The sequence below is a fragment of the Heterocephalus glaber genome, unplaced genomic scaffold (assembly GCF_053883595.1).
Source record: "Heterocephalus glaber isolate CG9 unplaced genomic scaffold, H.glaber_assembly_v1.0 deba00001446, whole genome shotgun sequence".
Lineage (NCBI taxonomy): Eukaryota > Metazoa > Chordata > Mammalia > Rodentia > Bathyergidae > Heterocephalus > Heterocephalus glaber.
This window is the reverse complement of record NW_028258298.1, coordinates 10086540-10147487: the sequence shown is the minus strand read 5'-3', so window position 1 is coordinate 10147487 and position 60948 is coordinate 10086540. Positions and strand designations below refer to the sequence as shown.

The window sequence follows — 60948 nt, the reverse complement described above, 5'->3', positions numbered from 1 at the left end:
GTTTTGGTACCGGGGATCCAACTCGGGTACTTGTGCTTGCGCAGCCGGCGGCGAAACCACTGAGCTAAATCCCCGGCCCCATTTACTATATTTTAGATGGCTTTGGTTCGGTGGATTTCAGAAAGGCATGGGGATCACAGGCAAATTCAAAGTCAAAATTTAACATAAAGGATTAAAAAAAAGTAATGAAGGAGAGGGGTAAGGAGTATGCTGAATGTTCAAAGCACTAGGTAAAAATGAGCCCATCTACTCTTCTAAGACGCATTGATCAGAGATTCAGTGCTAAAGAAAAACTCATGCTGGTGTAAGATGACCAAACCTGAACATGGGATATCTGATCCTGAGGAAAAAAATGAGTGCACCAAAGTAGCACTATGGTATTGAAAAGAGAACAGTAGGGAAACTTAAATCTCCACAACACACTTCTGTCATCTTCTCCTCTATTCTTCCACTCTATTTCTTTTCTCAACAAATTCGAAGAGCCTTAGAGGTAGGGCAAAGCCCGAGAGAAGGGACTGGAGTGGCAGATAAGAGGTAATATAAAGTTTGGAGGAAAATTATTTTCTCCTCCCACTGAATCCTGGATTCAAGAAAACAGGGTAAATTGAACTCGACAAAGGCCACCTGCTTATTTGTATAAGGTGAAAAATAAAAGCTCCAAGTCTTGGAAAACAAATTGTTGGATGCGATGCATGGCAGTGACTAGAATACTGAACCGATGAACCTCTTCTCTTCTAGATCTCATCCCAGCAATCCCAAAAGCACTGGGCCATTTTTAGCAGTACATATACAAAATACTGTTTTTTAAATGTCGGGCATTTTATATATTATACTTTTTTGGAGAGTAAGATCGTGTGAAGGAGATAAAGGAGAGCAGAGAAAAACAGCAGGAAGTCAGTGGCTGGAGCAGTTAAAGAGTGACACGGCACTGGGTCAAGGAGCCTCCTCGTCCGTGGTAAAGGAAAGGACTCAAAGCACCGAAACTTCACACAGACGCTACGGCAAATAGCCAGGCTCCTGGTGGCCCGTCTGGAGTTGTCGAGGGCGGACACTGAGCCCGCTGGGGTGGCCAGACATTAAATCCACCTCCCCAAAAACCTAGCTACCACGCCACCAACCAAAGACTGAGAGTCCACTCCTTCGTTACCAGATCTAACCTCTCCACCATTCTTAACACTCCAGGAAGCGAAACAGAAACTGTCGCGAATACGAGCCTAGGCCAGGCGGGTCCGGATACCCCAAATGCCACACCCTAAATCCCGGGCTTCCTCGCGCCGTTAGGGGAGGGCCTAAGGAAAACGTGCACCACTCATAATGCAGATGTGAAGGACAGTCAGCCCCAGGACCAATAAGAGAGATGGTGGGTGGGGCCAAAGCTTGGGGTTTAAACCTCTGCGAACAGCCCGTTAACGGCTGGAGAGCGCCAGGGCTGGATGTTCGCGTGCGCGAGTGGGTCAAGCTAACCCAAACTCGCAGGGCTCGGCAGCAAGGGCTGCGGGACTCCGGGCGGTCAGCGGACTGCGGCGAGACGATGAGGTGGGCGGTGGCCGGGGAGGCGGTTGCGGGAGGGAAGGGGTCGCACAGAAATGCGGCTTCCCTGTCTCTTGTCCAGGTTCCCTCAGACTCGTGGTGGTCAGATACAGTAGAGGTTTCCTGAAGCGTGTGAGCCGCACTGTGCCTGGTGGCCGCGGCCGCTCGAGGTCACGGTGCCGCCTGCCGGTGCGAGACACCCCCCCCCCCCCGCGGCTGAGAGCGCCCCGGTGGCCCCTCGAGGCCTGGCGCAGGCTGAGGACAGGTCCCCAGGGGAGGAGCCCGCCACCCGGGGTCTCCTTCGGCCAGCTGGTGCGACCGTTTGCGGTTGCTCCAAGGGGGAGCAAAGCTTTCTCACCTTCGGGCTCCACTGAATGTAACTGCGAGAGAGGCGTTTGCCAACTGGAGAGCAGGTAAGATAGAAGGACTTTAGGTGGTCCTACCCCAAAGTGAACACGTCTTTATTATAAAGTTATACAACGTAATTAATGCAAATAAAAACATTACGGGTTTTTTAAGGCACTGGGGATCGAACCTAGAACCTTTGCACTGAGCTAAATACCTCGTCCTTTTTATTTCTTTACACTATCTTATAATTTTGATATCAGGTCACACAAAATTGCCGAGGCTGGGCTCGAATTTGCGATCTTCCTGCCTCAACCTCTGAGTGCAGAGATTACGGGCATGTGCTATCACATGTCTTTTAGATGGGTAAGATTTTTCGATACCCAGTGCTGCTGACAGTGTGATGAAAAAAAGCACCTTTATATTGTGTTAGGGAATTAATTTTTCTAGGGGCAGTTTGTATTTTGCGTTACAATTTAAATTGTACCATAATTTCTAAACCATAATCCCCTTCTAGGAATTTATTCTAAGGAGATATATTGGACAATAATGCTGTTTTTGCCATATTTTTAAAGAAATGAATCTAAACGACAATACTAAGTACACCTGAGGAGAAAAAAATACTTGCAAGTCCACCAGCCAAAAATAACCATCAAATAAAACACTGTTCACATTTGGATTTACTCAGGGTATATTCATTGTGACTGTTGTTTAAATGAATATCCTCTTAAAATGTATTTGCACTAATTGGATATTTTAATATAATGAGGTTATTAGTTTAAAAAAGCAGATTATGCCTTTTTCAGCTAGTCATACATTGAGAACATATTTCTATGTCAAATGTAGATGTGGATTAACCATTTCTTAATGACTATTGTATTTCTTACTATGGCTGTATTGTACCATACATTATTTAACCAGTCCCCTAATGATGGATGTTTAGGTTGTTTCCAATTTCTTCTTGATCATAAAATGTTAGTGGTCATTTGTACATATGTCTGGATTCTTGTCAGATGTTTTAACTCCTTATAATAAATTATTGAAAATGGATTATGGCTTTAAAATTATGGCTCCATTTAAATTCCAATCAAATCCCCTCTGGAAAAATTCATTATCCTTAACTTACGTAGTATATTAAAGATGGCCCCCCATCCACCCACCACTGGGGACAGAACCCAAGGTCTTTGCATTGAGCTATACCCCACCCCTTTATATTTTGGACAAAATAATAGCTAAATTCCTCGGGTTAGATTTGAACTTCAAGTGCTCCCTTCCCAGCTTCCCAGAATGTTGGGATTATAGGTGTGCACCTTTTAATAGCTTTGTAAGAGTAATCTGAATTAGCATTTTAAACGTATTACAAGTGCTTCTCCAGTTAGTAGTTTGACCTTGATTAGTGCTGTTTGCTTTTAATACTGTGATTCTTTGAGCTGCCTGTTTACTTGTCCTATGCTAGAGAAATGTATTATAACTCTGTAGTACCCTCCTTGTCATGCTTAGAGTCCATCTATGTGCCTAACTCCTATCTGCATTTAAAAGTCTCTCCCTTTCCATCTTGTAAAGTCTTTAAATTATAACTAGCTAAACCTGGGACACTGAATCACTTAAGATTTTTGAAGGAAAGATATTGTTAGGTAGTGTTAGGTTATCCATTTTCATTTACAAAACATAAGTTGCTCTAGCTTCTATGTGCAAGTTTCTAAGAGAAAGATTGTCCTGTTTTTATATTAGAAAAAAGAACTGACAGTGACCTATGGGCCTCATTTTTAAAGTCTGCATTTTACTGTTTCCAAACATCTCTACATGTGTTCAAGGAAAAAATGAGAATCTGACATAAACACAAAGGAAAGAATTCTTTGATTATGGAATGCACACCATTAAAAAAATCTTTAGTGTCAAAATTCTTAGGTCAGAGTCCCTACAAAAAGACTATTTATAAACTCACTTGACAATCTATTGAAATTTCTTCCATTTTAAAAATGGAGAAAGTAAAGTCTAAACCATACTTCCCTTTCTTCTAACACTTCTTTAGTCCCTACTATAGGTCAGACTTTGGAATTTGTACAAACACTGAACTCTGATAAGTAACTTTGCAAAGATATACTTGAGGGATTTGCTCATCTGTGATGCTTGTCCTTTTTCTCTGGTAACTATCAAAAATGAGGTCACCAAATCCTTACTGTTAGATTTGATAGTGTAAACTAGTCAATCTTAATGATCCTCTAACTCCTTTGCTTCTACAGAATCATCACACATGTAGAGCTTTTAGTGAGTACCTTTTGTCCTATATGTCATTGCCTTACAAAATGAGGAACAATTTCTTAAGCTCTTTTTTTCTTTTCTAGGTTTTTAATGTGAATATTAATGCCAATCAAGGTACACTGAAATAAGGTAAGAAATTGAAAAAAACTAACTCTGGTTTGTCCTTACATATTAAGTAAAAATATTCTGCCATACTCAGTGATTACACTAAAACAGCAGTTTGATGATAGAGCCCATATTTGTAACTCTATAGAGTCTTGAACATAGGAGCAAACATTGTTGATTGGTAAATAAAACTTTGGATCTCAGAACAGTGTATAATCATAAATGTGGGCCACATGTTGCAGTAAGAACAACTACTCCTGAAACAGAAGTCTCAGTTAATTTGCTTTAATGTTTATTATCTTGTTACAAAGGCCAATGTATTATTTAAGAACTTGGAACTCTTTTGAATACAGGCCTTTATACATAATAATTTTGCTTTGAGAACAACCAAAGGCCCACCTCATTTTCCTTTCAGTCTGTAGTACACCAGCTATTCATGTGCTTATGTCTGAAACCTAGAAGTTATCCTGAAAGCCTTCCTACTTTGGTACTCCATATTGAACCAGTCCTGCTGCTTCTGCTTCCTTAACCTCATTCATCTACTTCTGTCTATTCCCCTTATTACAAATCTGCTCCAGGCCATCATTATCTATTGCCTTGATTATCCCAACAGCCTCCTTTTGGTCCCATTGCCCTTAGTCTTGCCCATTTCCAATCCACAGTATACCCAGAGCACTATTTTTGCTACACAAGCCTAACTTTTAAATTTTCTTTACTGGCCTCTCCAGGTAAAATCCAAGCTTTTAAAAGAAAATACAAGGTCTACAAATGTGACCCTTGCTTTTTTTTTTTTCTCTAAACTACACTTTTGTCACTCAATCCATACTAACGTATTTATAGCTGAATATCGTATATGCTACATCTCTAACCCTTTATAGAAACTGCATCTTCTGCCTTTGATGCATTGATGTTCTGCTTTATTCTCACTTTAACTCGTTCCCAGTTCTGCAAGATTTGGCTTGACTATTTCCTTTTTGTAATAACTTTTTGTAATAACCACAGGTCCAGAGGTTGGCAAACACTTGGGCCTATGAGCTAAGAGTAATTTTTACATTTCTAAATGGTTAAAAAGAATATGCAGCAGATCATTTGTTTACAGAGCCTAAAATATTAGTTTGCCTACCTCTCTCTGCGCTCAATTTATATGGGGGGGGGTGCCTCATTCTATTACTCTCTATGTAGCATCACACCTGGAACCCCCCCAATTTAAACAATCCTTAACTGACTGAATTTAATATATATTTATAAATTCTGTCTTAGAGAATAGACACTTAGGCAAAGCTCTTTATGGTAATTATTCAGATGAGAATAGCACAAAAAATGAGACGCTTGTGGGATCAGGCTTTAATGAATTTAAACACAAGGCACATGTTCCCAGATGTACATAAATTCCAATTGCTTTTTGCTTTTTTCATCTCTTAATCCTTTGGATGGGAATGAGAAAATGTTTGGTCTCGCTCATTTTTTTGTTTGTTTGTTGGGTTTTGGGGCGGGGGGGGCGTGGGTTATGAGAGAGGGTCTCACTATACAGTTCAGACTGGCCTCATATAGCCCAGGCTGTAGCCGAACTCACATCAGTCCTCCTGCCTCAGCCTCCTGAGTGCTGAGATTGTAGGCATGCACCACCACACGCAGCTTGGGTCTCTTATTTAAGGAAGAACTTCCTTAATTGGGCCTTTTTAAAAAAAAGCTGATTGGGCCGGGGATTTAGCTCAGTGGTTTCACCGCCTGCTGCGCAAGTGGCAAGGACCCGAGTTCGATCCCCAGTACCAAAAAATAAAAAAAAAATAAAAAAAAGAGCTGATCATCAGAATTTCTAGAACTTCTTGCAGTAAAATTTTTTTTGTATTTCTTTTCTATCTACCTACACCAGTAAGTTGTCTCCTAGATCCCAGTAAGTTTGCTATGATTAAATGATGCTTTTAATTTCTGCATCTACACAGACCTTCTTTTTTGGTTTCTCCAAAATAGTATTCTCTTCTTCCAGTGTGTCATGACAATCCCGTTTAGCTTTTGTTTCTTCTTTATGGAATAAATGTGGGTGCTCAAAGCGTCCTCTACGAATAAAATGCTGGATCCGGGATTCCAATCCTTGGCATTTAGGCCGATCCATGAGGGGCCTATATTTGCGCATTTTCACTCCTTCTACAAAGGCACTGGTCTGCTTTATGACAGAGGGCTTAATGTTTCTCCATTCTATTGTTCCATCCATGTTTGGTCCTGTTTTACAGGGTAATACAACAGAGTCCAGTCCTTGCAGCATATTATACAACATGTGACTTTTGACAGTATGATTAGCCCATAGTTGCTGTAGGTGAGTAACATTGAACTCCTGAACCTCCTGATCATAGATCCACTTGATATTTTCAAACTTACAGTCATACAAGATTAGAGGAAATTCTACAGCCATACTAGAAAGAGAAAAAACAGAGGAGAATACATAACTACCTAATAGTTCTTAAAATCCTGAGATTTAGCTGGGTTAGAAGAGGAAGAGGAAGACCCACTGATGTCAATATTAAGTTATCTGATAGCTAAGCTTAACATTGAACAACTTTATATTTTTTTAAATGCAACAAACATGGGTCAGTTTGACCTAAGTTAGGTAAATATCAGTGGTAACAAATCTGGAAGTGAGTTGATATGTCTCTGTCACACTGCTATAAAATTAAAAACAGCTGACAGTAATTATCCAAATTTATTGGTGTTGTTTTCTTAGCTTGGGAATGAATTAACCACTTACCATTCCAATTATTTAAACACAGGATGACCAAAAATTGCATATTTTTCATTAGTTTTTATAAAATAACAGGAAATATAAAAAATGAGAATTTTATCACATTCAATAATTTTGTATATGGTATACTGTAGAACATTCTATACACAATGCAGTTTTAATATCTGGACAGTAGTATCTAGTGTGAATTTTTTGCATTCTCTTTCTTTGAACAACACACTTTATACTGTTGTTTTGGCCTTTCCTTTTTTTCTGTGGGTAGTATAATTTCTATAAAACATCTACCTATTAAATGTCTATCCCCTATTTTTCCATTATTTATGTATTAGATCTAATCTAAATTATAAATGACTTTCTAAACCCCCGTTTTGAACAAATAACAAACAAGTTCCATATTGTTTGATCCAGAAGGTGCATAAATGTTTTATGAGTATTTTTTCCTCACTTTTTGATTACAGAATAGCTTGTTAGATGTTGGTCAACTCTGTCAACACCACCCATAGAATTATAATCACTGACCACTGCTGAAATTTTTTTAGTTTTGTTTCCTATTTCAACTTCTACCATTTCTGTATTATGGATAGTTGACAATAAGGAGACTTTTTTTTTTGTCTTTCCATTTCATAACAGACTTTTCCTCATTGATATGCTAACATTTCTCCCTTTTTCAGTTTTTTTCTCTTGTAGCTCTTCAGGCACTTCCTTCTTAATTCAGTCTGTGTCCCAGATGTGTCTGTTTTGTATTGTAAAAGAATATCACTGAGTCTGGAGAAGTACAAAAATTATATCTAATGTACTCATGATAACTGTTTATAGAGTATAGCACAAAACTATAGGTTATTTTTCACAAATAAATAAGATTTAGTAAAATAACCAGAACTTACTAGATTTCACTAGAAACATCAAGGCTAATACAACATTCTAAATTTTTAAAATATGCAAAAAGTAGTTGATGTAAAACAAACAGACGTACAAGTGTATCTCACGCAAACAAGATCAAATGGTTCAAATGGTTGAAATGACACTTGCCCAAGGGATGCTTCGGATAGTCAGTACGTAAACAAATGCACTGCCCCAGTAACACTGGGGGTAAACTGTTCAGTAGTTAATGGTATATATCTATCTGACCTCAGCCTGTTCTCAAAAGAAAAAAATCTATTTTCTGCCTTTCCTTCCATTTTATAAGTGGGAAATTGGTCAAAAGTACAGTAATATATGGCTATTCCGTAATACAAAATAAGAAAGATTTAATATAGTTTGAATATTCATGTTTTAATTCACCAGAAGCTAGTTAACAACAGCTGTTAACATAAATTCAAAAATTTTTAAAAAAAGATGTGAGAATGACCTTTTAATTAAAGAGCCTGTCCAATACATTTCCTTACTAACATGGTAAAACAGTGAGAAAATTAGAAGATACCACTCCTTCCCACATACTCCTAACACTGCAAGTTAGATTAAAAGCTTCATGAAGTCAGAATCAGTGACTTTATAACTAAGTCATCTGATCAACCATGGGGGAGGGGGAAATATTTTGGTTTAGTTTGGTTAGTTTAACTTACCTATATTGAGGCTTCTGGGGATTTTTCTCTATATTCAGCAACTCATCAATAACTTCTGGCTTCTCCATTCCTTGGCCAATCAGAAAGAGGATAGCCATCATACATCGGACTTGATGATAAAGGAATGCCTGCCCAGTCACTTCAAATTGACATAACTGGAAAGGTTCTTGCCATCTCTCCTCACCCAGGCTCTGTCCCACTAGCTGTACTTGAGCAGACAGAATAGTCCTCTGAAAATTAATCACTCCATTCGCTACATCCATTTTACACAAGTTCCTGAAATCATGAGTGCCAACATACTTCTGAGCTGCATAATTCATCCTTACAATATCTAAATCAGCACAAGGGAAAAAATAGCGGTAAGTGCGCTCAAGACAGCTGAACCTAGCACTGAAACTAGATTCTACAGGGGCCCAGGCCAGTACACGGATGTCTGGAGGGAGTACCCGATTGAGAATGTGGGTATAACGGATCTCTTTGGCATCATCACTGACTTCATCTTTTAAATTAAGATCTTTTGAATCTTTGCCCCTTGGAAATTGAGACCGCAGGTCAAGAGAAATCACCTGTGGAATTAGGGAAAGATAATGAGTTTTAGACATTCAGTACAAATAATCTCAGTACTCAGTTTGTACACTTGGGTATCCTGGTACTGCTTGCTTTGAGAAATAGTATAGTGGTCCTTACCTGTCCAAAGGCACTAACTCCTTTGTCTGTTCGCCCACACCGGTGATAGTTGGATGTCTGTCTGCTTTCTATCAGTCGAGTCTTGGTCAGAGCCTCAAACAGTTTCTCTTCAATGGTATTGTCTGTGTTTTCCTGACTAGCAAAGCCCTGGTATCCCCAGCCCAGATAGGCTATTCTTAGAGCTACATGTCTTTGGCTGTGGGCACTGAAATCAAATGCACGCTGAGCTTTTCCAGATCCTGAAGAATTTTCTTTAACGTTTGGGTCTTTGATATTGTTGGATTGTTCTTTTTTAAGTCTTTGTACTTCCTGCTCCAGTTCTTGTACTCTTTTTAGAAGTTTCTCAATCTGGTTTCTGTCAGTGTCTGTTTCAGCCATGGTATGATAGCCCCAGGAATCAATGAATCATACAGTTCTTGAAAAGATAGCAAAATATAACAATTTCAGGCTAGTTGCTTTGGTAATATCAATGTCACGTTCAAATAGCATATGAGATTTGATGCTGAAGAGTGTAGACTTATGCTTGCGCAGTGATACAAACAATAGTTTATTATGGGTTGATCATCCACAAATAATACCCTTGTACATCTTATCTGACCAGTTCATAGGGGAAAAGAAAAAATATTTACCTATTGAGTTTCTTTTTATTATTTCTTTTAAAACTTTTGGGGAAATACCTGTAGATTTCATTTTACTAGTCTTCATTCAACAGATGATTGAGAACTCAAGTTGTAGCAGACATCCCTGCCCAGTACTAGCAGGCTATGAGTGGCACCTGCTTCTTGCTCTCCATAATTCAGCTATGTTATTTTATATCAGGAGTCAGACTAAAGCTCTATGTGATTCAAATGGGCATGTCAGATGGTTGACTAGACAAATATAGCCCCTCCCCCAATGGCTGCAACAGAAATCTAGGCCCTGGTCTGTGAAGTGGCAGGGCTCTGCTGAGTCATGCAGCTGAAGTCAGCGTGACCCCAATTAAAATCCTTTCCCCTGAATTACAGTTTCTCACTGACCTGATGGGTTGCTTGCTAACTGCACCCAGTCGCAGTGCCGGTTTGTTCTATCCAAGCAAGATAAACAATGCTTACTCCCTAACAGCCCTGCCTGGTGCCATCATACGTCGGGTGTTTCACTACATAGTTTCAAAGCATAGCCAGATCCCTATTCCTTCCCACAATTGTATTCAATAAATATTGGATGTGCTTGGGGGCCTCTGTCTTTGCTGCCATTAGCAGCACTGATCATGTCCCAAGACTCAGCTTCACTCTAAGTCTAGTTTCCTGTCTTTATTCTTCCTGTCAATTTTTTTTTTTTGGTACCAGGGATCAAACTTGGGACCTTGCACTTTCGAGGCAAGTACTGGAACCACTGAGCTAAATCCCCGGCTCCTGTCTTTATTCTTTTGCCTTGTCCTGTAGTGGCTCACAGGAGGCCAGGACCCACAGCAGAGGTTCTGGCAATGTTCCCTATATCATATTACTGATATTTTCCTTATATTTCCTTTTGATTTCTCATTTGTTCAAATTTTCTAATCATGAGTTCTATGGGCTACTTATAAAACTACTGAGTTTCTACTGCTTTTCAGTATCAAACACTGTATGTATGACTGTCATCAAATATTCTATTTTAAAGGTGGTACAATAGAGGCTAGACTAACTGAAGAAATAAAACCAATGTTTATATTTCACATTGGAAGTAGAACCTGAAGACAAAGATTTTCTTATATTAAGAAGTTTTGATGGCAGAAAAAAGGTAATTAAGCATTATTTATCTTTTTAAGCCAAATTTAATGTATGTCCTGACAAGATTTTGTATGTTAATAGTTACAAAAGTTAGTCTGATGATGCAATTTAGATATCCATGTTATCCATTCCTAGTATACAGTATTTCAATAATCTGGGGGCAACTGTACCACATCCTTGAGATTAGAACAGTCCTAGGCAATCTGTTACTGATGATTACTTACAGAAGATATCTCCACACCTATTGTAAGGCTATGTTATCTAAGTCCAGGTAGTTCATTAAGTTTTGGGCCTTTTGATTTTTGTGTGTCTCGACTCTTATAATATTGGCATGGGAAAGGCTTTCTAAGTAAGGGACTTCAGAATCTCAGAAACTGTAGAAAACCAAAAAATGTGAATACCTAAAAATAAAAACTCCTACCAGCAAAAAATAAAGTCAGAAGATAAACAGAGAATAATAATGATGGCAAATGGCTAATTATATAAACGTATATGTATATTTCATGAATATATAATCAGTTTTTAACAAAAACATCAGTAAGAGAAAAAGCCCAACAACCTGAGAGGTATATGGGCTAGATCAACCATTTCACAAAAGAGGAAAAAGCTTACAAATAAAAAGATGTCAGCTTTACTCGAGTTAAATAAGTAGAAAGTATATAAGAACTTTTTCACTACTGACTGCAAAGATGAGAACATTTGATAGTACAGCACTTTGGAGAGAGGAGAGAACTAAGCTCTATTTATATATTATTGGTACAACTTTATAGGTAAGCATTTTAGCAACAGCTATCAAACTGAACATGCACACACCTTCTGACCCATCTATTCCATGTCCAGAAATTTAATCTACATAGTATGCTTGCATAAATACATAAAAACTTGTAAGATCTTCGTTCGTTTTTAACAAGTGACTATTAACCTAAATTATGTCAGTAAGGAACTGGCTGAATAAATTATGGTATATCCACTCACTGGAATTTGATGCAACTTTAAACAATATGATGTAAGTCTACATGTGCTGGTATAGCTGGGTCACCATGATTAACTCAAAGGTTCAGAAGAGTTTTATACTTAAACTCTTTGTACATGTGAATATGGAAAATTACAGGGAAATCACATGAAACTGCCTTTGAGATTGAAACTTGGTCAGGGAGGAGAAATCTTTGCGTAAAATAGTAGGGACACTTAAGAGAGTGAGCAACAGATTCTGAACTTAAACCCAGAAATTAACACTGGCTGTTTGGGTAGTTGATTTGAGTTTAACAGTTACTTCTGGGGTAGGCTACTAGAATGAGCAGATTTATCTTGGCACGTGAAGATGTGTTAAAATTATTGAAGCACAGGGAGTATATGCATGCCTAAATATATATGTGTAAGTATGCTGGCACAGTGATGCTTTTTTGATGGTGGTTTAGGTTAAAGTCACACTTATGGTTAAAAGCAAGGACTCAGTCTGAAATCAGACTGCCCGAGTTTAGAATCCAGCTCTTCTACTTACCATCTGTAACTCTGGACAAGATAATAACTTCTCTGTGCCTCGTGTTACTCATCTGTAGAAAGGAACTAATCTCACAGTTGTGATGATTACATGACTTAATAAATGTTAAGCACATAGAATAATGTCAGGTACATAAAGTACCCTCTAAACACTTTACATAATATATACATAATACTAAGTAGCCTATCCCATACCCTGTAGTCTTAGGCTTTTATTATACCAGAACTCATCTGTCTTATCATAGGAGCTACTAAATACAAAAAGACAATAAAAAGTGGGAGTGGAAATAAAGCAGGTAATGGATTGTACAGAGCTGAGTTAATGACCCTCTTAAACTGTCCCAATACTACCCTATACTCATCTGTTATACTTATTGAGTAATAATTACTTTAGTCATTCTTATACCACTTGACTCTTTAATTGAAACAAAGAATGAGCAGTTTGTGAGCTAGAAATTTATCAGAAAACTGACCAATGTTATCTCTTGCAGACAGTCTTATAGTGTTGGGGAAGCAATGGAGCAACTCACAGGACCTGATAGACAAAAATGGACCAATATGGATCCAGAAGAAAGAATGTTAGCAGCTGCCACAGCTTTTGCTCGTATCTGTGCAGGGCAGGGTGAGGGAGACCTAAGCAGAGAAACCCAATCTATCCAGTATGATCCCTACAGTAAAGCTTCAGTAGCCCCAGGGAAGCAACCTGCTCTTCCTGTGCAACTGCAGTACCCACATGTAGAAAGTCCTGTCACTTCGAAAACAGTCTCAGAGGCCTCTCAAAGACTCCGAAAGCCAGTGATGAAGAGAAAGGTGCTTCGTAGAAAGCCAGACGGGAAAGTATTAGTGACAGATGAGTCAATTATCAGTGAATCAGAATGTGACACAGAAAGTGATACAGATCTCTGGGACTTAAAACAAAGGATGATGAATCTGCAGTTCCAGGAAGATAGGGAGTCCCCAGTGGATATTTCACAAAAATTTAATCAGCCACATGAATACCAAGGAATTTCACAAGATCAGTTCATTGGCTATCTACAAAGAGAGGGAATGGGCCCTCCCGCTTATGAACAAGACCTGATTGTTGCCAGCAGACCCAAGTCCTTTATTCTCCCAAGGCTGGACCAGTTAAGCCGAAATCGAGGCAAGATAGACCGGGTAGCTCGATATTTTGAATACAAAAAGGACTGGGACTCCATGCGGCTGCCTGGTGAAGATCATAGGAAGGAGGTACGGTGGGGTATCCGAGAAAGGTTTCTTTCCCGAGCAGAACCCCAGTCCAAGCCTCAACACGTATATGTTCCAAACAATTACATAGTGCCAACTGAGAAAAAAAGATATGCCATTCGTTGGGGTGTTCGCTGTGACCTTGCAAACGGTGACATGCCCAGGAAGCTTCCCTTCCCTCTTTCTCCTTCTTAAGATTTTTTTAACCTGTCTCTCCTCCTACAGAATTGTTTAAGATATCCTGTTTCTTTATCTGGTTCCTTTTAAACAGAAACACTCACCATTAGTGTTCCCCTGCTGTGTATCATATAGCTGTCAGACACTACTTAACTTCCAAATTACGACTCTCAAATACAGAAATTACAAGCAAAATCATGCCAGAGAGATAAAAACCTATATGGTCTTTGTATTTTGTCAAATTAGTAAACACCATTTGTGTTTGAAAGCCTTTTTACCTTGGGTCAATGTAAGCTACTGTGTTTTAGTGTGTTTTAAAATTGGCGAGCATTAAGCTTATCTATTAAAGAATTTTGGAAACTCATGAGTTTGAATCTTATTTTTAGCAAATGCATCCCAAAGTAAGATGATCTCAAACCTAGACCATGATTCTGCCTCTGGTCATACTCTCCATTGCATTCTCATTATCTAATGAGCCAAAGGGAAGGTACAAAAACCTTTTCCATAAAGTCCTAAAAGAAAGATAATGGCATAGATTTCCATTACCGAAGTAGTAAAATGCTTTTTAATATGTGTCTCAAAATAACTTGTAACACAGGATTCTAATCCAAGTTTTGTTTCAGAGATAGTTTAGTAATATACTCCAGTTGTCAACTGTACTTTCTAGAGTTTGCTACAGATTTTCTTTGGAATTATGCCTATCACACTTGAAGGTTATTCCTGCCCTACAACATAATTTCAGAATACTAACATCTGGAATCATACAAACATAAATACCAAAATTAATCCAGACTGTTGCAGAGCAAAATACTAATTCTGATCAGCTTACTCTGCAACTTATATTCTTGATAGTTCTAATTTGAGGAATATCTAAAATTGAAATCATCAGTTTTAACTGAAGCCTGCAATGGGGACTGCAAAAATTACTTTTTAAAAAAAGTGTGGATGGGCTAGGGGTTTAGTGGCTCCTGTGCCTGCCTCAAAAAGTGTGGAACATGAATGACCATTACTATCTGCTAAAATACATACTGTATATTTGAGTCTACATAATACACCCAGTTTGTTAGGCATTTATCAGAAAGAAGTAATCAGTGACTCAGATAACATGCAGGATATATTTGCTTCAGATACGTAAAAGTTGCAACCTGACCCAACAGTGGATGTCTCCTTAAAAGTAAAATGCCATGGAAACTAATGTGGAAAGATGCAAAGTAAGCAATGTAAACAGACTGTAAACCTTATACTTAGGCAAACAGCACAGGGAAAAATTAAAACTTGACCCTGGGTAATTTTTTTACAACTCAGTTTTTCAAAATTAAAAGTCACATATTTTTTTTTACAGTAAGTGAATTTATCTTCTTTAGGTCTTAAAGTTCAAATTACAAAAATCGGAAAGTTGCCAAAGTTATCCTAGTTTAACCCCCTTTTTAGCTGAAGAATTAGGCCAGAGAGCAAAGTTGGGAGTCAAATTTTCGGTAAAAAGAACTTAAGGCCAAGACCCAGAGCAGTGCTTTCTCCAGCACACCATGCTTTTCTAAGAGGGGCGGTAGTTTCCAGACGGACACAAGGGACAGAGGAGGCGACAAATTGCCACAAAGGGGGAAATTGTGTGCAGTATTTAACTATAAAACAGCATCACCAAGGCTGGGGATTTAGCTCAGTGGTTTTGCCGCCTGCCTTGCAAGCACAAGGTCCCGAGTTCGAGCCCCGGTACCAAAAAGATCACCACCAGATGCTTAACACCTTTTGAAGTTTAAAAAATAGTAGTCAATCTCAAAAATAAGGAACGAGTGGAATGGCATCAATAGCATTCCTCATGATAAAGGATTAAGAGAGACATTAACCATTATGTATAGGTACACATTCCCTATGATGAATGTGGTCATTATGTATATCTAAAATGTACCAATAAAATTAACAAAAAAGAGACACTATGATCACTATATTGAAAAAGTAATTACGGCGTGTAAAGCAATCCCCCAAACCTGAAAATTGCTACACCTCCTCCCCCTCCCGCAGACTACTGGGCTCCCGATTTCAACTTTTTAGTTTTTTGAGCACACAATTCTTGTGCAGCAGAGATTTTACTCCAGTCCATGGACCCCCCCTAAGCTGCTGAGTTGAATTAAGACCCTACTGATGCGACTTTCTTCCAGAAGTACCGACCACAAAAGAAAAACGGTCTTATGCAGGTCTCACTTCCATACACCAGCACTTTCCTGAAACGAAGACCAAAGTAAGGAAAGGGAGGGTCCGGGGAAATAATCCTTCAGCAACAAATCTACCTGCACATTGTTAGCGAGAACCACATTTACCTTCGGAACGCTGGCTTCGCCGCCTTCCGCTAAGCAGGAAGTTGTTGCTGGCGCTCGCGCTCGAGAGGCCTCACGGGAGGTGCCGCACGCGGTTGTGGGAAATGTAGTTCCGAGGAAGGGGTGCAGGCTTGAAACCGAATCTGCCGCTCCGAGGGTCTGCAGGACAGGCACCGGTTTCTGGGCAGGACCTGGAGCCTGTGATAGTACAAAGACAGAAAGAAAATGTCTAGTGCTGTGCTAAAATAATAAATAGAAAAGAGCTAACTTTCAAATGTCTGTTAAGCTTACAGCAAAATTAGAAGACTGAAGGTTCTGGCCCGATTTTGTACCTAAATAGTAAAAAGTAACCATTGAGACAAAAACGTTTACTATTAGAATTCAAAAGTAAAGGCTAAAAAAGAAATGTTATGCCCTTAAAACAAAATACTGAAGAGCCCTGACTGACGAAACAGGATGGGGAATGTTGCTTCAGCACCACGGAGAGAGAATTACAACAGTTAGTGGGGTTTTGTGATTTGCTTCCCAATTCCAGAGATGCTGACTCAATTCTCAAAATTCTAGTTAGGAAAGAGGAAAAAATCTGAGTCTTTCTGACCAAATTTAGCAGTCATCGGTACCAGGGAGCTATCTTGGATTGTGCAAATACATGCAGGGAGTAGATACTCTAAAAGAAAAGGTTTCCTCAGGGTTGCTTTAGCAAAGGACATCTCAGAATAAAAATTAAAACGAGCTATTGTGGGGAAATAGCACAGGTACCTAGGGCAAAAACAGTAGTTAACATTTGATCTCTGCCCTCTTTTCACAACTTGTGCATTCAGCGCTTTCTTCAGATCAAACCCAATTCGTCCCTCGACTTTCCTATACGACTCGCTAGTTTTTCTTACATCTTTAAACGTGCAGGCGGAAATGTAGGGGTAAAACACGGGCAGAGTGCCTGAAGCAGGCAGTGGGTTACAGCCTCGCCTCGGGTAGGAGATGTAGGACTCTCGGATCAGTAGAAATGCAGCTGCCAGCTAAGAGTCCCCAGCTGTGGGTTGACGATAGAGGTCAGCAGCTGGCCGGCCTTAACTACGACAGTGCCTCCTTCCCGTTTTCCAACACTTGGCGCGGATCCCAATCCTTGCGGATCAGTACAGCTCTTGGAATCCTCCAACTCGCATCTCTGGCGACCCCTCTCCGGTCTCCCCTATTCCCCGAGCCTCTGCTCGGCTGAGCCTGCGCGCCTGCGCGCGGCGCAGCGGGTGGTCGCCGCCTAAAGCCTGCCCCCGAAGCAAGCCCATTGGCCACGGAGTGGGGCTAGGCCCTGCCTCGAGCCTGGATGGAAGCACGTGCTGGGGGCGGGAGCAGCGATCGCAGCTATGGCGTCGTTACTTTGGGCTGGCGACGCCGGGGCAGCGGACGGCGAGCGGCTGAGCAGCCAAGTAACCGCCACGGAGCAGGGGAGGGCAAGGGGGTGGGAGCGACATCCAGGACTCGCAGAGGGAAATCTCCAGGGGAAAGGAGGGAAACCCCTGCTGCCGTTTGGAGTGGGGTGTCAAATAGTGGAGGGGAAGTGTGGGTTGGGTTTGGAGGAGGGCCACAGAAAACGACTGTTAGAAGACCTTCGGTTTGAATGGGGCTAAATGAAGACACCTGGAAATCAGGGGCAAGAAAGCAGCTGATACATAGTCCTGACTTGCCTCTGAGTGTTCTACTCCCCTAATTTAGAATTAATTCAGCTGGCCATCTTGAATTTACCAACATGCTTTCCTAGTCACCATCCTCTTGTCAGTGCTCAGACCACCCACCCCCAAACTGCCCATATTTAAACTAGAGGCCAAATAGGAGCTTCATGTGCAAAGACTACAGAACGTCTTCTCTGATATTAAATAATTCATACAGGAGACCTATTCTTGAAATGAATCCATTAATACCTGACATTGTAAAGGGGGGTCTTCTAACCTTTTGGGGGGTCTTCTCTAAACTACTTCCATGTTTTGTTGCAGAGGAGCAGGGGGCAGCTTGATGGCTTGCTTCCTAATATTGGTTAAAACTTGTGTCTTTCAATAGTTTTCAAATCTCATCCACCCCCGGAAGAACCTTCTGGGTACCACAGTCCCAAATATAGGTGAGTGTTGCTAAGGTAAAGCCCACTGGCCTCACTTAGTTAAAAAATCATTGCTGTCATCGAGTCCCTGCCAGCTGAAACACTTTTAACTAATTTAAGACCCTCCACTACCTTCTCAATCGTTTTTATCCATTCTGACCAGATGAATCTGTTGGTATACACTGTAGAGTTGGAAGAAAAACTGGAATAGTATACTCTACATTTCTGTTCAGCATTTATCTAAATTTATTGTTTCTCTTCTGTCCTTTTAGATGATTCTCTTAATAACCCTGAAGATGATGAAGATGATGTAGGTAGGAGATAAATTCATTTGCATATATCTACTAGCATTCTGTTTCAGTTGATCATCACTTTTACAATGTGAATGACTAATATCTTAGAAAAAAGCTTTGTTTCTGTTTTATTTATGAGGAGTGAATACCAGAAGAAATACTGAATCAGGAGAAGACATATTTCTTAAGAGGAAGTTGAAATGGGATATGCAGGGAGTGGATTAGGAATTTCCAGCTATGGAGAAAGAATTAGGTATGGTGGAGATAGCTGTTGGCTTGCTTTAGGTGAGAGGTTGGTGTAGTGATAGAGCATACGAAGCTAGTAGATCTTCAGGAAAGAAGGAATTCTCAGGGCTATGTCATTTTTTCTGGAACCTTTTTGATATGCAACCACTGAATGGTAGAGAGCAACTTACTAGATATCTTCAGGAGACTTGATGTCCTCCTTTTTAACTTTTGTTTTTTCTAGTGGATTTGGCAGCTAATTCACTCTTAAACAAATTAATCCATCAGTCCTTAGTAGAATCCAGTCACCTAGTGGAAGTCTTGCAAAAGGATCCCAGCTCTCCACTGTACTCAGTAAAAACATTTGAAGAGCTACGACTGTGAGTATTTTTAACTCTTTTAGTATGGGAAAATAGCAAAGCATGGCCCAGAATAAACTAATCTATTAATAATTTTTAAAACTGTCATGGTCTCATTTGTTTTCTAATACTCAGTATTTAAATGGATGTGCACATTTTGCATGCAATTAAAATATACATCAAAGGAAAATACTAGGATACTGTAGTTGCCCAGCAAATTGAGGACTTCTTTATTTTTTGCTTTTTGGGGCTTTTGTTGTTTTGTTTTTGAGACAGGGTCTCACTCTGTAGTCTAGGCCAGTTTCAAGCTTGCAATCCTCCTGACTTAGCCTCCCAAGTGTTGAGATTACAGGCAAGTCCCACCATATCAGGCAAGAAGTTTTGATAGTAAAGTATTTTAGTCTTACAGTAGAAAGGGGAATAGCTGAACCAGGTACACCATACTGCCACTGTCCATATCAGAATTCAGATATAGAGGCATTGATGGTCCTATAGACATCTTCTCCCATCCCCTTTGGTAACTTATAAGCCATTATTTTCCTAGTTATTTCAGATGTTGTTAAAATGAGTAACTTCCCCAAGTCATTTTGTACTCCCAGGGATTTATTAGCTGACATTAAGAAAAGTTACAAATATGTGCTACCAAACCAGCCCCATTTTGCCCACCATATACCCTGGGCCAGATGGGCCTGGTTTGGTACCATTGTGGCAAGTTAACCAGCAGACGAGTCCAGACAGACCTTTTGCCTGTCCCCTCTCAGCCTGTTAGTAGTATGGAGAGCCTGTGGACAAGTCTGAACCAGTGCTGAGCTACTTATCCCAGGACTTTCCCCAGCTTTAGAAACAATTTCTGGGTCTTAAAGATCACATATTCAATGAGTACCTACAGTGCAAGTGATCAGATTCTTATTTACCCTTCCCTCCAGATGCCCTGGTTCAGTAACAGTGGTAAAAATCCAAAATCCTAGTGCCCAGACATTTTCTATCTAAATGGTAGGAGAGGCCTACTTATGATTAAAGATTCATTGCCAGTCATCTGCAAGTTAATCTACCAATCAGGGACATCCAAGTGTGCATGTTCCTAAAGGTGAAAGTGTTCCAGCCAACTTGCTTTGTCCTTGTTGTAGCATTTTTGCATAAGACTCCAGGAAAGATACATTTTAAAATACTGCCTCAGGAGGATAAGGTAATATATCAATGAATGTCAGAGAAGTGGTGAAAGAAACAGCTCAATAAAATGTCTTTTCTGGAAATTGCTATTAAAACATCGAAGTTGTTCATGAAAAAGACCTAAACAATAAATGTCACTCAGGTGTCTCTCCTCCTGTGGAAAACATAACTCCTGACAAACCAATATACTCCTTTGATCAGATTGATTTTTCCTTTTTTCTTTCCTTTGCTCAATAGAAAGTCCAACCTGTTCTTAGCTGAGACTGATAGCATAGCTTCTTGTCTGAGTAGAAACATGATGTATATGAATGAGAGCTGAAGTTTAAAGGACATAATTCTAAATATTACCTTTTTTGAGACAGGGTCTTGCTTTGTATTCTAGGCTAGCCTTAAATTCACTATACAGCCCAGGCTGGCCTTGAACTCACAACAGTCCTCCTGCCTTAGCCACCCAACTACTGGGATCTAAATATTACCTTTTAAAGTCAGTTGCAAAGTGGTTTAATTTAGAAATGTACCTTTCAAGTATATACTGTATTTCTGAGGCACTGACCAACCATAGACTTTATATTTGATCTTATATATTTTTAATTTTCTTTTTCTTTCTTTCGATTTTGACAGAAAGGAAGAGATACTAAAAGGGATCTATGCAATGGGATTTAACAGGCCATCCAAAATCCAAGAGATGGCTCTTCCTATGATGCTGGCACATCCGTGAGTTTCAAGGGCAGTGGTATTCCAATGGGGTTATTTAGCTCACTCAATTCAGTTTCTTCCCCGGCTTTTGTATTCAGTTTATGCCAAGTGGCCTCCTCTTTTTTGCAGACCCCAGAACCTCATAGCACAGAGCCAGTCTGGAACGGGGAAAACAGCCGCCTTTGTTTTGGCAATGCTAAGCAGAGTGAATGCCTTGGACATGTTTCCACAGGTAAGGAAGGGCTGCAGGAGAGGGGGATCCTTGCACTGTCAATGATGTTTCGGTAATGGGTGATGTTACTGCAAGTATATATTTAAAGATGAAAGTATATGATTAATACACTGATGTAATGATGTATAGAATAGGCATTCTTTCATAAACTTATAGAGTACTAGGCAGCTGTGTTGAACAGTGATGGAGGACACAGGCTTTCAATCCTAGCTTCTCCACTGACCAACTAGCTCAGTTTCTTAGGCAAGTTAATAAATCTGTTTCTTGTCTTTCAAGATAGCAGCTGCAGAGGCATGGATCATAGTTCACTCTTGAGTTCTAGCACACAGCACAGGGCCTAGGCTGTAGAGAACACTTATTAAACATTGAATAGATGAATGAATGAATGAACGAATGAACGAACAAACACATGAATGCTTTTGTCATAGGGTCATCATGTGGATTCAGTGAAACAACATACATTTTAAGCACTGTGCTTGGCATAAAGTAAGCCTGCAGTAATGATGCCTCTTTAGTTGTAGAGCCAGAACATCCTCCGGTCCACCACTGATTTAGCAGAGAAGGGAGCTGACACCTGGAGAGAGAAATATCTTTCTTGATATTACTAATTAAGGACACCCAGCTCACCACTCTCCTAGCCTAGTTTCCACTCAAAAAAAGTATCTAGTAGTGTTTCCTTCTTTGTCCAAAGGGCACACACTGACTCCTTTGACAAGCTGAGTTCTCTTGTGTACTAAATGCAGTGGAGAACACAAGGGCTTTCTCAGCAAGGTAAGCTGTAGATGTCAATGACTAACACCAACCACTGGAAGCCTTATACATTTTTAACAAGGCCAATAAAATGTGTTTGATGTTTGATATTAATCAAAATTCAGGATAATCTGTGCTTGAGCACATGTCAAGAAATGTGTATAGAGACTATTTTTTTTAGCACTTTGGCTATATTTCCTTCTCTATCAAAGATATCTAATTGAAGCACACAACTGCATTAGATATCACTATGTTCTTCCATCACAGTGTCTTCATTCATCAACAGCCACCATTTTTAGGGGAGATAGAATAACAAATGAAAAGTTTGGTGGGATATATATGCACATATGCATTGCATTGATGGGTTAGTGTTCTAAAAACAGGCAGACTCTTAAGGGCAGGCAAGAAGTGATGGGAATCAAGCATAAACTATGATGTGTCTCACTTCCCTCTCTCACTGGTTCCCAGCCTCCCTGAATTCTGTTCTTCCCCCACCAAAGAGGGTGACCAGTAGCTTGTGTTTCTAAATAACCTTCCAGAGAGGAATATATAAAAGATAGTTATTTCTCCATTTCACATAAAGAAGTGCCTCCTCATACTCAGAATTTACCTCGGATCTCCGGGGATTTAGCTCAGAGGCACCGCGCCTGCCTTGCAAGCACAAGGTCTTGAGGTTGATCCCCAGTATTGTAAAAAAAAAAGAATTTACCTCAGATCTATCAACTGTTAAATTGTCTCCAATTTAAAATATTTATATGTTTAGCATTGTTGACCATTAAAGAAATGCAAATTAAAACAACACTGAGATTCCACCTTACTCCAGTAATAATGCTTATAATCAAGGACTCAAAAATGGAAAATGCTTGCAAGGTTGTGGGGGAAAAGGAACTCTTCTACGTTGTTGATGGGAATGTAAACTAGTACAACCACTTGGAAATCAGTATGGAGATTCCTCAAAAAAGTAAAAATAGAAATTCCATTTGACCCAGCTCTCTTGAAGACATCTCTTCTGGATATCATCCAGAAAGAGCTAGAGTCATCATACTTCAGTGACATATGCATATCCTTGTTTGTAAGAGCACAATTCACAGTAGCTGAGTCATGGAAGAGGCCTATATGCCCATCAACATATGAACGGATAAACAAAATGTGATATATATACATATGCAGTGAAGTACTACTCAGCCATAAAGAAGAATAGATTTGAATCATTTGTAGGAAAATGGATAGATCTGGACATTGTAATACTAAGTGAAGGGCCAAGGATATAGCTCAGTGGCATCGCGCCTGCCTGGCAAGCGCAAAGTCCAGAGTTTGATTCCTGGTACCGAAAAAAACTAAGTGAAATAAGTTAGACACAGAAGGCTAAGTATCACATGGTTTGTCTAATATAAGAAACCAAAAATAGGGCCAGGGATTTAGCTCAGTGGTTTCGCCGCCTGCTGAGCAAGCGCAAGGACCAAAAAAAAAAAAAAAAAAGAAACCAAAAATATAAATAAAGAGCAAAATAAAAGCCATATTAAGAAACAGGGAGGTAGACTGTAGAGATCTGGGAAAGGAGGGAGCAGGCAGTGCAAGACGGAAATAAAAATGATCAAGATGTTATATGTATTTGTTTCCCCCCACTGATTACTGAATGTAATCAGTATGTATCACAAATATATACCAATAGAAGTTTAATAAAACATTTCACCAAAATCTCCAATGTCATTTCTGTGCCTCTTCTCTCTTCCCCCTTGCACAGTGCCTCTGTTTGGCTCCTACCTATGAACTGGCTCTGCAGACTGGCCATGTGGTGGAACAGATGGGAAAATTCTGTATGAATGTTAATGTGATGTACGCCATTCGAGGAAATCACAGTAGGTACCAGGAAGCCAGTCCTGGCTGATTTTCCAAACTGGCTTCACTACCAACAAGGACGTTATACTTTTCTGTTTTCTCATCTCTAATATGGGGGAAATAATAGCACCTGTATCACTGAGTTGTTATTAGAATTAAATGAGATGATATAATGTGTTAGGCATAATACCTGGAAAATATTAAGGACACAGTACATTGCTAACTTAACAGCAGGTGCCTCTATATTCTTTGAGACTCTGTTATGGAGGACAACTTACTTTTAGATTTTTTTCATTAAAAGTATGTGCCTATCATGAAAAAGACATTAAAAAGATAGATTAAAATGTAAAAGTCAAAGTTGTTCTTGCCCTCCAAAAAACCTATCCCAAAAATAAGTACAGTATTGTTATCAGGCAGGTATCTTCTTTTTACTTTTTTTTTTTTTTTAGCTCATACAAGCTCATATAAGTGCACATAAATATATTTGTTTCATTGTTTATAAAAAATGGGAGCACTGTTTTCACACTGTTCATTCTTTAGCTGACCATATCCCATAATTTATTTAGTGTAACAGCATAACTTATTGATGGACATTTTGGTTGTTTTTCATTTGGAGAAGTTTTCTCATTTTTACATAGGATTTCTGTAAGACAGTGAAACTGCTGCAGTGTGACTTTTTGTTTGTTTGGTTGGTTTTTTGAGATAGGATCTTGCCGCATTGCCCAGGCTGGTCTTGAACTTGGGCACTCAAGTGATCCTGCTGCTTCAGCTTCCTGAGTAGCTGGAACAGGCTGGTTTTTTTAATGGCCATGGGGAAAAAGTCAAATTTGCAACAGTATTATAACTATAAACCTAGAAACTCAGAAACTTATCCTAAAACTCAGCAAAATCGAAACCCCTTGTGACCCTCAGGGTTTGCACTTGGATAATCACCATGAGCTATGGTTTTGCTGCTGAGCTCTGTGTCTCATGGCCCTGACATGTGACCCATTATGTTAAAGTGAAGCTGTGCACATCTGAAGGAGCACTCCAAACCTTTTCTCCCTAGTTCCCAGAGGAACCGAAGTCACCAAACAGATTGTAATTGGCACCCCCGGGACCGTCCTTGATTGGTGTTTCAAACGCAAACTGATCGATCTGACTAAGATTCGTGTGTTTGTCCTGGATGAGGCAGATGTGATGATGGATACCCAGGGCTTCTCGGACCAGAGTATTCGGATTCAGAGGTAACCCACAAATTCATCCTTTCTCTCCAGGTCTTCTGTCCACATGAGAATTGCATCTGTCTGTGGCTCCTAGTTGTTTTTATTGCTTAACTCCTCACCACCCTCCCCTCTAAAATGAATTTGGGTTTACATTATTTCACCAGCTCAGCTTATAACCTTGCCTCTCTGCTTTACTTTTTAAATTTTTATTGGCATATGTTTGCAACGCACAGAGATTATATTCAGTTTGGGGTTTGAAACATACACATATCACATCTCATTTTTATTCCCCCCTACCCACCTCTCTACCTCCTTCCCCAGATTCCCTTCCCATCTCTAGAGTCTACCATGCAATATTTAACTTTCCGTGTCTAACTTATTTCACTTAGTATTATGGTGTCAAGATCCATCCATTTTCCTACAAATGATTCAAATTTATCCTTTATGACTAGTACTCCGTTGTGTATGTATACCACATTTTCTTTATCCATTCATCTGTTGCTGGGCATATAGGTCACTTCCATGATTTATCTATTGTGAATTGAGCTGCACATAGGTATGCAAGTATCACTGTAATATGATGTCTTTATCTCTTTCTGGAAGATAACCAGAAGAGGTATTGCTGGGTCAGATGGAATTTCTAGTTTTAGCTTTTTGAGGAATCTCCATACTGATTTCTAAAGTGGTTCTACTAGTTTACATTCCTACCAACAATGTAGAAGGGTTCCTTTCTCCTTCTGTTTTACTTTTCCAACACAGGCTTAAAGATGAAATCTAAATACTAAGACTACACCAACTTTTCCAATAATGTCCTGTATTCTGAGCAAAATCCCAAAGAGGGTCTCTAGAGAATATGATAGCTAATTGGTTAGAATAGAGAACACCTGGGTAGTCTAGTCCTGACTTTGCCTCTAATTTATAAATCCTAGTATATTTTCCTAGGCCTATCAGGATTACCTGAAGGGTTTGCCATTACAGATTACAAGGCCTATAACCTCGATTCACTGAGCCAGAATTTTTGGTGGAAGGGTTAGGAATCTGTAGCACTTGTTTTTAAGTTAGGTATTATACGCTTAGTGTGAAGTTCAAATAGTATTGAGAAACTTGTAATGAAAAAGATAATCGCCTGCCCCAAGCCCAAGAGGACACCTCTTTCCTGGAATTAACCTTCATACTTTTAAATAATGTGTTCATGTTGCTATTTCCTGTACACAGTCACTGTCTACAAAGAAGGGGCCCAAGTTCTTTTAACCAGCAACCATTGTCCCTCTACCACCTCTTCTGTCACCTCTTTGATTATATCCTGCAGATCTGGTTACATTAACAGTGTTGACATTATTTTGACACTATAAATACTGTTCACTTCTGAGCCAAGCAGTATATTATTATAATTACGGGGTTTTTGTACAACTTTCCCCCTAGAATTGATCATTTCCTTTTAAAAAAAAAAAAAGAATATCACTGTGTAAGAACTTTTAACTTTTTTTTCTAGTTATTCCATCAAAACTGCTGTCTGTGGTATCTCCACATCACAAAATACATTTTTTAATCCATCGATTTCTGGTTTTTTTCTGAGAATCTCCCAAGTTCTCTCTCCCTCCAGCTTCAATCTGGATTGATGATTCCATAGCCCTGTTGCACAGTTCTTGTCATGGGTTTTTCTTTTGCTTATTTACAGTTTGAAGTCTTCCATTTCCTGGGTCTTTTTTCTTGAGTGACTTCCTCAACATGCTGAAGTATGCTTTCTAGTGTCTTTAAAAAAAAAAAAAAAAAAAAGGAATGTGTAAGAGGTTCGGGTTTTTTTGTTTGTGTTTTGTTTTTCCGGTACAGGGGGTCGAACTCAGGACCTTGTGCTTGAGAGGCAGGTGCGACGCCACTGAGCTAAATCCCCGGCCCCAGAGGTTCGTTTTTTTAGCCCTTAAATGAGCTGTTATCTACATTTTTGGGGTTTTTTGTTTTGTTGGTACCAGGGATTGAACTTGGGACCTTGCGCTTTTGCGGCAGGCGCCAGAACCACTGAGCTAAATCCCTGGCAATGAGCTCTTGAATGTCTGAAAATGTTTTCAGTGCCTGTGTAGGTTTGATATTTTGATTGATAGTTTAGCTGGATAGGAATCTAATGTTGAGAAATCATTCTCCCTCTAATTTCAGATGCAGTATTGAAAACAGAGTTTTTAAAAATAACTTTAATTAATATCCTCAGCTTCCTATGATGATGCTGATCCTGATTTCCAAGCTTTTGTATGTAACCTGGTTTGGTTTGGTTTGGTTTGGTTTGGTTTTTCTCTGTCTCTCTAGAAGTTTTGGGACTCTTCTGCCTCTGAAGTATTCTGAAATTTCTCAGTGATGTACTTTAGTTCTTTCCTTATCCTAGACATGTAGTGTGCCCTTTCCTTTTCAGAATTTGTACCTACCAGTCTGGGAATTTTGGGGGGGCCGGGGCCTAAAATGACCAAACTTTTTAGAGAGCTGATGCAGACACAATCATGGCACACACAGTATACAACATGATACAGACGTGTTGTAAAATGATTACCACAGTCAGGCTAATTAACATAGACATTACTTCACATAGTTACTGCTGGGGTTGGGTAAGAATATTTAAGTTCTTTTAGACTTGTTCAAATTAGTTTCTAGCTCTCTAGAAATGGCCATCCACTCAGTCTACAGGTTTTTTTGGGTAGACCAGTTATTTATCATTCAGATCTCGTGTCCATAAATTCATCACATAGACTATTAATGTCTACAATGTCCACAAGTTTTAAACCCTCTGAAGTACATTAAGCATTATCCTAAGTTAAACTGTCTTTCTCAAGGAAAATGTTTATAAAGCACAGAGATGATTTAACCTTTGAAATTAAGGATGGATTCCAAATAAATTACATTTTTGGTAAACAGATAAGAAAGTCCTGTTTAACTTTGCGCCCTTTTCTGGTGACATTTTTTGAGCTCTACAGCAGTCTTAATTCTTTTAAAATACATGAGTACTTTTCTTGTCATTGAGTTCTTGTCACATAAGTTTCCTGCCACGTGAGTCACCCCTATACATAATACCAGACAGCTCAGGTGCAGTCAGTCCACTCTTTTCTCTAGATTTCGTTTTCTAGGTCCTCTTCAGAGGTCTTCAAACAGTTTTAGAAGAACAGCCTGTCATATCTGTTTAATGGCAATCCTTTTCTCTGTTCTCAGCTTCGGTGTATTCCCAGATTGAAAGACATTCCTTCCACCCTACACTTTGAAAATATGATGCTACAGCAGACCAATATTGTAAATCTTTTTAAAGTGATAGTCATCTAAGGAGCTCTCTCCAGTTCTGTATAGTTAAAAGCTTCCTGATTTTGCAAGAGTTAAGAGACTAAACAGTAGACAAAAACTTTGATAATAAAGGTCCCAGCATCACAGCTGAGCAGATTATACCCATTTTTTAAATGCTGTGTATAAAAAGTGCAGGACATTTAGCTGGTAAGACCTCTTCATTTGCCCTGATAAGAAGTTTATTGACTGATCCAAATGTGTCAGAATTTACATTTACACTGTTTACTTCATATGTAGATGGTTGAGTAAAGGCTAGTTTGTATTTGTGTATGATATGAGCAATCTTTTGTTTTATATTTTCTGTGTTAAAACTTCATAGAAGTCAAGATGTTTTGAAATTTCATTTTTAAAATCAAAATATCTTAAGGGCTGGAAGGGATTTTTTTTCATTTCTATGATTTGACGCAGCACTTGATAAACTTTCAAAAGCATGGCCATAGGTAAGACCTGATAGAATCAGCTTACACTAGAGGAGGTGAGACATCTATTGTCAGCATCTCCCCATTTGTTCACTCTTAGGACATTTTTCTTAGGTTGTTTAAACCAGGAAGGGGAACTCAGTTTCATAGAGATATCAGGGAAACAATACAATAACGTATGCTTATTTGGGTGGGATGGCCAACCTAATTCAGGGTCTACTGCTTTAAACTGGGCACTTGTGTCTTTTGCGGAAGCCAGATTTCAAAGCACTGCCAGTCTCACTATGCTTTTCACATCCCCTCGTCCACCCTGCCCACTTCCAAGTTCTTCCTTCAAATGGTGCATTGTAGCCCAGGAATGTAGCTCAGTGGTGCAGCATTTGCCTGGCAAGCGCAAGTCCCTGAGTTCGATTCCCAGTACAAAAAAAGAAAACCAAATGGTGCATTATGCTCTATTTTCATTATTTACCTTTAGTCCAGTTGTGTTTCTCCTTTTATTTGTCATTAAAATAGCACGTTTAGCTTTGTTTTTCTCTGGATCATACTGGTGTTCTATGGTTATTTCTTTTCCATAGCTCCTTTTCTTTATTATGGATACAATATCCACTCTTGTCTCTCAGAAGATATTTAATTACAGTGTTTTAGTTTTTTCTGTTTTCAGTGTTTTGTCTGAATTATCCAGGTTTCCTGTTGTTTGTTTGCCACATCTCTATCTTTCACAGAAGATCTTTCCCCATCGTATCTGGTGATACCTTACTAACTAACCTTGCATAATCTAAGATGAAGGACCAAAATTCTCGTTGACATCTCTGTGTACTTGGCTGGGATTTTCAACTTTAGGTTGGGAGATTTGTCATCTAAAGGTATTTACGTCTCTAATCTTCTTCCTGGGAAATAGCCTGCTGGTCCTGGCCTCCTGGAAGCAGGAGGGAGCTAGCTGAGAAGAGTCTACCATTCAGCATGCCCATTTTCCCTTGATCCTCTCCTTTCAGCTGTATGCTTTACCCCTACCTTCCACTGAGGCTGGTATCCCCAAGTCTGGAATTTCTGCACAGAGTAAACATCTTACCTTTTCTTAGTATGTGCTTAGCTGCCTGACATAGGCAAATCCAACTGCTTCTCATTCATATTTTTAGCCAGACTTCCTATTTCAATTAATTTTGGCCACAGATCAAGGGAGATTCCCTTCTTGCCATTCTTTTACCAACAAGTTGGTTTGTTTATATATTTATAACAGCAAGTAAAAGATTCAGAATTCTAGGAAAGATTCAGTAGTCACAAAGAAAGTTTCTTGTATTTTTTTTACTCAAGAGACTATTAAGCAATAATTAGAGCATTTATGTTGGTTGATGAGTCATCTGTTGTTCAGTTTTTCTTTCTTTTGCTCAGAAAATATTAAATGATTCTACTGAAATATGCAAGCCAGATGTATGATTTAAAAATTTTTAATGGCCACTTTAAAAAAGAAATAGGTGAAATTATATTTTACAAGTTCTAAAAAAATTATTTCAATAATCAATAGAAAAATTTTTGAGATATTTTACATTCTTTTTCCCATTAAGCCTTCAAAATCCAATATGTTCTTCAAAAGAGACTGTGATTTTTTTTCTTATGTTAATTTGTATAAATTTTCAGTTTAGAATAAAATGTCCAGACCTAGAGATAAAAGTCCTGTATCATTCTTCTCCAGATGAATGACTGGGACACAGCAAGTGGTTAGGATGCCCCTGCTTGTGAATGCAGAATTTTCCCAGTCTGTTTTTTAACTTTTTCAGTCCTCTCAGCCTAATTGTCCACCTCTGGAGCTTGTAAGTCCCAGACCTCTCAGGAGTCCGGAGGGAAAGTTGGATGCCATTTCACCAATTTTCCACTTGCTGACACTCATTTCCTAGCTCCATACACTTTCTCACACCCCCTTCCTTCAAAAATACATTGAAATGTCTCGTCCACCAATTATCTTCCCTTGTTCTCTGTATTTTCTTTGAATTAATACCTCTTCATAACCATGTTAACAGGAATGTAGAACATGTAGACAGTCTTAACTGTAGTTGACCAGAAGTCTGTCATATTGTGACTTTTAAAAGCTCCATGGATGATCCAGGTCCCAGCCTTATAAGTTGTGTTTTGGAATTACTAGACCATGTAATTTCTCCTGCTCCCTGTTAACACTAACTATTCTTCCAAGTATCCCGTCCTTGTCTCAAAAGATGAGATTTTTTTCTCTGATCTGTCTTGTCTTTTTTAAACAGTGGCATTTTTTGATTTGATTTTGATTTTTTGATGTGTGAATGAGCTCATGCAGTACTTGTGTTTCTGTGTCTGGCTTTTTTCACATAGCATAATGATCTGAAGTACCATCTATGTCTCAGAAAACAACAGGATTTTATTCTTTTTTATTTTTATGGCTGAATACTATTCCCTTGTATATACATACATACCACTTTTTCTTTATCCATTCATTAGTTGGTAGACGTCCCTTGGACATATTGATTTCATTTCCTTTGTATACACACCACCCAGGGGAGAGATTGCTAAAGCATATGATAGTTCTGTTTTTAATATTTTGAGGAACTCCTATACTGTTTTCCATAATGGCTGCACTAAAAATGTTGATAGCATAAGAGTTGATGGTAATATAATGGTTACTAAAGGCTGGGGAGTGTAGGGGAAGGGAGGATGGGAAAGTTTTATCAGTGAATTGCAGGTATCTGCGTTAGTATGTTTAAGTTACAGACGAATGGGAGCAAGAAGTTCTGGTGTGTTATTGCATGGATGGTAGGGTGACATTAAAATATATTTCAAAGGGCTAGAAAAAATATTTTGAAAGTTTTCACCACAAAACAATAATAAATGTTTAAGTACATAGATAAGTTTAATCTGACTTTTTTTTGTGGGGGGGGACAGGCTCTCACTATATAGTTCAGACTGGCCTCAAACTCTATACTACTGCCTCACCCTCCTGGGTGCTAGGATTATAAATGCACTGTGCCACCGTGCCCAGCTTAATCTGATTTAAACTTTCTATTACATATACATGTATTAAAGCATCACATGGTACCCCATTAGTTTTTATATTTTTACATGTCAGTTAAGAATAAATTTAATTTTTAAAGGCTGGCATAAAATGTATACAGAAGGATATGTAAATATCCTGTGTATTTCTGAATGAACTCTCACTAGAGTCCATGCCCATTCACAGCTCAGATCAAGGAATAGAATTTTATTTACCAGCACCCAAGAAGTCCCCTGAAGCCTCCTGCCTGTCATCAATCCCTCTCGGTTCCTGGGGATTAACCTCTCTTCTGACCACTAAGTCCATGGATTCATTTCTCCCTTTTTTGAACTTTATGTAAACTATCCTCATATTTATTATGGGCTTAGTGTACAGTTACAGCACTTCCTCTCTTCGCTCCCTTCTTATAGTTTCTCCCCATTCCAAATAAAGTTACTTGTAGCTGTTCTTCTTTCCTCCCAAGATGTATAATGTCTCCAGTTGAACGTCTCTATGTGAGGCTGTCACCACATAGAGAAGAAATTGGCATGAGAACCCACAGACTCTCTGGATGTATACCTAAACTGCTCCAAGTTCCCCCTTGCGTATGTGTTTCTCCGAGTTTTAATGAAACAAGAAGAGACACTATGATGGGCTGTGTGGAAGTGTCACTTGTCATTGCAGGCAGCACCTCCCACTCTGCAGGTGTGGGTGGAGCAGCTGCCGGCAGGGAGCCTGCAGTGCTTGAAGGACAGGGGGAGCCTGGCAGCTGGGTGATGGCCACCTTCCCTTCTCCCTTACAGAGCTTTGCCCTCCGAATGCCAGATGCTCCTCTTTTCAGCAACCTTTGAAGACTCTGTTTTGCAGTTTGCTGAGCGAATCATTCCTGACCCCAATGTTATCAAGTTACGAAAAGAGGAGCTGACCCTGAACAACATCCAACAGTATTATGTGTTGTGTGAGAACAAGAAAGACAAGTATCAAGCTCTGTGCAACATTTATGGTGGGATCACCATTGGCCAGGCCATCATCTTCTGCCAGGTAAACTTGCTAGATGTGTCTTCCTCATGCCCACATTTCCCAACAGGTGGAGGCTCAGGGACAGTAATATTATTAAGTGGCATAGAGCCAAGCACCAAGTTCAGCACTTGTTATACATTATCCAGTTTAATCTTCAGAAGAGCTCTGACTAGAATTGATTATATTTTATGGGTGAAGCTTAGAAAAGTTCAGATCTTCAGTATGATGCTACCTAGAGGTCCTTATTAAAGGACTGCTTGTAACACTTCCCTGTTTAGGTTGATACTTATTATAGATTTTACAGATACCCTTTATCAGATTAAGGATATTAAATACTATTAATGTCTCCATATGTTTATTTTCATGTTTCATGTTTCATCCGCTTTATTTTCTCACCTACCATGTGAACACACTAGGCTTTCTGAGCAGGGTCTCTTCTGCCTCATTCACCTCCATATCTGCTCCACTAGACTAGCACGTTCCAGTCATGTGGATGGCACTGAAAAAGCATATTTGTAGCATCAAAGAAAGCTCAGCTCTGCCACAGGGCAGCCATATGACCTTGGGCAAGTTACTTAACATTTTTTAGCTTTGAATTTTTTTTTTTGGTCCATTTTAAAGTTTTTTAAATAGTAGCTACCTCATTCGAGTGTTGCGAAAGCACATGCCTGGCACATACAAAACCCTCTTGGAGTGTCGTCATTTTCATGATTACATTATGTATCATTTTGTCATTAGAGCACCGTGAGAGCTAAGCATTTCCTAGGTGAGAAAGGCAAAGCTCTGGCTGTGTGGATGTGGCCCTCAGAAGCACAGGCGGCAGGAGAATCCATGCCACATTCTAAGGTCTCTCCAGGACTGAAGGCCGTGGAGCCAGAACTCCTCTGCACCCCAGTCCTCCCCATCCCTGAGCATCGTGAGCTCAGCTGTTCCACTGTAACCAGGGGTGCTATGGTGGGTTTTGTTTTTCACGTAGACACGTCGAAATGCCAAGTGGCTGACTGTGGAAATGATGCAGGACGGCCACCAGGTGTCCTTGTTGAGCGGGGAGCTGACGGTGGACCAGCGAGCTTCTATCATTCAGAGGTTTCGAGATGGGAAAGAGAAGGTTCTGATAACAACCAATGTTTGTGCTCGAGGTGTGTGTGTGTTTAAAGTCAGGTGCTGAGGTATGACTTACACATGATGCTATTCATTCCTTAAGTATGTAATATGGTGAGTTTAGACCAGCATATATAGTCATGTACCATCACTAATCAAAATACAGAATATTGCCATCTTCCTGTTTCATCATGCTCCTCTACAGTCAGGCTCCTCCTCTCTTGTGGCACTTGAAACTGATGATCAGATGTCAGATTTCTGTCCATATATTTCATCTCTTCCAGAATGCCGTATAAATTAAGTCACACGCACAGAGCCTGTGCATCCTACTCTTTCACCTAGCAGAATGCCTTTGAGTTCCATCAGTGTTGTAACATGTACCAATACTCTCTTCTTTTTTATTGCTAGCATTTTCCCCCTGATGGTTCATTCATTCACCAGTTGGACATTTGGACTGTTTCCAGTTTGGGGCTATTTTTTTAATACAGCTGTAATGAAAACTCCTGTGTAGATCTTTATGTAGACATGTGTTTTCATTTCTCTTGGGCAAATACCTAGGAGTGGGATTGCTAGGTCATGTGATAAGTATATGTTTAGCTTTATAAGAAGCTGCAAAACTTTTCCATAGTATGGCTGCATCATTTGGCATTCCCACCACTAGTATGGGAGAGTTGCAGTTGCTCTGCATCCTTGCCGGCAGCTGATATTTAACACTCTTACTACTGATTTTAACCATCCTAGAAACTGTGTAGTGAGATCTCATTGTGCTTTTAATTTGCATTTCCCTAATAACTAATGATGTTCAGCATCTCTGAGGTGTTTTTAGTCTTTTTGGTGTTTGTTTGTTTGTTTTGGTACCGGGGATCAAACTCAGGACTTTGTGCTTGTGAGGCATTTGCGGTGCCACTGAGCTAAATCCCCGGCCTGAGGTGTTTTTAGTTTTAAAGCTATTAACTATTGGGAAAAAAATTATTTCTTCAAGAGAGTGGCTCTCCTTTCTTCATCCCTTCTATGTCCTTGCTTAGACCCCATATTCAAACTTTGTTTCCTAGTTCATTCTGAGTTCAGCAAACAGAATTGATGGCCTGTTCTACTAGTACTAAGTGCTAAGCCCTGCCTTTGAGAAATATAGCCTGAGAAAGGATAAGATCCGTGCTGCTCAAAAGCTCACCATTTAGTCTCTTGCCTCTCTAGACTGGCTCTATCCAATAGAATTTTCTGCAGCGATGAATATGTTCTATTCCATGCTGTTGAGTTGGTATCTGCTAGCCACATACAGCCCTTGAGCATTTGAAATGTGACTAGCGTGACTGGGGAACTGAATTTTTAATTTCAGTAGCTACACAGGGCTAATGGTTGCAATATTGTATAGCAAAAGTCCAGGCCCTAGAGCATGGGTGTCCAACTTTTTGGCTTGCCTGGGCTTCATTGAGTGAAGAGGAATTGTCTTGGGCCACATATATAATATTAAAAAATTAAAAATAAAATATAGAATATGATTAATGTATTTAAATACAAAACTTTCTTTTTTGTTTTGACTTATTATTTTATGAAATAACAAAAGTGCAGGTTTAATAAATAAGGCTTATACATCTGCTTAGTAACAATACTTGCACACAGGAACACACACACATATGTAGGTGGAAATACTATTGTCCACAATCACTGTGTTTTACTTGCCAACTCACACAAGCACAGGAAACATCTGATACATGGAGGTTTCAATTTGACTGACTGTAGGTGGCCCCAGAAAGTGAAGTTAGCCCTGCACTGTGTCCTCCCCCACGCAACATTCTGTTATCACCTATGTAGTCCATACACAAGCAACATTCAACTGAGTCATGAAAAATATCACTGAAAATCATATAATACTATTACAAGTTTATGATCTTGTGGGGCTACATTACCAGCCATCCAGGCCATAGGTTGGACATACCTGCCCTAGATAAAAGAGGGCACAGTGAGCGCTTCGGGTGAAGGCCCAGGACAAAGAGAACCAGGGTTGTGACCCAAACAGCTTGTTAATTGGGAGGCAGAAGGCCCTTGAGGTCACAGAAGTCTTCCTGGGTAACCTTAGAATTGAAAAGTTTCAATTCTAATTGGAAGGGTAGCAATGAGATATACTAGATAAAAACCAGGATGGTTAAATTCAGAAAGAATGGCAGTAACAGTCATTGGCAAGGATGCACAGCACCTACGACTCTCCCACACTACTGGTGGGAATGCAAAATGGCACAGCCTCTGTGGAAGTTTTCCAGTTTCTTATAAGGCTAAACAACACTTGATGAATGAGTTGGGGAAGAATTTATAGTGTGTTTGGGAAATGGCCAGACCTTGTGACTGGTGTGTTGTACCTGTGAGTTAGGAGAGGAAGAAGTGAGACTGTAGGTGGCTTGAGGTCTTGACTGGCTTGTACTTTATCCTGTATGACTTGGGTAGTGGGCTCTGAGCCCAAGTTCTGGAACCTGCTGGGGCGGCCATTGTGGAAAAGATTAGAGAAGTGGGAGAAGAGATAGAGGGGAAACGAGTCTGGAAGTTTTCCTAACAGTTGAGGCAAGAGATAAAAAAGATTGAGGAGAAAAGTAGCCAGGGAATGGAGCAGAGTTGTGGTCCAGTGAGAAGTAAAGGTTTGGGGAGCTAAAAGCCCTGCTGAAGAGTTCATATAGCAGAGACACAGAGGAGAGGGCGGCCCTGGGGGCTTGGTGAGAGCACATCCCCATACATAAATGTACACCCGTGCTTTGTGTAGCTTTATATCTACACTTATGTAGAATCAGCCTCTGTTCACACTTAGCCAGCATCATAGACATCATAGCATAAAAGCTAACAGCCTGACCAAAATACCTATTTCAGTTATGTAAAGCCAGGGTGATTTCCAAATTGTCCCCATTAATGAGAATTCCTTCAGCACATGTGGTTCTTTAGTGGCTATGTCCTAAAGAAAATATCACAACCCTAGCTGTCTTTCCTTTACTAGGGATTGATGTGAAGCAGGTCACGATTGTTGTAAACTTTGATCTCCCTACAAACCAAGCACTGGAGCCTGACTATGAGACCTACCTCCATCGCATTGGGCGGACAGGACGCTTTGGGAAGAAAGGCCTTGCCTTCAACATGATTGAAGTGAATAAACTGCCCCTGCTCATGCAGATCCAGGACCATTTTAGTAAGTAGCACTACTTTCTCAGTGGGAGCCAGGTGAGGGGTGCCAGGAGCGTGAGTACAGAGGCTTAGGATAGTGTGGAGGCAGAAGCCATAGAGTGGAAGGCTTCTCATCCGTAGGACCAGACTCCTCACATGAGTCCCTTCATCAGATCATTCTTGCAAGATAGTTAAATAACAACTTCAAGATAAGTGGAATTTACATGAGCTCATTCATCTGGAGCAGATGTGCACATCCTATAAAAATGTACCCTAAGCAAAGTAATAGTGTCCTTTAAGATTATATTCTGTACCCAGCCTCTTTAGTGTACATGTTTCCCCTCCTTTTGCTCTGCCCCCTTCAATAGGAAAGCCTGAATTCTAAGTTCTGCAACCCCTCCTACAGCCCCCCATCTAATAAGGTAGGCTCTGCTAGCCTCCTGGGGCTGTGGACTACAGAGTGCACTGACGGAGCCCTGAGGACGCCTGCTCCTCAGATCACCCTCCACCCCAAGCCCATGCATGTGCTTGGGAGCAGGGCAAGAGGAACATTCATTGCCTTCTAGGAGGCAACAGGCATGTGCCTTGGAAAATGCACATATGTAATGTTCATGTATAATGTTTGGAATATATTTTGTAAAGGTTTGCAGACTGAATTTTACCCCTGTGTCAGGCTAACTGGGGAGGGAGGGAAAGAATGAACCAATAGGAATACTGTCACAATGATAAGCCCTATAAACCTGGTCTTGGGAAGTGACTGCAGTTGAGAAGGTTTAGTCCTTCCCAGGCTCTTGTCACTGTCCCTGTGGCCTTTTTCTGCCCCAAGACATCTGAATATGTCTATCCCATGGTCTGGTGCATTTGCTGCTGTTTTGGTTAGTGTTGGTTATTTTGTTCCCATGTTTTCCTCACATTCCTATCTCAAGGCATTCTATGCAAAGTGTCACAGGAACATATAGTTTCAAAGGTGTTACTGTCTTAAAAAAAAAAACTCAGAGGAGCCTGGAATGAACTTCCATTTAGGCCCTGGGGTGAGACTGTTTCCTTTTTTCTTTTGTTTTTAGATAGCAGTATTAAGCATCTCGATCCTGAAGACATGGATGAGATTGAAAAGATTGAATATTGAAGAAAGAACTTTATTGTGTATGAGGTATCCTGTTCTTTGTGACAATGTTCCTGAAGGTTTTGAAGATACTTTTTTATGTTGAGGCTCTTTCGATGTGAAACTGTCACAGATGGCAAAATAAATGTCATGGTACTCTTAGTTTTAAGACCTGAGGTCTTTTGGAAACCATATTAATGTAAAGCACGTGATACTTTTGAATTAAAAAAAAAAGCAAGATCCTTTCTGAGTCTAATTTTTTTTAATAGGTAAACATCTGTGTGGACGGCTGGGATGTGTTCAGATCATTTATATAATCTGAGCAGAGCATCTCTCATGAGCCAGGGCCACGAGGGGGCAGTAGAACAACACTGATTTTGTGCTTTGAGCTGCTGGGGCAAAGGGAAAAGCCACACATTTCCAGGCCTCACTCACAGGCTGCCCTTGTTAGCCATTAATTTCCCTTCCCCTCAGCCTTTCACCCTCCTCTGTGTGGATGTACACATTTTGAGGTGAAGGTACAGAGCAAAACCTTTGAAAAATGAAACATTTGGAAAATAGTGTTTTGCTCTTGCAGTGTTTCATGTGACATCTAGAATTTCAGAATAATTTCCTGTTTTGCTTCTTCTGTCTTCAAATTAGAGATTTACTTCATCGTCAGTTATTTCATAATCTTAGAAAAGGTGGCTTTATTCTAGGTATTTCTTAAAGATAGGCAGTAGGGGGTTTAAAAGCAAGTTCACATGCCCATTAAAGAAGTAATGTCTCCAGGAACCAATTTGCTTTTAAGAATTAATGGCAGGGGGCCGGGGATTTAACTCAGTGGTTTCTCTGCCTGCTTTGCAAGCACAAGGACCCGAGTTCGATTCCCGGTACCAAAAAAAGAATTAATGGCAGGGCCAGGGATTTAGCTCAGTGGTTCCACCACCTGCCTCATAAGAACAAGGTCCCGAGTTCGATCCCTGGTACCAAAAAAAGAATTACTGGCATATGTGGGACACTCAGATACACCGAGGTGCTTTATTTCTCACATCTGCTGCTCAGAAGTGAGCCATGCGCTTGAGAAATGGGATGAAGGGCCAGTCTCCCACAGAGAGCCAGAGCCCAGGTGCCGGCTCTTGACACAGCCCTCTGTTGCCAGTAGGGGCTCCAGCGAATGCTTTTGTCACCCTGGTATGGACAGTGGCTTCTGGCTTAGCTCTTTTGATACTCACCCTGTCCATATCTTATCGCTAAGTGCAGGGCTTAGAAATACACAAAAATCGCTAGGCTTCCTCATTAATCATCAGCTATCTATTGTGCTTAATGTCAGAAAAGAGATTAATAAGATACAACAGATATTGCAGAACTCAGTCTAATGACAAAGACTCAGAATAAACCATTATTAGATTGTGCTACAGGAGAGGCCTACAGATTGCTAGCACTGTATGAGGCTGGGGCGGGAGGTTGCCCTGTGGCCAGTTTCCAGAGGAGAGGACACTTAGAGTCTCCTATAGAAGGACAGAATGATCAGTAGTCCCTTCCCAGTATGCACTTAGTAGTACCACCTAGCAATTCCCTAACCTGGGCCCATTGACACAGTGTTCCAGAACCAGCTCATTACCATAATTACCTGGAGACCCTGGGGGGAACTATGGATGCCCTGCCCCATGCGCAAAAACTAGATTCTCAGAGAGTAAAGGCCCAAAATACATACTTACATAAGGGAGCTGAAACTAGAGGCAGATTAATGGGTCATAAGGACTATTGACTCGGAGGAGACACTGAGGCAAAGACAGGTCCTCAGAACTGATATTGTAGAGTACCCACTTGGGAATGTCTGCTCCAGTCTTCCTTCCACTATGTCTCTTGTCCACTCAGTATTCACCCCAACAAGTGCCCAGCATATACCAGGTACTCAATGAATATATGTTCTTGTTGAGTAAATAATTTTCTTTTTTTCCATTTCCTCATTGACTAACGTTTTTTTCCTTAATGTTTTCCATCCTAGTTTTGAACCCAAATAATATGATATAGGATGGGTAAGCATGGGAAGCATAACAGGATATTTTGCTCTCACTGTTCCGAGAACTGAGTTGGCTTTTCCACCACACTCAGCTCAGCCTTGGGATGTCCTAAATAAAATTTTACTACTTGCTGGCCAGTTCAGATCTCTGATAAAGTCTCCACCAGTTACCCTGAAGAGCACCTTCAATAAGCTCCCTTTGACAACTCTTCCTACAGGGCCTGCAAACACAAGGCATTCTTCCGCCTTCCCCTTTGGCCCTCTCCTCATATCCCTTTGTTTGGCCACCTAGGAGGCAGCTCAGCCATCCTGTTTTCTGCACGGTCACAGCTGTTTTAACACTAACTGTCCAGTTTAGTGAGTCAACAATGCAAAGGCTGTTTGCCGTGGTGTGGCTCCTTGCTCAGAATTCTAAGCAGTTTTCCTGTCTTCACACATGCTCCGGCCAAGGTCATCCCTCTCGATGCCTGTTGAAGGAAAAAGAAAATGGAGAGGCAAGAAGTAACCGAATGATTTCAGTGCATCTGTGAGCTGGCTTAATCAGCTGTGTATTACTTGGCACCAAATACTAAAGCAAATCCATTAGGTTTATCTTGGCCAACTTACTACTGTTAGCATATTGAAATTCATGGTTATGTGGAGCAGGGCTATGATTTTTCAGTGGGATCTGTGAGTGATCACCTAGCCTGGGGCAGGTCTGCTGTGACGTTAGGTGCTGGATGTGAGGCAGCTGTTAGTAATAGGAAAGGTAAATGAGTTGGTCATAGTCTGGTAGCTCCTCAAGAGACATCCTTGTGTATGGAGAAACTGTTGATCCTCCTCAGCAAAGTTTGGTCACTGTGAAAGCCACTGGCTGTCTCTGCACATAGGATCAACAGTGGAAAATCTTATTCGAGGATTGCTGGGATGGGGCACGGGGGAGGCAGTACCTATCTGGAAGGAAGTGGTTCTGTCACACTTTGGTTTGGCTCTTGGCTCCCTGATTCAAGTAGGGGCCTTCATCAGAAAGAGAACCCAAGCAGAGACAACCCAGCTATTGGAGGGGAAGTAGAAATGAGAGTCCAGATCAAGGGCTCCTCAGGCCAGGCCTGCACTTCAGTGCCTGAGCCAGGGGCCTACCCCTGTTCTCCCTTCTGTACTCAGACAGCCATGCACATCAATTTTTTCAGGAGAGCATTCAAGATCTAGGCATCTGGCTCCTACTAGTTTCACCAAGGGAGTAACAGAAGGCTCAGATTCTTCTCCAACCCCTCACTCCAGCCCTCAGCCACTGCCAGGCAATAGTCCTCATGTCATTTTAACCCACAAACTGTCTTAGTACTATATCTACTTTGGAGAATGCCAACTTTCTGCTATAGAAAGACATTTTCTGTACATTTTTAAATCTGTGGCTGAGAGAAGAATATGATACTTCCCCTTTAAACTTAAACTTCTACACTCTTCAGTGAAATACAGGAAATATACCTGAAGTGGGCTGATTCTTGGCTAGAGAAGTAACAGTGTGTCTGGCCAGCACATTGGAGGGGCCAGGTGGCTGTGTTTAGAACTACCTAGCCCTCCTTTACCAATGTATCAGCCTTCCACTTCTGGCAAGGTTAGAAACAACTAGAAGCTCAAATGTAACAAATACGGAGCTCCTCTTGTATTGAGGAGAACTGGAAAAAAATTTTTAATGAGAATCCAAAATCTTTATAGAGAAATATGGCAACTCTCAGTAGCACTTTTCTTAAGGAATTCATCTTTGTCTATAATTTTTTCCTAATAATAGAATAATCAGAGTTTCTATATTCCAGTTTCTAGAATTTATTTTTCATGAATGGGAATGGATTCAAATTTTTTCGCTTAATATTTTTTCACTGCTAGAAGAAATGATAACAGGAGCAGTCCAGTCCTTTGGTTTGGGATTTGTGGCTTGAAATCTGTTGGAAGGAAGTAGTTGATGAGGGAGCCCTACTGTGTGTGAAGTTCACAGGCGTGGTCATGTAGAACAGTCTCTGGCCTGACTGAACAAGCCCCTTTGCAAGGTAATAAACTCCCCATCAGTCAGAAAGTGAACAGCTACTTGTTTTGGGTGCTATACTTCTGGATCTTGAATTACTATAAGTTTGGAATAAAGTGATTTCTGGGGCCATGTTTCCATATTCTAAAATGCCATGTTTCCAATGACCACACACATAATAGCTCCACACATGGAAGAATGTGAGCCATAGAAGCTTTCTGCAGAAAATTGTTTTCCACAGAAGAAAATAAATGAGATTAGCTTCTAACAGCACCCTACATTAACTTTCAGACTCACAGGGCCCACGTGACTATCTCTTTTATACTGTGTCATCAGTTTATGCAGAATATGGGTTATTTTTAATTTAATATTTGTATTATAAAAAGCAATAAAACAGCAAGCAAAAGTAGTAACACAGGAGTTATCAAAAATCTCATTACTAAGCTGAGCATGGTGGAACATATCTATAATCCCAGCACTCAGGAGGGTGAAGCAGGAAGATCACAGATAGTTGAAGACCAGCCTGGGCGATAGTGAATTCAAAGCCAACTTGCACTACAAAATGAGACCCTGTCTCAAAAAAACAAACAAAAATCTCATTACTTAATCATTACAATTTTTACCGTGTTATAGTCCTTTTCATCTTAATGTGAAAATACTCCCATCATAGTGAATTACCTTATTATATCCTTTTATTTGAAATCTTCAAGTTGATGTTCTTAGTCTTTGGGATTATCATTAAATGATAATTGGCTAGATTACCTAACTGGTGAATATGTAACTATTTTTGCTCAACATTTATATGGTGTTCCATTTTCCCACATTACTGTATAATGATAAATGAAGCTTCGGTGAGTATTTTATTTCAATATTTTTAATTATTTCTTAGGATTTAAGATGTTTAGTTTCAATGCCAGCTCAAAACAGAGGCACTTTTTTTTTGTATTAAATTCTTTTATTGGTACATTGTAGGTATGCAACACAATTACATTTCTCATTGGGAATTGTACCTTTATATAATGCATCTTGGTTCTTATTTTTTCCCCATTCCTAGTCCTCCCTTCACACCCTCCACCCTTCCCTATTTACAAAGACTTTATTTCCATTTTTTCCATTTCTCCTCATTTTTTCCTTTCCCTTCTTTCCTTTCCCCTGCCCCTCCCACTACCCCTACCCCTTTGGACCTTTCATTCCTATTTTACATTATCGATTATTCATTCTAATAATTGGTACATTTTGGGTATACAATATAATGACATTCATCATTGGAAATTTGCACCTCTACATAGTCTCTCTTGGTTCTTGTTTTTCACCTTTGCCCAGCCCTCCCTTCAACCCCACCAGCCCTCCCTATTTACAAAGATTTTGTTCCTATTTTTCCATTTTCTCATATTAATCCCATTCCCTTCTATCCTTTCCCTTAGCCCTCCCATTTCCTTCCCCTTTGCCCCTTTTCTTCCTATTTCACATGACCTATTATACATTTAGTCCTTATTTACACTTTCAGTTTCTCACACCAGAGAAACTATTTGGTATTTACACATGTGTGTCCTATTTATTTCACTTAAGAGTATTGCCTCAATGTGCATCCACTTAGCTATAAATGTCTCTAATTTCTCATTTTTTATGGCTGAGTAGCACTCCATTTTATAAAAAAACCACATTTTCTTTATCCAGTCTCCAGTTGGTGGGCATTTGGGCTGTTTCCAAGCTTTAGCTATTACAAACTGTGCTGCTATGAACATGGGTGCACATATATCACTGTGGTATGATTCTTTTAATTCTTTGGGGAAGATCCCCAGCAGTGGAATAGGGGGGTCAAATGGGACTTCCAGTCCTAGTTCTTTGAGGTATCTCCATACTGATTTCCACAGTGCTTGCACCAGTCTACACTCCCACCAGCAGTGGAGCTGGGTTCCTCTTTCCCCACAGCCCCACCAGCATTTGTTATTGGTTGATTTCATGATAGCAGCCATTCTTTCTGGAGTGAAGTGGAATCTCAGTGTTGTTTTCATTTGCATCTCTCAAATGACCAGTGACATTGAACATTTTTTCATGTATTTATTTGCTATTTCTACTTCTTTGTCTGAGAAATGTCTGTTCATTTCAGATGCCCATTTTTGGATTGGGTCTTTAAATTTGGGAGATCTGATCTTTTTAAGTTCTTTATAGATTCGAGATAGTAGACCTTTGTCTGAGGAAGAGCAGGTGAAGATTTTTTCCCACATTGTGGGTTGTCTCTTCACACTGCTGGTGGTTTCTCTTGCTGTGCAGAAGCTTTTTAATAAGAAGAGATCCCACTTGTTGATTCTTTGTGCTAGTTCACAGGCAACTGAGGTTTTGTTCATAAAATCTTTTCCTACACCGATGTCTTCAAGGGTTCTACCTAACCTAACAGAGGCACTCTTATGGCTTTTGACCCATAATACCAGAAAGCATCCAGAGGCTATAGCCATTCCAGTATACGTTCCTTTTCCTCACCTTACGAGGGAGGGGTAATTTCATTTTAAAACTGCATGGTAACTTTTTCTGGTTTGCATTTTATGTTAGTTACTTTTCTCTCATTTCTGAGACAAAATACCTGACACCCAAAGTTAAAGGGGGAAAGGTTTTAATTTAGCTCACAGTTTGTAGAGGTTTCAGTCCATAATCAGCTGGCTCCAAGGCAAGGGTGACACATGGCAGAGGGGCAACAGGTCATGGTGGTGGAAGACAGCAAAAGCAACAGAAGACCTTAACAGCATCTTTCTGCCCCGTTTATCTTACCCAGACGACCGGGATTAGGGCGGTGCCAAACTAATCACTCACATGTAATGGTTTAGTAATCACATGTCCTTAATCCCAGCATCACACATTGCAGATTCAGCCATCTCTGAAAGACTGCATGAGGCTTTGAGGGGATGTCTAGACGTTTCTTTTCATACAGTCAGTACTCTCTTTGTGCCAGTCATTGTTTGAAAAGTATCTGTAGTTTCCTTTGCCCATTTATCTTATGAGACATTGATGTTTTCCTTATCAAGTTGTGTAAAATATGTGTGTAAATTGTTTTTTCCAAAAACCATAAAGATATTAACCTTTTTTGCTGAAAACTTTTTTCCAGTTTGTCTGTATTTTTAAATTTATGTTGAAGTTTCACACAGAAATAGTGAAATACATTAATTTTATAACTTTTTTGGTCTACTGGTTCTAAAATGTTAGCAATACTTTAGAAAAGTATTTTATTATCCATTATTGTGAATTTGTTGCCTTTAAGAGATATTAGAGACTGAGTGTGGTAGTACACACCTGTGACCCCAGCTACTCACAAGCCTGAGGCAAAAGGATTTCGAGTATGAAGCAAATCAACTTAGGGAGAACTCACCTCGAAATAAAAATTTAAAAAAGGGTCTGGGAGTGTAGCTTGGTGCTCCCTGGGTTCAATTCCCAGCACCACCAAAAGGAAAGAAAAAAGATATTTGACCTTAACCAATCTGAAATCTATTTATTCTGGTGTGAGTTATATCACATTGATCAGATTTTTTAAAATGTTAATTCCAATACCTCTTACAGTTTTTCACAGGAAAGAATCCCTGTTTTTCACTTTTTTTTGTTGTTTGTTTGTTTTGTTTTTCTTTTTCTTTTTTTTCTGATATTTCCTTTAGCATGTTAAGTTTCTACACCTCCAAACACATAAGACAGAATTCTGGGGACCCACTGAATTTGTTTGTTATTGTGCCAGTACCACAGTTTTAACTATTATTGTTATGATGTGTTTTAAGTACTTGTTCTGCTTCTTGGTTATTTTAATTCTCTCATATTTTTAAAAATATTATTACCAATTTATGCTTCACAGTTAATTTTGGATTCATTTTATCAATTCCCCCAAAATGCTCCATATTTTTATTTTGACTGCATCAATTCGACAGCAACAAATTTATTCTGTCCATACATTACCATTGTTAATCATGTACTCTAGGTGAAAATCCTTGACTGGAAAAGAGAGTAGAGGTGAGGGGTGATTAGGGGCCGAGTCACAGTGATGCTTACAGCATACACATAATCACGCGTAGACAAGGAACTTGGAAACACAAACCTGCTTGACACATTATCAGAGTACTGAGGTTGTGGGCAACTTTTACCACATGTTTGCTGCTGTAAACTGCATGGAATAGAAACTTCAAAGAATCTCTTTGTAAACAGGGAAACACAGCAATTCTCCATCTTCCACTCAGCCCAAGGCCATGTGGGGCACTGCACTCATCCCCCCTTCTCTTCGCCCCTTTACACACCTGGGGTAAGGTTCCTCTGGCTGGCGTGAGTTTCACAATGTTTTCCAAAAGCCAGCTTGATGTTTGCTCTAGTTTACAAGTATCTGAGGCTGTGACCTCATTCCAGAAGGTGACTTGTGACAAACTGTTCCACCTGTGGTGCAAATACGGCCTTCAGAGAGGGAAGAAAAGCCCTCATTCCCCAGGGGGGGTGACCCACATTGACATCCAAAGTCTGGGTAACACCCACCACACCCCCTAGGAGCATTAAAGAAGAACCTATGAGTGGAAGCTGGGGTAGCTCTTGATAGGGCATTGGCCCTAGCAGAAGTGCGGCCCTGGGTTCCATCCCCAGCACCATAAAACAAGAAAGAAAAAAAGACCTCTGATTTAGAAGTTTTCCTTTCTTACTGGAAAAATTTTTATGAGGCTAAAGCGCTGACAAGTTTGTCATTCCCAGAATCTACTCACACCCTCCCCCCACCTACTTAGGTTTTTAGTAGTTTTCCCCTCCTTGGTTTTAGAAGGGATGCAAAACTGTCTTGAACAGGCAGAAAGTTTTATCCAAGGTGTTTGGCAGTGACTCCAGGTTCTGGAAAAGATTTATGTCTTGGTGCTCTGGCACTGCCTCGTGTGAGCTCACTTAAAACAACTGAATAAATGCGTTCACTTTATCCTGTCAAAGTGGAACCTTGGGAGGTGGGGTCCCCAGCTGGGGTCTGTGGGGACCTGTGGCAATGTTCATGTCTCAGTCACTTACGCTGAGCTCAGCTGTTTTTATGTCTGTCTGAGATCATTAAAATGAGGAGGGCAGGGGACAGAGAGACCTGTGGAGTGAAGGGAGTGATGGAAATGCTGCTCAGAGGGCCACTTCTCTCTCTAGTCTTTGGGACAGTAGCGAGGCAGATTGCTTTGAGCCTGAGCTCCTGAAGGACAGCTCCAGAAGAATCTCTCTGTGCCAATGGTCCCTACAATATTTGAGTTTTCCTTTCTTGGCAAATAATGTTTTTTCTTTCCTGCTACCCCACTACCCTTATGCCTAAGTCCTGGGAAAGGGCCTTTTGCTCTAGAAAAGGAACATGGGATCTGCCCCAGATGGATTTTCTGGGCCAGGCCCAGGTCATCCCTCTTACGTGGGTGCTGGCTCAGGATTCACCAAGCAGTTTTGTTATAAATGTAAGGCAGCAGGATTAGAAAAGGAACAGCTATTCCAAAGGACAGAGGGAAGTGGGTGATGGGGGGCCCCGGGTCTGCACCTGAACATCCCAGGACAGAGCAACATGACCTCTGTTCTTCACATGTCCTGGTTCCCCCTTCCAGAATCCTCAGGCTTTAGCCAGAAGGAAGGGATAATTTCTGTTTTAAGGGTGAGGGGTCTGCTCCCCCCAAATTCCTAGCATTTAAAGTGATAGGGTATGTGCCCTAGGCTATGAGCAGTCCAAAGGCAGGGATGGTGACCGCTTCCTGAGGAAGGAAGCAGGGAAGGAATGAGTTAGTTGATTCTCACAAGTCCTGAGAAACACTCATGGAAACCTCACACCATTTTATAGATGAGTGTTATGGCTTACATCTAGAAGTCCCCCCAAAGCCTCACATAGTCATAGGTGGGGCTTTTTGGAAGTGGCTGTGAATGTGGATTTAGGGTATGATACTGGGATTAAGGGTGTATGATACTGGATTAGTCCACTAATCAGTTTATCATACTTCTGCAAGTGGATAACGGGAGCCCCACCCTGGGTATGTCCAGCACCACCTAAAAGGCTTATGACCTAGAAGGGATAAAAGGGAAAGGGAGGCTTGCTGTTTGCTGCCTTGCTGTCTCCTGCCTGATATCCCATTGACTGTTTCACCTCTATGATGCCCCTCTGCCATGCTGCCCTGCCTTGAAGCCAGCCTAATAGGGACTGAAACCTTTACAAACTGTGAGCTGAAATGAAGCTTTCCTCCTTTAACTTTGGGTGTCAGGTATTTTGTCTCAACAATAAGAAAAGTAACCAAGACAGTGAAGAAGCCAAGAGTCAGTAATTTGCCCTCCTCACACAGCAGAGCTGGGATTTGACTGCAGGCCTATCTTAGCCTTTCCTATATCCGTACTTCCCAAACTTTAATCATTTTAATACCTTTACTATCTTTGCCAATGTTCATTCTATATACCTATGTAAATATACTCTTAAGCCAATTTAATAAGACTTAGAAATATAACTCAATTTTTTGCTAGTTATGGTTTTCCAACATACATTAAAACAAATGTTTCTGAGATAATCTTGTTCATCCCTATATCACCTAGAATGCCACTCATGGTGCACATATCAGACTAGAGCAGCGGTTCTCACAGTGTGGTACCCAGATGAGTAGCATCAGCATCATCTGCGATGCTTCTTAGAAAAAGCAGATTCTCAGGCCTCAGATAGGCCTTGGGGGCTGGGCTTGGCAATCTCATTTTTTAAACCTATCAGGTGATTCTGATGCCTGCTGAAAACCACTTAACTGGAGTGTTCTAACTGTCCTGGTTGTGTCACCTGTTTGTCCCCGGCCCTTCCAGCCCTGCTGTGTTCACCCACCTCTGGATCTTGCCAGAGCTGCTGGCCCTTCCTGATTACTCTTATTACCTCCTCCTTTCACAGAGTCATTATGGAGACAGAGCACATGAAATCAGCCCTTCACAGTTTATCTAAGAGATGCAAGAAGTATGATGTGAATGAATACCTGTATCAAGGCAAACACCTTTAAGCACATCAGGGTGCAAAAGGCCAGCTCTTTTTTTGAGATGCCTTAGGTCTGAATTTAGAAGTGATGAGAACCTAATAAATAAGTGAGCTCCTTATTCCCTAGAGTGGTGCTGTCCAGCAGAACTTCCTGCACCAATGGAAATGTTCCAGGTCTGTGCTGTGTTGAAAGACAAACTCTCCATGGGTCTCTTGCATATCTATACGTTTTTCAAGCAGAGGCACTGACTATGTTCTGGCCACTTGTCAAAGATGTTTGTATACAGCCCTCAGTGACCTCTTCCTCCAGAGCAAAGGGCAGCATGTTTACTGCCCATTATAAAAGAGCCACCCTTCCTAAACTCAGGGGTCCTTTCTTGTACGGCAATCCACAATGTGTGCAGGGGTCATTTGGTGCTTTTCATGTTGCCCTATGGTAACCGGAGCTCAGGAAATTGGAAGAAGCAAATGCTAATACTCTGGATGCTAATATTGCTATTAAAAAGTCTTGTCTCTGACCCAGGAGTCTCATGTTTTGTGCCAGCACCTATGAGACTGGCAGACTAACTTGTTAGTCTGCAACTAGGGTAAATTATGAGAATATTCATATTTCTTGACAAGTTGTCCAATATAGTATGAAAACTGAGCACTTGAAATGTGGCTAGTGTGACAGAAACCTAAATTTTTAGTTTTAATTTATTTGCAAATGGCCACACGTGTCTAGGGGCTGCCATATTGCAATAGCACAGCTTATAAAGTCCAGGCATAACTGGAGTGGCTGCTGGTCAAGGTCATTGCTAAGGGAGCCCCTACATTGAGAGGTAGCTGAGAAATAGGTGATCTCTAGATTATTTTCAGTATTTGAGTTTTAATGATTCTGTAGATCTAGGAAGAGTAGAATTGTGGAGAGGCCATGGGTAGAAAGAGGCCATTTCTTATACACCCAGAAAGGTTTCCTAAGAGATGTAAGCAAAGAGAAATTGGGCTGCATTTGGAGACTGGAGATGGGAGATGTCTCTTGGCATAGGAAATGTCTTTTGATGGAGGGTTAGAAGTCAGAGAACGAAGATATGGCCAGAGAAGATGAGCAGAGCAGTGGCCCTTGAGGAATTTCCTCAGCCTTGCCCTCCCCTTCCCTTCATCTTGAGAATGCCCCCCAGTTTCCCCTGGCTGGCCAAGCCTTTGGCCTCTTCAGCTTCCCACGCCCCTTCCCCTCTCACCTCCTGGCTCAGAACAATCTCCTCTTTGATTGCTGGCTCCAGCCCCACTGACTGTCAGGTCATCTGCACCTAATCAGGAGGAGCTGGGGCCTGAGGGATGATAAACGAGGCTTCTCATTTCAATAAAGTTTGTGCAGAATATTGGAAACAGCTGTGGGACTCTCTGGCCATGCCGGAGCCAGTGGGAGCCCGGTGTCTGGTGGAGGAGAGTTGAGAGGGGGGAGCATCAGGGCCCGAGTCTATTTAAAGGGTGCCCGGCCACCACAGGCTGACAGGCGGGTGAACACCAGTGTGTGCCTGCAGCTCAAGGCTCCAACTAGGGTGGAGCACAGAGGGGCACCCATCATGGCCTCGAAGGTCTGGATTACCAAGCAGGCATTTATTTACATTTACTGTCAGTTACTTTACAAATGCCGTATAGATTTCTCTGCTCATTGCTTCTCTCTCCTAGCAAAACATCACAAAAAATCCCTTCAAATTATTCTTTTTTGAATGGTGGTAAAATATACACACTGTAAAATTTACCATTTGACACAATTTGAAGTATATAGTTCAGTAGTGTTAATTATATTTATATTGTTGGCAAACCCATCTCCAGGATTTTTTCCTCTTACAAAGGTGACATTCTATATCCACTAAACTATTCTCCATTTTTAATTTTTTTCCAAGCCCTGGCAACTATTTTCCATCTCTATGATTTTTGACCCTAGGGACCTCATATAAGTCCTCATATAATTTCTTTCTGCAATTTATTGTTTTTAACAGTTGTATAAGAGTACAGTATATGGATATATGTGTACCATCTAATCATAACTAGTTGAATGATACCAAAAAAATGCTGTACACTAAGTTTTTTGTATACATGCCCTTAAATACTGATTTTGCTCTTTTCTTCCTGTAGTAAAATTCCCAGAAATTACATAAACTGATCAAAGAGATGCATATTTTTAGCTTTCATATATTTTACCACGTACCTTTGTCAAAAGTCTGTGGTAATTCACATATCCATTAAAGTGCTATTTCTCCCTCAACATTTCCAGACCTAGATATGATCACTCTTTTAAGTTTCCCTGTTCTGATAAATGAAAAGTGGTATCCCATTTTTAAATTTTTGTATTTCATTGATTATTCATGAAGTAGAGCATCTTCCATAAATGTATAGGTCATTTGGATTTTCTCTTCACCTCTTTATGTTTTTGGCCATTTTTCTACTAAGTTATTTTTCTCTCTTTTTAGTATTTAAGGGCTCTTAGCTTATTACAAATGTTAACTACTGGTAGGATATATCTACATATTTTCTATAACTTGTCTTCTGACTTTATATCTGGTATCTTTTACCTTTCTCAAGTTTTAACATCTTATGTCTGCCTTTTCTACTTTAGCTTCTATATTTTTGTTTAGAAAAATCTCTTCAAACCCTGGATTGTATTGTTACTAATATTTTTCTCATAAACTGTTTTAAATGTTATATTTAACTCTTTTATCTGTTTGCAATTTAGTTTTAATAATTTAAGAGCTAGAGAGCTTAACTTCTTTTTATTCAGACATAGCCAGTTGTGCCTACATAATTTATTAAATAAATTGTGACTTGACTGCTCTGGTTGAACAGCAACCTTCATTATACCCTGTAATATATAAAAATTGGACTTGGTTCTGTTTTGGTCCCATTGATCTATTGTCTTATCTGTTACTTTACTTTTTTTTTTTTTGGTGGTGATGGTGTACTGGAGATTGAGCCCAGGGCCTTCTCACTGAACTACCTCTCCAGCCCACCAACCCCCCTTTTTTTCGCTTTGAGGCAGGGTCTCACTAAATCACTAAGTTGTTCAGCCTGGGCTCTACCTTGTGATCCTCCTGCCTCAGCTTCCCCAGAGTGTTGGGATATAGGCATTCACTGCCCATGCCTGGCTCATTATCCTTTAGGGTTTTTTGTTTGTTTGCTTGTTTTTGGTACCAGGAATCAAACTCAGGGCCTGGCACTTGCCAGGCAGGCACTGTGCCACTAAGCTATATCCCCGACCCTGTCCTTTACTTTCAATGTATGGTTTGATAGCAGTGATTTTGTTTTCCTAAGCCCACTCTTGCCTAAATGTTTCTTTGCTGCTTTTGTTTTGTTTTGTTTTGAGGCTGAATCTTGCTGTGTAGTTTAGGCTGCCCTTGACTATGTAGCCCAGGCCAACCTTGAACTTACAGTAATCCTCCTGCCTCAGCCTGCAGAGTGCTGGGATGATTATAGGGATTCGCCACCACACTTGGCCCAGTTGCTGTTTTTTTACCATTACTATGATAAAATTTCTTTCAGCTATCAGAGCCTATGAATGTCAGTAACACTTTAAAACAAACTGGAATAAGGCCAAGGCAGGAAGGGGAAGGTCTGTCCCATACCCTCCCATGTGGCTTCGCAGGAATCAACCAAGGCAGAGATCAGACAATGATGTTCTCCTACTATATGTTCAGCATTACTCTTTCCATTAGTAACAAGGCCAGAAGACCAGAACTTCTGACCATACAGTGACTGATACTTCAAGGTTTTGTTTCTCGGCTCCAGCCTTGTAACCTATGTACCCAGATTTGTAATGCTGCTCATGGGCTCTGCAAACTCCATTTCTGTTTTGCCAGGCACTCCCTGTTGGACCCAGCCAATAGGGGCCACTAGATGGAGGCTATAAACTGGAGAGGAAGGTTGGACATGCTCCTTCCTGTTGGCCTCCTTGTTCCCCAGAAGTGGGACTCTACAACACTTCTTCATCCAGCAAAAGCAGCCCCATCCTGAAGCAGCAGCTGCATCCAGTTTGCAGTTTTTTCCAGCCCTGGGAGTTTCATCATTCACTCCCAACCCACCACCTTTGCACCCCTGCCCCACAAATCCCAGCACCAACAAGTAAGCACCCCTTGCTCAGAGGTCTGGGCTCACAAGTCCTTCTCTCTCTGAGGCACCAGCACTAGTTGGGCAGGGCCCCCCTCCTCAGAGGTCGGGGTCACTGGCCCTGGGATCTCCTTCTCAAGAACGCCTCCTCTGGTTTCCCCAGCCCCAGGACCATTAGCTGCTCTTACAGGTGCAACCTGCATGACACCTTAGCATTCTCTTGTTACCCTCTCCCTACCTAATGAGCAACCTTATACCTGCAGATAAGTCCTTCATGTTAAATTCTGTGTTCCAGCTAATGTGTGGCTTCTGTCTCCTCACAAGGCCCCTACTGACATAGGGAATGAGGAATTGAAGTTTTCTGGGGGCCGAGGCTGCTTCTCTTGGCTGCCCTGTAGAGAGCTCCCCTCCCTCCTCCATTCCCAGAATTATTTGGCTGCTGGTCACCAAGGAGATGGCTGACAATTTCCAGTTGCCAAGCCTTCCCCTGGAAACTCCCTACTCCTTCCTGAGCCTCAGCCAGGGAACTTGGAGCAGTTAGCCAGGTTGGGGTGGAGGGCTTTGGGAGCAAAGAGAGGGAAGCCAACCAGGCCTGAAGATGGAGAGAGAGACTATGTTTCCCTGGATCCTCGCTTCCCCAACAGCTCTCAAGTGCCTGACTACCCCCGAAGGCTAAGGGCTGGCCTGGCTGGACTCTCATCTGCTCTGTCCAGACAGACACCCATTGGATTCAGCCAGACTCCAACCAGGGACTTTCAGCCACCGAAAACTGTCCCTGTACTGTCCCACCAGGCCTAGTAGGCTCCCTACTGCTAGCTGAGGCACAGCCAGGGAAGGGCCTGGGAGCTGAAGGGCCTAGAGCCTGTCCTGGGGAAAGGAGCCTCAGCCACCCTGAGCATTTTGCTTAGATCATCATCAATAGCCAACACACACTAAGACCTAGCACCACAGCCCAGGCTTTGGTCTATTCCGTAATAATAACAAAAATTCTAATGGTAATAATAGTAGTGACGTGGGTGTAAATCTTACTCAGCACATGGGTGTAGAAAAATGTCTGCCCCTTTGTTTCATTAAAATCAAATGCTCTTAGGGCCGGGATTTAGCTCAGTGGCGCCCCCTCTTGTCTCGCAAGCGCAAGGTCCCGAGTTCAATCCCTGGTACCAAAAAAAACCCAAAAAAACCCCCAAATGCTCTTGACTCCATGAGCTCTTGCCCTTTCCTGGATCTACAAGAATCCAGGAGGCTTATTGCTGTGGCCCTCCAAAATTAGCCCACTGCCAAGGTGAGAGTATTAGGAGACGGGGCTTTTGAGAGGCAATTAGGCCATGAGTGCACTTTCCTCATGAACTGGACTAGCTGCTCTCATAAAGACTTGAAAGAGGAAGTTACCCCTGGTCCCCTTCTTCCTTCTGCCATGTGAGAACACACTGTCCATCCTCTCCAGAGGATGCAGCCATCATGGAAGCAAAGAGCAGTCCTCATCAGAAAAGCAAGCCTACCAGCTTGGTCTTAGATTCTCAGTCTCCAGAACAGTGGCAAATAAATTCCTGCTCCTTATAAATTAACCATTCTCAGCTATATGTTTTAGCAGTTCTTAGTACATGGACTAAGACACTCGAGAGGCACTAAAGACAGGGAAAGCCTTCTAACCTTGGATCCTTCACGGCTGCTGACTTCATGCTGTCCCTACCTTGTTGGGCCTGTGCAGCAGCCAAAGCCCTTCACCTCTCTGCACCTGAGGGTCAGGGCCTGCCCTTTCCAGGTTCATGCTCTCTTAGGCACCCAGTGACCTCTATATGACATATCTCCAAACTCAAGGAAATCCCCTATAACTCCTCCAGTGCCTAAGACACTCTCCTTTCTCTCCTTCTTCCTCCCAGCACTGTTCACATGGCTTTTCCATGAATTTAGGCTTTTAAGAAATTAAGAAAATGTTAATTTGAGTATCAAGTAGGTACTGATCTTGCAGTGTGTTAATGTAGACCTGGCTAATGCAGCGATTTTATTTTTTGCAGCAGTATTTTAAGATAAACTATAGACATTATTATATCTCATCATTGAACATTTTGGTATTACTTTGAATATTGGGAGCATTGTTTTACATAATCACAAATATTATCTCACACAATAAAACTAACACTTATTTTCTTAGACTGTCTAATAAATAATTATCCCCATGTTATAAAGGAAAAACAAAGACTCAGAATGGGTAAGGGACTTGTTCTCAGCTAGGGGGCACAGAGCCAGGATCTGAACTCTGATGTGATTCCCAGGCCTCTTCTCTTTGGACACTGCCTCTTCTGTACAGTGGTTTATGCTTTCTTATTCACCTGCCATCCAGCTCTTACAATAGCTCTGAGCATCAGGGTATGAACTGCAATCACTGTTTCGGGTTTTTTTGGTAGTGCACGAGGATGGAACCCAGGACTTTGAACATGCCAGGCAAATGCTTTACTGCTTAGCTATACCTCTCAGCCTGTATTCACATTTTTAACCAATTTGGAGAAAGGGAAAGTTTCATCCAAAGTGGCCCAAGAAGAGTAACTATAAAAGGGATCCTGGAACTGGGAAGCAGATGGAAGGGGTAAGTTTCCAGGTAAAGTGGCACCAGAGACTGAGCCTCCTTCCCCACAGTCCCATCAGGTGTGCTTGCTCCTCTGCCACGTCCTTGGCCTCTGATTTCCACCCGTTCCTTCCTTCCTCTCCTGATCTGTTCATGTCCCTTTCCCAGGCCCTCCAACAGGGCTTCCTTCATTTCCTCTCTGGTCTCCAAGGTGCAGTTTACAGAGTGACTGAGAGGTGACCCCTGCTGGTCCTCTGTCCCTCTTGCCCTCCTCCCTCCTCTGCAGTGTGAACATAGCCAGGGATGTGCTGACTGTGGAACCTCTGAGGCGTGTCCTCTCCAGTCCCCAGCTCATCTCCTGCTGGCATCCCTAGGGCCCATGGTTGGCCTCTCACAAAGCCATATGGAAAAGCCATTTAGTTCCAGGAGCATCTGTTTCCTTTGCGCCAGCCCAGCTGTCCCCATCCTTCCATATTCTGTTTCTCCAAAACTGGAGGATTTCAGAATCAGACTCAAAATGGTTATGACAGGCTGGAGAGTTGGGTTAAAGCCCACAGCACAAGAGAGGGGCCCACAAGTAGCTCAAAGAGGCAGAATGGTTAGCACAAGACAAGAGCCATTTGGCTTTGAGTTTGACAGATATCTGCAGTCTGATGTGGCCACTGCTTAGAAAGAGAGGCAACAGTAGAAAACCTAGGTGCCTGTTCCAGTCACACCACTAACTAGTTAGCAGCCAGAGAGGCACATGGAGCCACCATTTTCTTTCAGAGGAAGATCTGCCCAGCCTTCCTCATGGCCTGGAGTGAGAGCCCAAGGAAGCGCTATAGCCATCAATGTCCTGATACATAAACGCTAACTAGATAGGAAAACAAAACTCTGACATAGTATATGACTGGGAAAGATTTTGAGTACTTCTGTCAGAAAAAAGGGAACTTCCTTTCCACAGGCCCCTGGGCAGACAGAGTGAACCACAGCCTCAGAATGGACAGAACCAAACTGAAGAATATCAGGAGTTGAGAAATATGGCACAAACCAAGTCATTAGAAGAAAAGTGAAGAGAATTTGAACCTGAATGTAAAACATGCCTAGCAAAACTTTCTCATGGAGGTAAGGTGTTCAATATATGATAACTATTATTATTTAGGTACAGAAGGGACAGGGCAGACATGCTGTTTCAACATTGAGTGACTTTTGTTTGGAAGAACAATGGGAATAATTTTGCCAAGCTTTAATGGAAAAACTTAGTCCAAGGACAGACGTGGCCAGGCAGAAAATTTCAGTTTGACCCAGAAAAAGAGCTTAAGAAGCAGCATTTATTGAGTGCAAACTTGAAAAGGGAGCTATTGTTATTCTAACACTGAAGATGAGACCATGAAACCTGAGGGGGTAGGTTGCCTCTCCAGTGTCCTGCACTTTCAGTGTTCCCACTAGGAGAAGCCACGGGGCCATCTCTCCAGAAGGTTGCCCAGGGAGGTCCTATGCCCCAAGGGAGGCCTCACAAGCCCATTTAGAGCCCTTAGCCAGGTGTTCGAAACTTTTCCTCAAACTCCTCAAAATTCAGGGTCTTCAAGTCTATCCTTACAACCTATTTCTGAGTTTAGCTGAGGGACCACTTTGGGGCACAATCTTCTCTCGTTCCCTCTTGGATCTCCTTAGCAATGAATGCAGGTACCCATAGGAGCCCTGGGAACCTAGGCAGGCTGTAAGTGGAAGCCCCACAGGGTGGAGTGCAGAGAACCTGAGTAGGTGGAGAAGATGTGGCACAAGCATCAAAACCTGGAAGCTGGCTGCTTCGTCTGCCCCCAGTGCCTGGACATTGAGCATGCCCACAGCAAAGCACAGCCCCAGGTCCCATGGCATGGCTGCAGCTCCTCGGAAGAAAGGGAAGAAACCTATCAGATCCAGAATATTGCCTTACACTTAATAGAGACTCAAGAAATGATTGTCAAACTCATTCTTCAGATCCAGAGGCATAAGCACTTTAGACAGGAACTATAAATGCTGTTTAGTCACTTTCTCATCACTGGCATAAAATACCCAACACTCACAACTTAAAGGGGAACAGATTTATTCTGGCTCCCAGCTTCAGAACTTTGCTGAGCAGGCTCAAATGCAGAAAACAGCATGGTGGAAGGGCCTGGGTGGAAGAAAACTGCTCATGTCATGGTGGCCAAGAAGCACAGAAAGGAGCTGGGGAGGGAGATACACCCTTTGAGTCATGCCTCCCCCATCCATGCCCATCTCCTAAGGGCAAGTCAGTTATTATGCCCCCAAGGTCCGATCCTCTTCCAAAAGCCCTGCCTATGAACACAGGAGGCCTCTGGGGGACATTCTTCATATAAACCTTGACCTCATTTATTGCTCTCAAGAAAACTATTTTAAATGAAGAACCTGAACCCCAGAGAAGTTAGGTAATGTGCCAAGATTACACGGCAGTGAGGAGGCAAAGCTATTTCTTGGCCCTGTGCTCTCATCTCTCTCAGCACGGATCCAGCTTGCCTTGTCTCTCCTGAGCCTTGAGCTGCAGGAGCAGCAAAGACAGCAACTCTGAGCCTGCTTTCTCAATCCAGTCATATCCGCTCCATCTTCTCTTCCAGATCAGGGCCATACAAGGCTCTGCCCTAGGCTCCAGGGCCTGGCACAGAACAGGAATACACTTTACCTCTGTCGTAGTTAATTGTGCATCCACTTGACTGGTCCACAAGGTGCTCAGAGAGATTTCATCAAACATTATTCCAGGAATTTTGCAAGGGTGTTTTGGGATGAGTTAAATATGTGAGTTGATAGAATCAGTAAAGCAGGTTGCCACTCAAATGTGGGTGGGCCTCACCCAGCCAGTTGAAGGCTTGAATAGAGCAGAGGCTAAGCAAGAGGAAACACCCTACCCTTCAATTCCTGCTTACCTGAGGTGGAACACCCATCTTTCTTGCCTTTGGACTCAGAACCAGCTCTTCTGGGTCTCTTCTGTCTGCAGATTTGGGAACTTGTCAGCCTCCACAGCCACATGATCAAATTCCTTATATAAATCTCTTTTTAAGGAGCTGGGGTTTAATCAGTGGTGGAGAACTTGCCTAGCATGCACAAGGCCCTGGGTTCAATCTCTAGCACTAGGAAGTAAAAAATAAAATGAATAGATCTCTTTCTATATCTACATGTATCTAATTGGTTGTGTTTCTCTGGACAACTCTGATGAACACACCACCCCTCCCTCCCTCTCCCTCCTAATGAGAAAGAGTAATCTAAAGGGTCCATCCCAAGTCTTCTGAGATCCAGATGCCCTTAGATTAAAAGATGCTGGTAGGGATAATTCTGCAAGCAACATAGACTATCTTCTGGACCTGGATGGACCCGTGCTGTGGGCCAGAGCATCTTTTTAAAAGCTTTCCAGATTCACACTGCCTGAGCTCACACATTCTCTCCAGAGGTAGGGACTGCTGAACACTCTGAAGTAGATGGCTGTGCCAGGTCCCCATTCTTTCCCCCAGAGGAATATCTAATGAAGTTCTGAGGATATTCACAGTCCTGGAACACAGGGATCCAAATGGGAGTGGTTCGTATGAACTGGTTCTTACAGTCATGCAAACCTGTCTTCCTCACTACATGGTAGAGTCTCTTGACTCTCAGGGACACCTGCCATTCTGCTACACAGCGAGTTAGGGGGGAATAGGGACTCAAGACCCTGGAGGAACAGGGTTGACCATAGGGTGGATGAGGGGGACACAGGGTCTGTCCATGAGGCCAATGTCCTGGGCAAGTGAGAGGCCAGCATGACATGGAGAAGATCTCTAGAGGAGATCTCCAGGCCAGGAGGAGCCGGCCTGGTACTTAGCTCTGATTGCTCTATCCTGGCTGAGCCCCAGTGAGCCCAAAACCAGACAGCAGACCCCCTTTCTCATTGGGGTCCAGGCATCTCACCACCACCCTCAGCTCTGCAACCACAAGATGGAAAAGTCTGATTCTATCTCAGGTGTCACTCAGAAGACAAGGGCAACAGGATGTGGTGGGAGAGACAGATGGACAGTACAACAAGCCAGAGAGCCCCTGATAGCAGAAATACTAGCTCTGTCCCAGCTCCAGACTCCAGACTTTGTTGCTCAAATCTAGCTAAAAGCATGAATGTTGTGCTTACTACATGCTAGGCACAGTTCACCTGTGTGTGTGGGGGGGGGTATGTGTGCCCACGTGTGAATTATATCAAACATACACGTGTGCAAATTACATCAAAGTGGACAAAAAACCCTAAGGCTTGATGAAGAGTGACCCCTACCCAAGTCAAGCATCCAAAAAGTCCCCATACACTAATATAAATATTTTCATTTAATAGTCAAAATAATCTTGACAATAGAGAAGGTGTGATTTCATTTACATAACTATGAAGAAACCAGGGCTTGGTGAGGCCGGGACATTTCCTGAAGTTTCTGAGCTATTTGACTGCACAGCTCCCTCTGTCTCTTCAGTAGCTATTTCCACAGCAGGTGAGGACAGCCCAAGAGGAGATAAAGGCCACTTACAGGTGTGTTGAGACTCAGGTCCCTTTGTCAGGATCCCTGATGGGGAGCTGGTTGGATTTGATAATGTTAGGGGCTTCTGTCGATTCCATGTTTGGTGGCTGTCCAATTTCACACTATCCTAGCAATGTCAACGCAAGGAGCCCATGGTCCTGTCCCCCAGGTCTCCCCCCACCAGACCCTGTCCCGCCCCAACTCTGCATTATGTATAGAGTGAATAATGTGGTAAATAATTCACAAGTAATCTGGGCAATAGGGGTAACAGGAGAGCAAACGTAGAGGTATCAGAAAGGCTGAAGTTGGCAACCTGAGCCAGGCCCCCCCCCATCCTCCCAGGGCTGGCTGTGCTCTGGGCAGAGGGGCCCGTGAGTTAGGCAGGAGCCTCAGGTGAGTGCCAACAGGGAGATGAGGCCATGGTAGATCAGAGGGCCCAGCACAGACCATTCGGCCTCCCACTGCTGATAGACCTCTGGCTTCTGCATCTAGGGGCCTCAGGTGAGTGATACTCAGACCCCCTCAAACCTCTTCCTCACTCATGTCCCATTATTTCTTCCCCTTTCTTCCTTGAGGATCTTCCTTTTGACCTTTCACATCCATTCAATGAAATCTACTCATGCCATTAATCTGCTAGGCATTTAACTAGCATGCAGTGAACTACTCTGTGCCAGCTGTGCCAGCACTCTGCGTGAACCTAAAGAAGA

The 60948-nt window shown here is 41.4% G+C and overlaps 4 protein-coding genes across 7 annotated transcripts in view; 3 read left to right on the top strand and 1 right to left on the bottom strand.

Moving 5' to 3' along the window:
• Positions 1-1382: 1382 nt before the first annotated feature.
• On the top strand, positions 1383-14238 carry Hyls1 (HYLS1 centriolar and ciliogenesis associated). Of its 3 annotated transcripts, none has more exons than XM_004862583.3 (4): positions 1383-1536; positions 4221-4266; positions 10864-10983; positions 12965-14238. In XM_004862583.3, the coding sequence occupies exons 3-4, from the start codon at positions 10970-10972 to the stop codon at positions 13890-13892; spliced, it is 942 nt and encodes a 313-aa protein (XP_004862640.1). In that variant the 5' UTR covers positions 1383-1536; positions 4221-4266; positions 10864-10969; the 3' UTR covers positions 13893-14238. The 3 variants fall into 3 exon arrangements, with proteins under 3 accessions (XP_004862640.1, XP_087070441.1, XP_087070440.1); XM_087214315.1 differs by having other exon boundaries at positions 1416-1943; XM_087214314.1 differs by lacking the exon at positions 1383-1536 and adding an exon at positions 6474-6556.
• Pus3 (pseudouridine synthase 3) lies at positions 4513-16367 on the bottom strand. The gene is made up of 4 exons (XM_004862579.4): positions 16190-16367; positions 9229-9643; positions 8542-9107; positions 4513-6653 (listed from the first exon to the last, which is right to left on the bottom strand). The coding sequence occupies exons 2-4, from the start codon at positions 9604-9606 to the stop codon at positions 6152-6154; spliced, it is 1446 nt and encodes a 481-aa protein (XP_004862636.1). The 5' UTR covers positions 9607-9643; positions 16190-16367; the 3' UTR covers positions 4513-6151.
• Positions 16368-17442: 1075 nt separating this feature from the next.
• On the top strand, positions 17443-38376 carry Ddx25 (DEAD-box helicase 25). 2 transcript variants are annotated; one of them, XR_015452417.1, is made up of 12 exons: positions 17443-17610; positions 18239-18296; positions 18548-18589; positions 19038-19173; positions 20944-21036; positions 21148-21250; positions 23745-23859; positions 24888-25065; positions 32574-32811; positions 33767-33959; positions 36869-37057; positions 38097-38376. XR_015452417.1 is itself a non-coding variant. In XM_004862584.4 (12 exons), the coding sequence occupies exons 1-12, from the start codon at positions 17548-17550 to the stop codon at positions 38156-38158; spliced, it is 1440 nt and encodes a 479-aa protein (XP_004862641.1). In that variant the 5' UTR covers positions 17443-17547; the 3' UTR covers positions 38159-38376. The 2 variants fall into 2 exon arrangements, 1 of the variants encoding a protein (XP_004862641.1); XM_004862584.4 differs by having other exon boundaries at positions 33767-33929.
• A 22284-nt stretch (positions 38377-60660) lies between these two features.
• Positions 60661-60948, top strand: part of Vsig10l2 (V-set and immunoglobulin domain containing 10 like 2) — a 10774-nt gene continuing 10486 nt past the window's right edge. Inside the window, exon 1 of the mRNA XM_087214312.1 lies at positions 60661-60742. Within this exon, the coding sequence (XP_087070438.1) occupies positions 60661-60742 (82 nt within the window). The remainder of the gene's footprint in view (positions 60743-60948) is intronic.

Bases quoted from the DNA above. Each gene is read 5' to 3' on its own strand.
- Pus3 (XM_004862579.4), bottom strand. From the start codon at position 9,606: ATGGCTGAAACAGACACTGACAGAAACCAGATTGAGAAACTTCTAAAA. The intron at 9,108-9,228 runs GTAAGGACCACT...CTAATTCCACAG, and splicing joins GAGTTAGTGCCTTTGGACAG to GTGATTTCTCTTGACCTGCG. The intron at 6,654-8,541 runs GTAAGTTAAACT...TTCTCTTTCTAG, and splicing joins CCCCAGAAGCCTCAATATAG to TATGGCTGTAGAATTTCCTC.
- Ddx25 (XM_004862584.4), top strand. From the start codon at position 17,548: ATGGCGTCGTTACTTTGGGCTGGCGACGCCGGGGCAGCGGACGGCGAG. The intron at 18,590-19,037 runs GTAGGAGATAAA...TGTTTTTTCTAG, and splicing joins AGATGATGAAGATGATGTAG to TGGATTTGGCAGCTAATTCA. The intron at 21,037-21,147 runs GTGAGTTTCAAG...TCTTTTTTGCAG, and splicing joins CCTATGATGCTGGCACATCC to ACCCCAGAACCTCATAGCAC.